Source organism: Mercenaria mercenaria, chromosome 5 (assembly GCF_021730395.1).
Source record: "Mercenaria mercenaria strain notata chromosome 5, MADL_Memer_1, whole genome shotgun sequence".
Lineage (NCBI taxonomy): Eukaryota > Metazoa > Mollusca > Bivalvia > Venerida > Veneridae > Mercenaria > Mercenaria mercenaria.
In genome coordinates, this window is record NC_069365.1 from 69,684,360 (window position 1) to 69,756,448 (window position 72,089).

Below are 72,089 nucleotides of genomic sequence, written 5' to 3' on the forward strand. Positions count from 1 at the left end.
TGAACTCATTTTTTTTTTACCTAGAACCATTAGACACTGGAACAACCTACCATATCATGTAAATTCCAGTGCTATACTCATAACGTATCGAGTTCAGGAGTAGCCTGGAATTACTGATGTTCTAACCTGAATTGGATGTTTTTAACATCTTTTAATCTTTAACTTGAAATATAGTATTTATTTTAATACTGTACACTAATCTTGTGCTTTTCAATAGTGGCGTTATCATCAAAGTGTCCCCGAGACAGTCGCCTGTTGGGAGTATCATGTATACAGATGTTGATGAGATATTACGCAGTCAACATTAGTTATGTATTTGGCTTTTGGCCAACAGAGTCAAAATGAAACATACTTTATTAAATATCGCAGCTTCCGTGATAAATCATTTTCCTAAAGAAACTAAATGCGGTTATTTTGTATGAATGGATATGTTTACACAGGTGATAGTGACGTCATGCAGACCTGGTCAATGCAAAAACTACCATTTTTTTTATTTCGCTTCCCAACTTTTGTGCAAAAATACATATTTTTAATCTCATTTCATTGTTAGAACAGACATTCAAAGAAAATATATTCTGATACCTTGTGTAGATTTCTCCGTTGTATACGGTTATTGACCGATATGGCACGGGATAAAACATATTTTATCAAGCGTCTGTTGATAACGATATGCGATAGTTGATTTCATTGGTCAATTTTTTTCGCGGAAAATTTCAATGGCTGCGCCCATGAAGACATAACTACTTTAATTTAAAATGCCAAACTTTTATGTGTCATCAAAATGTTTTATTGGAGAAGTTAAGCTTTCATCTGAAGACACAGTTGTAGTTCACAAATACAAATTAGGTTTCGAACGAAAACATTTGATGAAAGTTGGCGATTTTTGCTTGCATGTGAAAGTGAAAGTAGAAATCCTTGCAGCATCGTCAGTAGAAGAATCATTGACTGGTCAAACTGTACCAGTTATCGCAATTTCTACACAAGTTAAAGACAAGGAATGCTCCACCTTAATTTGTTATATGATTTTCGTTGATCTTGAAAAAGATCAGTTTATTCCTTTGCGTAAGTTTGAAATAAACTTTAAAAATTCATTTTCTAAACTGAGTGAATGCGCCTCTAGGTCTAATTTGTACCTTCTTGATGGGCCATGTGTGGCCTTATGTGAGAGATCAGAGGTTCTAATGTATTATGTTCCATATGGAACAAACCTTGAGCAGTTCTCATTCAACATTAAAAGTTTAAAGGAAGGAATACATCAGTGTTGTAGCGGCTCGAAATTAACTATTAGGTATCAGAACTCACTTGAAATCAAAAGGATCCTTGATAAATATTTATTATTTGTGCGACTTCAACTTAAGTCTAAATGTGCTGAACATGGTTCTGAGGTTAAAAACATTGTTAGAGTACTTAACTTTTCTGGAAAGCACTTTTCAGTTTTAAATTCAGACCAGTTCTTTCCAAGTGAATATAATGAATGTGTGACTAGTATAAATGTAATATTCCTAGAACAGGTTGATGTAGAATTGTTCAATAATGAACTATACTTAGGAACGTCAGAAGGTTTCATTGTTCATGTGAAGAATGGAAATATTTTACACTGTAACAGTATATCTGAAAATTGTTCTGTTACTTGCCTAAAAATGGGGAAACACCTTGAAGATGGTGCAAGAATTCTAGCTGGAACTGAAGAAGCTTACAGTGAAATAACATATGAATTACAGGTGAGCTATCAGTTGCCACTTGAGCGTGCCGATTTCTCCTGCAGGTTGCTCCGTTCATAAAATGAAAAAATGATTAAAATTTATAAGAACTTGCTGCCATTCTGTTGATACCACAGACGGAATTCTGAAGTTAAGTAAATATTTAACATTTTGAGTATTAAAGTCTTTTCATTTTCAACCATATGGCTGTTTTACTTCTTTCTGTTGTAAGAGGAAACAGTTGTTAAGGCTTCGTCGCCGTCTTTGCAAATGCCACAACAAGATTTAAAGGACTCCAAATCAGGGAATAAGAATTTCGTCTGTTTGTTCTGTAGGTATTAACTTTTGTTGTGAATCTGTGAGTCATTCTCCAGCAGCCTGAACAAGAGTTTGGAAATCACATCAATAAAAACAGTTTTATGACAATATTATGCTCTTCAAACAATTCTTGTAATTATTTGTACCATCTTTGTACCCCCCGACAACAAAGTTGTAAGGTGGGTATACTGGTTTCAGGTTGTCTGTCTGTCCGTCTTTCTGTCTGTCCGTAGACACAATCTTTTGCGCACCATCACTCTTCATCCCCTTGACACAATTTAATGAAACTTCACATAAGTGATCAGTAACAACAGTAGTTGTGCATGGGGCATGTTAGTTTCTTTCAGAAAAAAAAAATTGCAGTTACGGGACTTTGTTTTTTAGCTCGACTATTCGAAGAATAGTCTAGCTATTCTACTCACCCTGGCGTCGGCGTCGGCGTCACACCTTGGTTAAGTTTTTGCATGCAAGTACATACAGCTATCATTTAAAGGCATATAGCTTTGAGACTTATTTATTCTTTTTCTAGGTCAATTACCAACCTCACCTGGTCAAGTTCCATAACTCTAACATGTATTTTGAGCAAATTATGCCCCCTTTTGGACTTAGAAAATTCTGGTTAAAGTTTTACATGCAAGTTACTATCTCCAAAACTAATGCAGATATTGAATTGAAACTTCACATGTGTCTTCGGGGTTATAAAACTAGTTGATAGCACCAAGTCCCATAACTCTGACCTTCATTTTGGCCAAATTATGCCCCCTTTTGTACTTAGAAAATTTTGGTTAAAGTTTTGCATGCAAGTACATACAGCTATTACTAAAAGGCATATAGATTTGAAACTTATTTTTTCTTTTTCTAGATCAATAACCTACCTCACTGGGTCAAGTCCCATAACTCTGACATGTATTTTGGCCAAATTATGCCCCCTTTTGGACTTAGAAAATTCTGGTTAAAGTTTTGCGTGCAAGTACATACAGCTATTACTAAAAGGCATATTGATTTGAAACTTATTTTTTCTTTTTCTAGATCAATTACCTACCTCACTGGGCCAAGTCCCATAACTCTGACATGTATTTTGAGCAAATTATGCCCTCTTTTGGACTTAGAAAATCCTGGTTAAAGTTTTACATGCAAGTTACTATCTCCAAAACTAATGCAGATATTAAATTGAAACTTCACATGTGTCTTCGGGGTTATAAAACTAGTTGGTAGAATCAAGTCCCATAACTCTGACATGTATTTTGGGCAAATTATGCCCCCTTTTGGACTTAGAAAATCCTGGTTAAAGTTTTGCGTGCAAGTACATACAGCTATTACCAAAAGGCATATAGCTTTGAAACTTATTTATTCTTTTTCTAGGTCAGTTACCAAACACACTGGGTCAAGTTCCATAACTCTTAACATGTATTTTGAGCAAATTATGCCCCCTTTTGGACTTAGAAAATTCTGGTTAAAGTTTTACATGCAAGTTACTATCTCCAAAACTAATGCAGATATGGAATTGAAACATAACATGTTTCTTCGGGGTTATTAAACTAGTTGATAGCATCAAGTCCCATAACTCTGATATGCATTTTGGTCAAATTATGTCCCGTTTCGAACTTAAAACTCTTTTGATATTTAACATTTTGGGTAATAATTTCCTGCTTCTGTGACAATATTTCGAATAGTCGAGCTTGGCTGTCTTACGGACAGCTCTTGTTGTAACTATACAATATACATAGACACAATCTTGTGCGCACCATCTCTCCTCATCCCCTTTACACAATTTAATGAAACTTCACACAAGTGATCAGTAACAACAGCAGTTGTGCATGGGGCATGTTAGGTTCTTTCAGCAACAAAAATTGCAGAGTTATGGGACTTTGTTTCTTGTTAACATACTATGTACATACAGTCTGCATGTGCAATCTTGTATGTGCCTAATCTTCCGAATCCTTGCACACAGTTTAATGAAACTTCACACAAGTGATCAGTACCAACCCTAGTTGTGCATGGTGCATGTTATGTTCTTTTAGAAAAATTCTGCATAGTTATGGGACTTTGTTTTTTGTTACTTTACTGTATAAATACAGTCTATATACATACAGTCCACATAATTATGCAATCTTGTGTGCGTCAAATTGCAATGTACTGTGTCAGCGCATGTGGGGGGTACATTCATCACCTTTAGTGATAGTTCTAGTTCTTTCTGTATCATTTTAGGTGGAAATGCAGTACACTGGTATCATACATGCTTTGACTGGAGACTTCTACCAGGACGGTTCATTGCAATATTTATTGCTGAAACAGGATTTTTCAGAAGGATTTTGCTGGGTACTGACCAATCTAAAAGGAAGAGTTTTGTCGTCAGAAGATGGTAAATATAGTTGGACTGAAATCTCGGGGCTTTCTGCTGTAGTTTAGGAGGATGATCCATACTCCTGGCTTTGGGATTTTCTGTAGTATTATGATCAAAATTTGGAAAACAAATATAATGTACTCAATTTGTAATTAATGAAATTGGCATAAAGTTAACTTACATACAGCTGTTCATTAAAATAACTTTGATAGTCTTTGTTATCACTTTTTGCTGTACCTTTTACAGAAAGATTGATCTTTTAGCGAAGTTGCTGTAGAGAATACAGTTGGGAATATTTATCTTAACTTGGGGAAAAACGATACTCTTTTCAACTGGGTGTGTGACCCAACTGGGAGTATGACTGATAATGACCCAATAACTAAAAGTCAGTCAAATAAAACCTGTAGGATTGATAGTTATTTAGAATGTTAGTATTTTTAATAAAACCTATAGTTATTTAGATCAAGGCTGCTCAACCCTGGGGTAGTGGGTTCATGACCACACCTTCAACTATGACACCATTACTGGTTTTTCCAGGAAGCGAACTTGAGAGCATTTCAAATTATAAGCTTGAAGCTTTCATCACAATCAAGCTAAACCAAATTAGTATAAATTATTTAGATTAAAGAATACATCTAATGTTTTCAGTTTTGAAAAACTTTTTTGCAGTGAAGACCCTGTAACTGAAAGAATTAATTGTTACGATTTACTGCATATGATGCACTTTTGTCAATTATGGCATTATATTTTTATGTATACATAACCTGAATTGTAGTCTGAATATTTTTCATGTTGTTCTCTTTAAAAATTGATTTTTCTCTCAGGTGACACCGGTGACCAGAAACAGGCACCAGGCAGCTCGGACACAGCTCTTAAAGCACTGAAAGCTCGACTACAGGTTTCCTGATTCTATTTATTATCATGATTATAGATTATTTGAAGAGGTCTCCGTTGTAACATTTGTCAGAGGAGGTCAGAAGATAATGTTAGAAAAGCAGAACATAATATTCTTCTCAGCATCAGACTATTATAATATTATATGAGCCGTGCCATGAGAAAACCAACATAGTGGGTTTGCGACCAGCATGGATCCTGACCAGACTGCGCATCCACACAGTCTGGTCAGGATCCATGCTGTTCACTGTTAGTTTCTCTAATTCCATTAGGCTTTGAAAGCGAACAGCATGGATCCTGACCAGACTGCGCGGATGCGCAGGCTGGTCTGGATCCATGCTGGTCGCAAACCGACTATGTTGGTTTTCTCATGGCACAGCTCAATTATAGTTATAATGACTTATATTGCATTTGAGTATAAGATTGAGAGGTGACCTTCATGGCCAAGTGGTTAAGGCTCTGACTTCAAATCACTTGCCCCTCACTGATGTGGGTTTGAGAATCTATTTGGGCATAGAATCCTTTATGTGAGGAAGGCATCCAGCTTGCTTACTGAAGGTTGTTGATTCTAGTCTGTGATGAAATCATGCACGGAGGGGCACCTAGGGTCTTCCTCCACTGTGAAAACGAAACAGAATAAGGTTAAGACTAGCTTAAGGCTCTCAAATTGAATGGTATTAAATTTACTTGTCTTTTTTTAGACCTGATGACATTGAATTTCAATTAGATTTGGTTTACTACAGATTTGCTAAAGGCCATAATATTATCTTTCATGTAAAAGGCAAAGTAAAACTTTGAAAATAATGTTCTTCACAAATTATTAAAAGGGACAGATTTGCTAAAACACGAGAGGTCTGTGCAGATATTCTGTTGAAGTTCTTGAATATGCAAAATATTTGTATTTATTATTCTATGTATGAATCTTTCAGCGAGAGCAGATACTGCTGCACGAGGAAGAGTTACAAGCACGTAGGACTGCAGACTTCATAAGTGATATGTTCACAAAACAGGTCTCCATAGCAGCTGGTGTATCGCCAGTCCCAGCTTCACATCAGGTAACTAATACACCGTGTCTGTGATATCGCAAGTAAATAGCTTCATTTTTCATTGACTTTTTACATAGATTATACAAAGTATATGAAGAGCTATCCTACTTGCTTTTTGGCCTCAGTATTCACAGCTTAACTATGATTTTGATGCACTTTCACTTTATATCTTTTAACTTATGTTTGCTATGCTTAGTTTAAAATTTTTGCCCCTTGGTAAAGGATTTTGGAGACCATTCTCAAATTTTGGTTTGGCTAGGACTTGAACCTATGACCTCCACATCAGGAGTCCAGTGCTCAACAGTTACTGTTCCTCCATGTTAGTAGAACAATGTCACATCATAAAAGTTTGATTCATGTGTTATTGTAACAGTAACGACTTTATTTAAAGAGGCAACACAATTGGGCAACCCCAGTCTTCCCTGTGAGCCTCTGGCAAATGTCAAGTATACAGTTACAGTGACTCATAAATAAATGCAATAGTTATGCAGAATATTCAAGCAGTGAGTTTAACATTGATGTAAAGGCCTGGATCTAAGAAAATCAATAGATAGAATTTCTTAAACTAGAAAGATTTTAAGGATGAAACAACATTAGTTTTGTACTTGCACAGAAGCGACATTGTATTTGTGGTTTAAAATCATGCAGCTGTAGGGTTCTGTTGCCCACCAGAGAACCACCAATTTAGATGGTTACTTTTAAATGTCTGTAGCTTGGAGATGATCTTATATTTAATGAGAGAGTGTTCCAAAGTTTTGAGCCCGAGTATGCCAAGGACTCTGCAAAATTCAAGTCTTGGTTTTGGAGCTGAAATTATTATATTATTTTTGTCATAATCTAAAAAGAGAAGTGTGTATGCTTGTATTTACCATACCTGTTTGCAGTTATAATATATGGAGGAATGGAAGATGTCAAATCATGAAAGAAATGTTCATATTACAACTTTGCAGTTCTGTAATTCAGCATTCCACATTAGCGAGTGTAAACTGAGGCTTTGTATAGTAAAGCATCATGCATGTTACGCTACTAGTTTAGTGAAATATGTAACATTTCATTCATGAAAATGGTATGTTGAGTAAAACCTGTGTTAACCCTTACCTTACAGGAAACAATTGATTCTGCCTTTGCGACCAGTGTAGATCATGATCAGCCTGCACATCTGTGCAGTCTGATCATGATCTGCCCTGTTTGCCATTCAGTCAGTATCTTTTTGGTAAGCATCCCTTTTAACAGTTAATGGTACTGTCAAAATTGGAAGATTGACAAGTTCATTATAGAAATTTAGCCAGGTAAGGGTTAAAGACTGCCTGTGAACATAACCAAATGGCTCTAAAGACAAGTAGTTTCATTTTTGTTTAAAACAGCTGTGGATAAAGACCTGTCACTTATCACCTTTATAATTATAAAAGATGGCATTTTTTGCCCCTTCCAAATTGAAGAATAGTTCCTTTTCCCAGCAGTGGCAAAGAATTCCAAAGTTTAAAAAGAACGAAACATTTTTTGGGGCAGTTTTATTTTACTAACTAGGAAAGGAGCTTTTTTCAGATTAACCTCTGTTATAGACCTCTATCACAGGAGGGCAGAAAGCACTGTTTCACTGTTTCACAATAAAATGGTCTGTTCCCAAATATGGCGATTAGTTTACATAAATTTTCCACTTTGAAATGCCAGGGCTGCTTCCCGATCTCCTGATGAAAAACCATTGGTTTGACTGTAGTTGATTGTATTGTATGGGTATTCAGTATTTCATTTTGCTTTTGTAAAATTTCAGAAAAAAATTGTTCCTTCAGTTAGCTAAATAGGTAGAGTATAAGACCGTGAATTGAGAGGTTAGGTGTTTGATCCCCTAGCCAGGTGTATATTCTTCATGAAGATTTAAAAAAGACCATGTGTGAAGTCATGGGACTTCCACCTGTGATTGTACGGAAGTTGTCAGCAACTTGTGAAGGACAAGGCAGTTCTGGTTCAGAATTCAGGATAAATGACCGCCATTACATAACTAATGTTGTTAGAAATCGGCGTTAAAACAAATCAGACAAACAAGTTATCATGTTAGACTTTCATGTTTGAATTGCAGCTTGAAATTTTTTAAACATATAGAACAACTGATGTAACATGTATGTTTTTGTTATCAGTCTATATTTTGGTGTTACAGTCAAATATGATGAGCTTAATAGTGGGGGCAGAAGATACTAAATGTGAAGGTGAGCTTAAAACAGGAAGTAGACCTATTGTGGAGGTGAAAGATCACTGGCAGAGAACCTACGAGGACAGTTGGTGTATCGGTGTGGAAGTTGTTTGCTCCAGTAACAGGTTAGTTTGGCTTAAATAATGAAAATAAGAACATACTCATTGTGTTCTGGCAAGAAAATCTAGTTATGAAATATTGGGAACAGGCAGATTTTTAAGTCTTTACTAGAATAATTATCATCTTTGTCAAGGATTACCATAAGTGGAATTTGATACCCACATCTGTCCTTGGCATCTTGCATATCTCTCTTCACTACTTAACATGATAAGTAAAAAATGTGAACAGAAAACCAGGAGGATGGAATGAGCATCATTTAAAAAAAAAAGAAAAAACAGGAAAATTGAATGAAGAAAGTGTTTTTTTGCAGTTCATGTTTGCTTAATGAAGTTAATTTGTTATGCTAGTCAGCAGTTTCCTTGCAATTTTGTATTTTCAGTATTCTTCAGCTGTGAGTATAGCTTTATATAAGCAGTGGTTTCCATAACAACCATGGAATACTGAAATCATACATAGAGAAAATGCAAAAAAACCCTGAAAAGTTACTGATTGTTGGTCTGAGTTCGTCATTTAAAATGTAATATTATGTTGATTTATATAGGTAGTTTGTTTAAAGAATGAATAACAGTTAGTAGTTTTCTTTTTACTAAACTTGTAAACAGCATGTTGATTCTTAAAGGAAAAAAACAAACAAACATGGTAGTTATGATACCTGTTTGAGCTGTGAAACTCTGATAAAAGATCTAAGGCTGCTCACTTGTCTGCTCCTAAATACAAGTAAAAAAATTTGGCTCTGAGAAAGTGGAACTTGCAGCAGTACTTGTCCTGCAGGAAAAGTCAATTTTTAGCTCGACTATTCATAGAATAGTAGAGCTATTGGACTCGCCCGTGCGTCGGCGTCTGCGTTGGCGTCCACGTCCCGATTTGGTTTTTGTATGTAAGCTAGTATTTCAGCAACCACTTATGGGAATAGATTGAAACTTCACACACTTATTCACTGTGATAAAATGACTTATATTGCACAGGTTCCATAACTACTTTGCTTTTTTACAAAATTATGCCCCTTTTTCGACTCGTATTCATTCAATTGACAAGGCTGTTGAATAGTCGAGCATTGCTGTCCTCTGACAGCTCTTGTTTACCAATGCTGTAATAAATTCATTGAAAACAGAGCCGTGCAGAAGTCGGATATCTTAATGATCAAAAACAAAAAGTTGATTTATTGTTCCAGACATGATCCTGATGTATAACATTTTCACTGGATTTTGAAATAGACTCTTTCAATAAAAAACATTTATCCTTTATGAATTGTACAATGAGTACAAATTGCAGCAGGAAAGAGTGAAACTTCTGAGCAGCTTGTCCTGCAGGACAACTCGCTTCAGAGAATTTGTCAGCCCTGCCTCTTGTTTTTCTAATGGTTAATAACATGACCTATTTTTACATTTATTCAGATCCACCAAAATATGGTTAGATGTTGTACAAGACGAACCTCATACAAACACTTTGACCATGAAATCTTCATGCTTAACATTGTCTGCAGATCGGACTGGTTCCCATGCTAGTATGGACCAGGAACTGAGTGCTGGAACCAGTCATGTAGGGAACCAAGGGGGTGATACTTTTCTTGTAAAAAGACAGAAATTAACTGAGAACACGGAGAAAAGAGTGTCAAATCCAGCTTTTCCAAGCAAAGGTTTAAATAATGTCAACTTACAAAGTGTTAAAGATGTGGTTTCCATAAATGTAGGAACAGTAGTCTGTGTTTTACCAGTGCCAGTGTTTGGACGCACAAACAGTGTGACAGCAAATTTGATTGTAAACTGGACTCATCCCGAACAGAGTAATGTTCTTAAACAACAGGAAGCTGGTAGTGATGAAGGAGAAAAGAGTAAAGGACACAGTGGTAGGATATATACTCTATGCTGTGGTAACATCACATTGAATAGCAAGGATGTACTGGATGCCCGGTATGAGCTCAACTTCATTGTGGAGAGTGACAGGGAAGATCAAGAAATGGATGATTTTAAAGGTACATGTAAATATTAGAAGAAATATTATGTATTCAAGATTTGGTATTGTCCTGTTGTAACTTCTAGTCTACTATTGAAAGAAAAGCGCTATTCGGCTCATCCAGATGCCAACATCATCATTGGCGTCCTACCTTGAGTAAGGTCTTATCTCAGTAAATATTACATATACTGAATTGAAACTTCACACAATGCTTCCTTGACATCAGACGTGAATTGTTCAATTTAATTAACTCTTGGTTGAATTTAATAGCCCTTTTTCAACAGCAGATTGGGTTTAAGGTTTGCATGCAACTGACTGTCAAGCTGTTTCTCAGTAACTGCTGTATGTATTGGATTGAAACTTTTAGATAACTGTTAATTAAATTTGTTGTAAATTTTGGTGCCTTCTATTAATGAGACTTTCTTACACAGCCAAGTTTGGTAACTCTTTTGATAGGAATTATTGGGCTTTTTAGACTAAAAAAATTTAATTTCAAGTTTTGCATGCAACTTACTTTTATGCTATATCTCCATATAAACAAGAAATAATATTCAATTGAATCTTTTGCAAGGCATTCTTTTCATAAAATGTACTTTCTTGAGCAAGTTAGAGAACTCTTGATTGATTTTTTTTTTTTTGCAAAGTTTGACCCGTCTTTAACTTAAAAAATTGAGTTGAAGCTTTGCATGCTAGTTAATGTCATTGCCATGAAAATATTTTAAATAATATTATAGTAAAGAAGTCTTGCCTGATTATATTAAGTTATGGCCCATGTGCAGATTAGAATTTGTCAGATAGTTGAGCTTGCTGTCTTATAGAGAGTTTTTGTTCTTTTTTCAAGAACTGAGGAACAATCTACTAGCATGGCAGCATATACAGACCATTCACACCCTGGTTGTTAAAGGCAACCCTGGTATCCTGGCAAGACTGGAATCTCTTCTCACCAGCCCCTGTGGGTTTGTGTATAACCAACACTACGACTGCTACGTAACCGTGGTGAAAGCACTAGGCGCTATACAGATACAGCTTGAACCCCAGACCAGTGATGATGGTAGAATGGTGAAGGTCTACACCAGGTGAGCTTTCTAGACAGTTCATCAGTATTGTTAAATTTCCTGGTCCTTTGGGATCATAGAGTCCATTCAATTGATGTGTAATAGAGTTCTGCTTAAACCGGTGCTAGGGGGTGTGAGAGGTGTTGCCTATTTCATTACCTCTCATGAACAGACTCAATCAAACCGAGTCAGCTATTATTCTGCTTGGTTGCATTCTTTGCTTCCAAAGGATCTTTTTACAGGTTTTATTGACATTTACCCTGTTGGCAAGGTCAAGTTAAACATCATAGGGACTTGCCCGTTGGGAAAGTTGAAAAGCAAGACTGTCTTAATTGTCTTGAAAATGAACCTATTTTTCCTGTTGTATGCAAAGAACAATAAAAAAGTTAATGTTTGATAAGCCTATATCATAATAAACCTATTTTAGTTAATTTCTTAGTTAGAAACTGATAGGCAGCATTCTAAAGAACTTTAAAGATGGTAATAGAAACTTTTAAATTATTCAAAATAAATTGTTTTTGACAATATTGCCAAAAGAAAAATATAAAACATTTCAAAAGTTGAATTAAATAAATATTATGTTGATAGGTGTTTATTTCTGTTAATCGTGTTTTAATTATGTGTCATAGGGCCATTGCACCTTGAAATTAATGCTACCTGGGTCACCTGGGGTCTTCCTCCATCATGAAAATTTGGAACGTGCCATATGACTTATAAAGTCTTATATATGTATATATATATTCGTGTTGATGTGATGTTAAACCCAACCAAAAAATAAGTAAATTACACTACCCTGTTAAAATACCCCTCAAAAACAAGAAGAGCAACTTTATGCTAGAATATAGTCAGCTAACTTTTCAGCAAAATGTACATCAAAAGGTGTTGGCAGCAAGTGCGTCTGCCTGTTTTGGTTTTCCCTCCCACTCATGTAAATGGACAATAACTTTAATAAAATAGTATAGTACTATTGATGTTATCCAGGCGAGTTCCTTTCTCCCATATATAGATAAGATCCCATTGTTCCTGTCAATAGCAATGAGATATATAGCTGTTTGGATTGATTTTGCTATCATGGTTGGATGAATAATTCATTGCATGTGCGGTTTTTTCTCCTAGATTTGTTTTATAATGTCATACATTGTTTCCAAGGCATGCTTAAGAATCATGCAGTACGAGCATGAAATATATACTTTAGAATTGTTCGTATACATGAAGGATTTTTTAACATGTTTTTTTTGGTTGCATCTGTCCACGAAATGAAGTTCCAACAAACAAATAAAAGTGTTCACTTATTGTTATGCCCCCCTTTGAAGAAGGTGGCCTTTATTGTTTTGCAGATGTCGGTTGGTCGGTATGTTGGTCGGTCCGTAGACCAATCCGTTTCCGGATGATAACTCAAGAATGTTTGGGCCTAGGATCATGAACTTTGGTAGGGAGGTTGGTCATGACCAGCAGATGACTCCTATTGATTTTGAGATCAGTTGCTCAAAGGTCAAGGTCACAGTGACCTTGAACAGTTAAACGGTTTCCAGATGATAACTCAAGAATATTTGGGCCTAGGAGCATGAATCCCTATTGTTTGGAACAGTTAAATGGTTTCCGGATGATAACTCAAGAACACTTGGGCCTTGGATCATGAAAATTGAGAAGGAGGTTGATCATGACCTGCAATTAAACCCTATTGATTTTTAGGTTAGTTGCTCAAAGGTCAAGGTCATACTGACCTTGAACAATTAAATGGTTTCTGGATGATTACTGTAGATCACTTGGACCTAGGATCATAAAACTTGATATGGAGGTTGGCCATGACCAGCAGATGACCCCTATTGATTTTGAGATCAGTTGCTCAAAGGTAAAGGTCACGATGGTTCGGAACAGTTAAATGGTTTCCGGATGATAACTCAAGAATGAATGGGTCTAGGATCATGAAAGTTGATAGGGAGGTTGGCCATGAACAGTAGATGACCTATATTGATTTTGAGGTCAGTTGCTCAAAGGTAAAGGTCACAGTGGTTCGGAACAGTTAAATGGTTTCCGGATGATAACTCAAGAATGCTTGGGTTTAGGATCATGAAAGTTGATAGGGAGGCTGGTCATGAACAGTAGATGACCGCTATTGATATTGAGGTCAGTTGTTCAAAGGTCAAGGTCATAGTGACCCAGAACAGTTAAATGGTTTCCAGATGATAACACAAGAACGCTTCCTCCTAAGGTCCTAAAAGTTGATGGGGAGGGTGGCCACGACCAGCAGATGACCCTTATTGATTTTGAGGTCTATAGGTCAAAGGTCAAGGTCACAGTATTAAATGGTTTCCAGATAATGTCTGAAGAAGGCTTGAACCTAGGATCATAAGTTGATAGAGAGGATGGTCATGGCCAGCTGATGACACCTGTTGATTTTGAGGTCAGTCTGCCAAAGGTCAATGACACAGTGACCAGGAACAATTATGCAGTTTCCAGACTATAACTTGCAAATGCTCGGGCTTAGGATCACGAAACTTAATAGTGAGGATGGTCATGACCAGCAGATGACCTCTATGATTTTGAGGTCACTAGGTCAAAGGTCAAGATCACATTGACCGAGAACAATGGAACTTTTTTTGCCAGATAACTGGAGAATGCTTTGGTCTGAGATCACATTTGATACAGAGATTACGTATGATTGGTCAATGATTCATAATTATTGATTTGATATCAGTATGTCATACATCCCGTGCAAAGTGACCAAATAGTTTCTGTTCCTTGTGCAATTATTGGATGCATCAAGGGGGCATTTTGTTTTTGACGAGCTCTTGTTTCTTTAGTATTTGAAATCCACAAATATAATGTCTCAAAGACAGTTGTTTTGGCCAGTACCACAAGATTGAATGCCATGAGATTTAAGTGCTTACACAGTGTCATATGTACATTTTATGTAGAAATTCAAATTGGCTTTGATTGAATTGAATATAGAATGTTGTGGTTTCTTGTACTTTGTCTCTAATGAATATTGACTAATGGTCCCTTTAGAACCTTCCTTTCTAATTTTGCCTGATATTTGGTCATAAGCTTTTTGTAATGATAAGAGAAGGTGTTCAGTTGTAAACTTCTTATGTATCTGGGTAAAGAAAAATAGGTCCTTGTGTCTTGGTACGGGCAGACATACACTGTACTTGTTTACTTGTCAAGCTTTTTATTGTTCTTCATATTTCATAATTTTAATGTATTCTTAAAGCAAAAACAAAACAATGACTGTCATTGTTTTGTTTTTGCTTTAAGAATACATTAAAATTATGAAATATGAAGAACAGTGTATGTCTGCCCGTACCAAGACGCAACAATAACTGAGTAACAGAACTGATTTGTCTAATATCTGGTCAAACCTTTAGTGCAAGTAGATATGTGTGGAAAACTGATGGAACTTCAAACATTTTAAATGTGTTTACTGTGTTTGTTTTTATGCCCCCGTCATCTACTGATGCGGGAGGCATATACTGATTGTCCTGTCCGTCCATCCGTACGACGTTAACCAAATGGGACCGTTTCGTCTAGCATCAATACCCCTTACTAGAATGACTTGATACTAATGCAGATGTAACCTGTGACCATTCCTCATCTTCAGACATCACCTGACCTCAGTTTGACCTTGACTTTGACCTCATTTTGGAATTAGGTTGCTTTATATGGGCCATCTCTTGGTTAACCAAATGGAACTGTTTCGTTTAGCATCAATGCCCCTAACTAGAATGACTTGATACTAATGCAGATGTAACCTGTAACCGTTCCTCATCTTCAGACATCACCTGACCTCAGTTTGACCTTGACTTTGACCTCATTTTGGAATTAGGTTGCTTTATATGGGCCATCTCTTGGTTAACCAAATGGAACTGTTTCGTTTAGCATCAATGCCCCTAACTAGAATGACTTGATACTAATGCAGATGTAACCTGTGACCATTCCTCATCTTCAGACATCACCTGACCTCAGTTTGACCTTGACTTTGACCTCATTTTGGAATTAGGTTGCTTTATATGGGCCATCTCTTGGTTAACCAAATGGAACTGTTTCGTTTAGCATCAATGCCCCTAACTAGAATGACTTGATACTAATGCAGATGTAACCTGTGACCATTCCTCATCTTCAGACATCACCTGACCTCAGTTTGACCTTGACTTTGACCTCATTTTGGAATTAGGTTGCTTTATATGGGCCATCTCTTGGTTAACCAAATGGAACTGTTTCGTTTAGCATCAATGCCCCTAACTAGAATGACTTGATACTAATGCAGATGTAACCTGTGACCATTCCTCATCTTCAGACATCACCTGACCTCAGTTTGACCTTGACTTTGACCTCATTTTGGAATTAGGTTGCTTTATATGGGCCATCTCTTGGTTAACCAAATGGAACTGTTTCGTTTAGCATCAATGCCCCTAACTAGAATGACTTGATACTAATGCAGATGTAACCTGTAACCGTTCCTCATCTTCAGACATCACCTGACCTCAGTATGACCTTGACCTTGACCTCATTTTAGACTTAGGTTGCTTTATATGGACCATCTCTTGGTTAACCAAATGGGACTAATGCAGATGTAACCTGTTACCATTCCTCATATTCAGACATCACCTGACCTCAGTGTGACCTTGACCTTGACCTCATTTTAGACTTAGGTTGCTTTATATGGGCCATTTCTTGGTTAACCAAATCGGACCGTTTCGTCTAGCATCAATACCACTTACTAGAATGACTTGATACTAATGCAGATGTAACCTGTGACCATTCCTCATCTTCAGAGATCACCTGACCTCAGTTTGACCTTGACCTCATTTTGGACTTAGGTTGCTTTATATGGGCGCTTGGTTAACCAAATGGGACGGTTTCGTCTAGCATCATGCCCCTTACTAGAATGACTTGATACTAATGCAGATGTAACCTGTGACCATTCCTCATCTTCAGACATCACCTGACCTCAGTTTGACCTTGAACTTGACCTCGTTTTGGACTTATGTTGCTATGTATCGACAAGGATGCCACCGGGGGCATCAAGCGTTTATTGAACGCAGCTTCTTGTTTTACATATGAAATACAAAATGTACATACTACAATCAAAGCATGTTAGTACACTAGTATTTCTTATTTAAGTAAAGTGAGTCTTCACCCTTATCGATTTCTCAGATTTACACTTCCCTATTAATCCATGACACTCAAACATTCCGATTTTGGTCTTTGGCATCAAAATAAATTGGCAACAATAAAACTAATTTTGAAAACTGCACCCCTCCCCCCTCCAAGATGAGCTTTTGTGATCACCCTTCGTCTGCCCTCTGTGCGTGCGTGCGTCAACAATTTCTTGTCTGCACGATAGTGGTTTCATTTATGATTTTATTTTAACCAAACTTGCACATAACTTGTATCACCAGAAGATCTCGGTTCCTTTCTTGAACTGGCCAGATCCAATTATGGGTTCCAGAGTTATGGCCCCTGAAAGGGCCAAAATTAGCTATTTTGACCTTGTCTGCACAATAGCAGCTTTATTTATGATTTGATTTTTACCAAACTGGCACACAACTTGTATCACCATAAGATCTTGGTTCCTTTATTGAACTGGCCAGATTCTGTTATGGGTTCCAGAGTTATGACCCCTGAAAGGGTCTAAATTAGCTATTTTGACTTTGTCTGCACAGTAGCAGCTTTATTTATGATTTGATTTTTACCAAGCTGGCACACAACTTGTATCACCATAAGATCTTGGTTCCTTTCTTGAACTGGCCAGATCTCATTATCGGTTCCAGGGAAAACCGAGACCACTTTTCTGTGGTACTACATGGATGGTACCTCCAATTTGTAGGTGCATTTTGACATATCTGTACCTGGTAAGAATTTTTTTTTCTTTTTGGTTAAATTTCTTCCCTTTGTTGTTCCTGTCCTTTGGACTTAGATATTTTTTCTGAGGATCTTCTTGTCCTCAAGTGCAATGATAACAGGTGAGCGATATAGGGCCATCATGGCCCTCTTGTTTTCTTTTATAAATCAGTCCTTAAAATCAAAATTTGTCAAAATGTGATGAAAAAAAATTGTTGTTGACTTTTTTTCAGGAATGATAAGGACCTGTTCTTAACAATACACCACTTATATGCACATCTACCAGATCATGTTGTGATTCTACCAAGAGAAAACTCATCTGCAGACATGGTTAGAAAATGTCTGCCTGCTCTTCAGAAGGAGGCTGACTTCCTGTCACATGGTCTGCAAAAGCTTCTGGATGACCATGAAGCAGAAAATGCTTCTTTGGATGTAGATGATGATGAAGATGATAGTGATATTAGGAAAGTTGGTGAAAAATTCAAAAGAAGAAGGGAAAGGATGCTACAAAAGCAGAATGAAAATTTGAAAGGTGAAAAAGTCAAACAGTTTATGGAACAGTACAGAACAGTTCAAGAGTTGACAGATTTGGCAGTGGCAACAGGGGGCGATATAATTAGAGACCAAAAAAAGTGCAATAGTTGATTTAAAAAAACATTAGCAACTTGTATGCATGCAAATTATAATTCTAGATTTTTAAGTCTTTTAGTATTGTTATTGAGAACAATCATTATATTTTAGAAAGTTTAACAGTTTAAAGGCAAGCTGTTGTTCATTTGTATTGATCCTCTTCCCTCAGTATTTTTACCAAGAATGATTCATTCCGAAAGTTTATGATTAGATCAAAGCAGTTAATAATTATTTTGCTTAATTGGATTAATAGTTATTATAAGTCTTATGAAATTTTCTTTGTTGATGAGAAAATCAGTTTTATTAAAATCTGTATGAGTGTTCATTTGAATGAGTCACTGATTTATTAAATTGTTCTTTTATTCTTCTATTGACTGTGAGTCAGTTAATCCCGATCGCTTCGCCTAACACCTGGTTTGAAACGTTTTATTGGTCATCAAATGTAATGGGCTGTATACTTAAACCTTAAATAGTAATAAATAATGCTGCATTATCCATATTATTTATTTACATGCATGTTCACATTGCAAACATACTTTTGTGTAATTAGATCTTAATCAAATTAAATGAGTTCGAAATTTTTTGTAAGTATCAATGGCAGAGCAATTATTATCTTTAAATAAGTTTATTATAGTAATCTTTCCTTTGATAGTAGGGTATACTTTGAATTGACATTGATTTTTTATATCATTCAGGTGTTATAATTTTGGTTATTTTCATTCAGGGTTGGATCAAGTTTTAAGAGGTATAAAAGTTTTCAACAAAACGTACAAAAATAAAGATTTTTTTTTTGTGATTCTATTTACTGTATTCAGTTTTCAGGTGTTGTTAAAGCTTTAAAATGAGAGTGTGGGCATTGTTTTTTTTAAAGGTACTGACAAGTCATTTATATTTGTGGGGATAATTTTTGTGGATATTAGGGCTGAATCAATCCAAGTAATTAAATCTCGGTGAAGAAGTAAAATTCCCATTCATCTTATGTTCAAATGTTGAAATCAACAAATTCATATCTCTTCAGAATTGATTTTTGGGCCAGTATCATGAAAATTCAAGCCCATGTATGATGCAAGAATGAAAATTGTGTAACAATTCCTTTAATATAACTATTTTTGTATAATTATATAAAATTTACAGTCTATAAGATTTCTTGTACTTCTTCTAATGTTAATCAGATAGTTTTTACATTTAAATTAAATCAATATATCTTTCAATTGTAAACGCCAAATCTTGCATTTTCAAACACTGCATCTGGTGTTCCCTTGTTGAAAGATATTTTGATCTTACACCGAGACAAATGAACTTCCGTTATATAATCTGCACGTTTCACAAATGGTACAAATATAATTTTACCTTTTAGGAAAATTTTAATTATTTATAGAAGCAATATAAATCTGATTATTCTCTTTATGTACAAAACCCCTCTCTGACATACAAAGAACTTTGATCTGCCCCTGCGTTTTAAGACAGTTTAGCCGAGACACTGAATCATAACAACAGGTGTTTAGCTGGGAAAATAAGTCTTGCATGAAAACTGCTTATTATCTGTTACAAGATACGAAAATTATAAAACTGTACAAATAAGTGTATTTTTGTAATACAAATCCCCATAATTCTGTTGTTAAATTAGGCGAGGTTATAATTTGATAAAAATTGAAAGAAAGCTTTACAGAACATGTGTCACGGTATACTTAAAAGGTGTTTTGATTGTGAAACTGAAGAAAATGGTATTTAGAATGATTTAAGGAGAATACAGGATTGTAAAATTACCATCAGATTATGGTTAAATGTAGAAATAATAGGGTAAAGATAAGTTGAGAAAGGTGTGTAACTTTGTAAAAATCCAAATATAGTTATGGAACATGAGCATTGCATGTCAGATTTTCACAGAAAACAATGTTTAAAAACAAGAAATCAGAATTTTCTTGTATAGCCACAGTTTGGACAAAATTTTTTAGCATGTTCATTTTCCCCAAGTTTCACATATTAAGATGTATATATAACATTGAGAAATGGTAAAATGAGTGAAGATATTGATTACTTATTGGTAAAAAAGCAGGATGAATGTTTTATTTCTCAATTATTTCAAAAGCATTGCAACTGTTCACACCTTTATGTATAATATTTTGGGTTATTTATTAAGATATCTTGCAAAAAATATATGTGAATAAGATTTTTCCAGTCGTCATTTTTACACTTCAGACATTTTCCCACCCACATTTTAAGGATTTCTGAGAGAAAAAAGTTTGCCTTAAATGTGTTAACGAGTCGATAGAAAATTCATAGTGCATTTTACTTCTTATTTTATTATGATGGCTTCAGCCGTCATTTCCCATTCACCTAAAGAGTGGCCGTATTAATTTCAAGTGCTTCCTTTACAAAGCAATTCTTCTTCAAAGCAAATATAATGACCATTTCATTGATTTCCATATTTGGTCATCTGGGCAAATTTGTATGTACGAGTTCATATTTGATTAGGGACCATGATTATGCATAAATGACACTCGAAAATTTTACTTCAGGATGTGTCAGTGTCATATTAAGGAGTGTAAACATGCAATGTCAAAATTGTACCAAAGTTAAATTACTCCTTCATTACATATTTTGAGTGTAGGACAAAAGTTTACAGTTGACAAGTTCCTACTGGCAAATAATTTCAAGAGGTATAGGATTGCACACCTCTTGTTCTTAAAAAAAAATATCATAAAAGTAGTACCAGTTCAGTTTATTTTGCTGTTTTAAAAAAGTTAATAGACGTGACTGTAGAAATATTTGCTATAAACCAGAGATAATTATAAGAAAAACCAAAAGATAGAAGTAGAATTTCCACTTCATCTGTCGAGAAAATGTCAGTGTGGTTAAAAATGTTTTGATCAAAGGGCTAAGATGACTTTCACTGGTCTTTTTTATTTTTATCTGAAACAGACCTTAAAATCCTTATCATTTGTAATTTGTGTTACAGTTGTACTTTTAAGATCTATTGAAAGTCACGTGTATTAAAATTATACTCTGTTTTTATTAGCTTGTCTGATTTTTAAAAAAATCTACAAGGTATTGCCGTCACTAGATTGTCAGCGTCTACGTTGGTTAAATTTTTTGTTTAGGTTCACCTTTTCTCAAAAACTGTAAGAGCTACATCTGTGAAACTTTGCACACTTGTTTGTCATTATTATTTGACTTAATTGGCCAAGAACCATATCTCTGATTTGCATTTTGTCAAAATTATGGCCCTTTTGAACTTAGAAAATTTGTGTTTCTTGGTTATAATTTTTGTTTAGGTCCACCTTTTCTCAGTTTCTTGGTTAAAATTTTTGTTTAGGTCCACCTTTTCTCAAAAACTATAAGAGCTACAGCTTTGAAACTTTGCACACTTGTTTATCATCATTAGGTGACTGTGTAGGCCAAGAATCATAACTTTAACCAGCATTCAAATCATGACCCCAGGGTCAAAATTGACACTGCCCCAGGGGTCACTTGATTTTACATAGGAAAATCTTAAAAAATCTTCTTCTCAAAAACCAGAAGACCTAGAGCTTAGATATTTGACATGTAGCATTGCCTAGTGGACCTCTACTAAAGTTGTTCAAATCATGACCCCGGGGTCAAAATTTACCCCGCCCCAGGGGTCACTTGATTTAAGATAGGAAAATCTTCAAAATTTTTTCAAAAATAAACCAGAAGGCTTAGAGCTTAGATATTTGACATGTAGCATTGCCTAGTGGACCTCTACAAAATTTGTTCAAATGATGACACCCGGGGTCACTTGATTTTACAAAGGAAAATCTTCAAAAAAATTCTAAAAATAAACCAGAAGGCCTAGAGCTTAGATATTTGACATGTAGCATTGCCTAGTGGACCTCTACAAAATTTGTTCAAATGATGACCCCCGGGGACAAAATTGACCCCGCCCCAGGGGTCACTTGATTTTACATAGGAAAATCTTCAAAATTTTCTAAAAATAAACCAGAAGGCCTAGATCTTAGATATTTGACATGTAGCATTGCGTAGTGGACCTCTACAAAATTTGTTCAAATCTTGACACCCCCAGGGTCAAATTGACCCAGCCCCATGGGTCACTTGATTGTATGTAGGGAAATCTTCATAAATTTGCTAAAACTAAACCAGAAGACCTAGATCTTAGATATTTGATATGTAACATTGCCTAGTAGACTTCTTCTTGTTCAAAATAATGACCCCCGGGGTAAAATTGGCCCCGCCCCAGGGGTTACTTGATTGTACATCGAAAATCTTCCAAAATTTTTTTAAAAATCATCAGTTTGACATTTGAAACATGTAGCTCATATTACTCAGGTGAGCGATCCAGGGTCATCTTGACCCTCTTGTTGTATTTAGAATTATGGCCCTTTTTGTATTTAGAAATTGAACTACAGCACTTTTCTTAAGTACTGACCAGCACTTGCAGATGAGCGATGGCACCCATAGGCTGTGCTAGTGTTTTGAAACATTACAACTTTGTAGACAGGAGTTATTAATAAAATCAGTTGTGTTTTTTGCATAGTCTTTTTTGGAGTCGTCTCCATACCACAGCTTGTAAATTTCTTGTTAGTGTTGTTGCCATGCCACTTTGGGTTCAAATACTTGCTTCAGTTGAAACAGTTTGTACAGCTATAATATCCTGTTACATTGTTTGTTCATAATCATTTGGTGTCATTAGTTGAAGCTAATGTAACAAAGCTGTGTTAAATAAATATGTCTTGACAGTTCACTGTAAAAAACTTCATTTTTTATTTGACAAGTAACATCATAAACATTTTAGTGACTCAGCTATTGTTTCAGAATTTATTATGCGGGAAATACTTGTCTTCATTTTATATATATTCAAGATGACCAAACTGAGTTACTTAATGGAACTAATGTTGGACAAATAGTCTACTTATTGGATTAAGATGCCATGATTGTCAGTTTCAATTCTCCACAGTGTAGGTGGTATGTAGAAAATGAACCGATGGTGACAGATAATGTTGTATTTGCCATTATCAGTATAAATATATTTATTACGAAAATTTCATTACAGTAATACACAAAATTTAATAGAAAAGTACTAAAGCAAAAGAAAGCTAATAAAATGCTTCTGCAAAGAAATCTTTACATATAAAATGTAAAGTGTTTATTTTCTATAGTGTCTCCCCTTTTTCAAAAGAGCTAGCCAGTTTGACCTATGAGGCACCTTTGCTCTGAACGTGTTTACTTCCAAATCATATCCTTTAATGCCAGTCACTGGGTAGGAAGGCAGTCAGTACCATTCTTTAACTAGCTGGCAGCTCACCAATGGGACTCATTGGAATGGATTCCAGTGGAGCTCACAACCACAACCGCCCAATCCAAACATATTATGCCTTAACCACTAGGCATGGGTATATTGTTAGCTCATCTGATTTTTTGAAAAAAAAATGATGAGTTATTGTCATCACTTGAGCGGTTGTCGGCGTCGGCGTCTGCGTCGGCGTTGCCTGGTTAAGTTTTATGTTTAGGTCAGCTTTTCTCCTAAACTATCAAAGCTATTGCTTTGAAACTTGGAATACTTGTTCACCATCATAAGCTGACCTGTATAGCAAGAAACATAACTCCATCTTGCTTTTTGCAAGATTTATGGCCCTTTTGTACTTAGAAAATATCAGATTTCTTGGTTAAGTTTTATGTTTAGGTCAACTTTTCTCCTAAACTATCAAAGCTATTGCTTTGAAACTTGGAATACTTGTTCACCATCATAAGCAGACCCTGTACATCAAGAAACATAACTCCATCTTGCTTTTTGCAAGATTTATTGCCCCTTTTGGACTTAGAAAATCAGTTTTCTTGGTTAAGTTTTATGTTTAGGTCAGCTTTTATCCTAAACTATCAAAGCTATTTCTTTAAAACTTGCAACACTTGTTCACCATCATAGTTGACCCTGTATAGCAAGAAACATAACTCCGTCCTGCTTTTTTGCAAGATTTATGGCCCTTTTGGACTTAGAAAATATCAGATTTCTTGGTTAAGTTTTATGTTTAGGTCAACTTTTTCTCTTAAACTATCAAAGATAATTGCTTTGAAACTTGCAACACTTGTTCACCATCATAAGCTGACCCTGTACAGCAAGCAACATAACTCCATCCTGCTTTTTGCAATAATTATTGCCCCTTTTGGACTTAGAAAATCATTTTCTTGGTTGAGTATTATGTTTAAGTCAACTTTTCTCATAAACTATCAAAGCTATTGCTTTAAAACTTGCAACAGTTTTTCACCATCATAAGTGGACACTGTACATCAAGAAACATAACTCTATCCTGCTTTTTGCAAGAATGATGGCCCTTTTAAGACTTAGAAAATCATGGGTAGGACAATATTTCTATTACACAAAAAAAATCAGATGAGCGTCAGCACCCGCAAGGCGGTGCTCTTGTTATATGAGCCGTGCCATGGGAAAACCAACATAGTGGCTTTGCGACCAGCATGGATCCAGACCAGCCTGTGCATCCGCACAGTCTGGTCAGGATCCATGCTGTTCGCTAACAGTTTCTCCAGTTCCAATAGGCTTTAAAAGTGAACAGCGTGGAGCCTGACCAGACTGTGCGGATGCACAGGCTGGTCTGGATCCAGGCTGGTAGCAAATCCACTGTGTTGGTTTTCTCATGGCACGGCTCATATATATGGAAGAAGTTTAATGCAAGTTATTACGATATATTGTATTGTAAAAACAGAAGGTATGAGGAAAAAAGATACAGTGTAAGATATATAAAAGTAAAATGAAGATGGGCATATTATGTAAAAAATGCAGTTATTTTGATAATACTGACAAAATAATGTTTCACAATGTATATGAAATTCAGTATTTTTCTATCTGAGGGCTGCCTTGAACTTGTCATATAAATTGATTTTACGAGAAGAACAAAAGTTAAATATGAAGATTGCAAGACATAACTTAAACCAAACTGCAATTATTCAATCTAAAAGCATCTTTAGTTTACTTGTAAACTATCATTTTTTCATCAGAAAGTAATGTTAAATTTCTTCAAAGTACAAGCTGCTACTACTTAATATTTTTGTTCATGTATAAAAATTTGCATTTAAATTGCTAAATGATATTTCCTTTGACCACTAGAGCATAAGATATATGCATATACCCTTTCTAAAGAATTATCAAGATTTGATATCAATTAGATACCATTTACACTTCTGAGAGATCATATATCTTAATTTTAATATCAAAGTTATAATAGCCTTTAATTAAAACATTTATTCTGCTTGATAAATAACAGCTATTTGTCAATATCCTGTCTAGATGTATTTCAAGACGTGAAAATTGCTGTTTTAACGTAATTATTTCGACTGGGTGTATGAAGTATGTTGATAACCATCTTGAAATAAAAAGTTGGCAAAAAATTTAATTTTGCATTTTCTCACGATTTAAAGATTTTTGGTTTTTTTTGCCGGGAATGATTTATTGAATTGTTAAATGGTAAAGTGAAATCACAATGAAGTTTCTGTATGGTTTCCGTTTAGTTTTTGACTGATTATTTGACGTGGTCTGATGTAAATCCGGGATGTAAATAATTGTAATTTTTTCCCCGTGTATTTTATGAGAATTTTAATGCTTTCAGTTAAGAGCATTAATTTATAAGATTGTTTCATTAGAAAAATGCTTCTTTTGCAGAGGTTTGAGTAGAATAAGAAATATTGTTCTAAATGCTTAAGTATCATTAAGTTTCATTATTGAAAACAAATCCTGGGTGTAAAACTGTCATCTATTTTGTTGAGAATTTGCAAAATTTATGACAGTGCTTTACAGAAAACTGTTTTGTTGGCAAAACTTTTGATAAAGTTTTAGGTGAATTTCAAAAAGAAAGAGACCAATGCTAGACATATAATAAACAAGTACTGTGAAATTATGCGGGAATAACTTTTGTTGGGTTATTTGATTGTCGTGTTGATTTGGACAAGTTGATGCACAAGATGAAATCCCTGTGAACAAACAAAATTCCTACTAATTTTATCTTCATATGTTGAAATCCATGAAATCAACTCCCCACGAAAAAAGATGTTTTGTACAAAATCACGAAATTTCGTGCCCACGAAATAAAATGATTTTATGGTACACAAGGATTATGTAGTGGTCTGTATGTTTAGATGAAAATAATGGTGCTTGTTTTTATAAAGGATTTATGATATCCCATTGGCCGTAAATATTTGGTTAATGAATAATTCCAGTTTTAGAAGACCTATTTATTCCTTGTGGGTGCTATCAGTTATTTGCTTAGATATATGAGAGATAGGAATCGAGAAATCTGGCAAAACGTGCCCCATTTCTATTTCTGGTCCGGTAATTGTAACCTTAAACTGAAAACTGCTTTATTTGTTTAAACGCCTAATTTTACACATAGTATATTCACTGGCGTTGTACATTAAATTATACCAGATTTATATAGCGCTCGAAGCGCTTTACATAGTTCAAATGCAGCCACACAGGGCGCATAACCTTATTTTACTAATTATATTAAAATTTAACCTTACTGAAGTTAATAGGATTAAAACAAGTTGAAAAGGAAGAAGGTTAAGAAATGAAAAAAAAAAGAGTTTTTTTAAGCCCTACCCATTAACAGTGGGGGATGTAGTGTTACCCCTGACTTCGTGTGTGCATGCATCTGTGTATCAGTATGTTGGTGTGTTTAGAAAATTGTGCTTGTCTGAGAATTTTGTTGCGCACGGTCTGATTTCTAATTGCTTTGCAAATAACTGCCATGACAAGATGTGTGATCACCAGACCCAGATTCCTTGGGCTGAGTAGTTAAGGCCACTGACTTAGAATCACTTGCGTCTCACTGATGAAGGTTCGAGCCTCACTCGGGTCATTGATTCTTCATGCGAGGAAGCCATCCAGCTGGCTTACAGGAGGTCGGTGGTTCTACCCAGGTACCCACTCATGATCAAATAATGCATGGAGGGGCACCTGGGGGTCTTCCTCCATCAAATCAGGAAAGTTGCCATATAACCTATACTTGTGTTAGATGCGATGTTAAACCCAACCAAAAAAAAAAAAAAATGTTAAAATGTTTAAGAAAAGATTAATTAACAAATACAACAGTAGTGATTATGATAGATGTACTTCATTAGAATCTGTTATTCCAAATATAAGCAGGAATTGCATATACATACTTATTTAGGAATTGAACTAAGTTCATTTTAAAATGATTCAAATGGAAAGATTTCCTTACATGTATGATTGATGATTCGTAGAAATTATTACATTTAATTTTGTTTAAAGTATTAAACATGTTATTATTCTGTACACCTTATGGACAATTTTCTTGCAATTTATTTGTGGGCGACCACAATTATTAACTTTTATTTACTTGCTTCACCTTTATTTAAATTTGACATTAAGTTAATGCACTATTTATAAATATATTAAATATATATTTAAATATGTTTATTTAATGAACTTTAATTCTTTAACAATGGAATTGTCAGTAGAAGACCGCGGCCGTGTTATCCGTAACTTAAACATGTCAGTGTTAGGACAGTGAGCAACGAAGAACACAAAAGCATTCCAAACAGATCGGTAGGGCGCTCACTATATTGTACTCGGAGCGAGGAGGGTCAGTGATTTCAAGGTACGTTCAGAATGAATATACCCGCTTAATGGTTGGTATTTATTCTGCTGCATTAAGGTAGTAATATAAAAAAGTTGGTCATAGAAGTTTTGATGCATCTTGTTTAACACTAGTATAGTGTAATTTTTTTTATATTTTTCAAAATGTGTTGAAAATTAGATACTTGTTTTATAGTTATATTATGTAAGTTTAAAAGAAAAATGTATTTTTGAATTAAGTCTGTAAAAAAGAATTATATCAAGATATGTATTAACACATTTATTAACAAAATAGCCATTTTTTGTCTTAATATGGAAAATTGTTTGAATTAAGTCTGTTAAAGGGAATTATTTCAAGATAGGTAGTAACACATTTATTTACAAAATAGTAATTTTTTGTCTTAATATAGAAAATTGAAAATGAAGAAGTGAAACTACAAGAACAATTGAAAAATATATTCTTGCAAAATAAAAAAAACTATTACTGTACAGTAGCAAAATGTTTATGAATTTATGTTATGAAAATGATTATATTTTTATAAAATTAAGTTTAAAAGAAATACAATGTATGGTCATAAAGTAGATTTGATGAAGGGTATTTACACCTGCTTGCTTTATATACCAAATTAAGAAAAGAACATTAAAAAATTTCAATTTTTTTTTCATAATTTTCAAATTTATCTTACATGTTATTTAAAAAAAAAATCTTTTGGTATGAAATAATCAAATTTAGTAAAATTAATGTTTTTTCTTTTGCAAAGCAAAAAATTTATTCAAAAGTACAGTACAGAATTTTCATTGTTATTTATTTTTTTTTTTAGTCATTTAAAACTAATAATACATAGGAATTTTAAGTGAAATTTTCTTTTGTTGTCTTGATTAAAGTTTTCACTTGAATGAATTTTGATTTTATGTAGCTTTGATTCCTATTAAAACTTTTCAACAATGTTTTTAAACTTAAAAATGTGTTTTTAATCTAACATCAAGATCATCAATTTTATTTTTCACAGGTAGACTGGTTGTTAGCTATTGAACCCTATGTTCTAGACTGGTTTCGTTATTCGCACCTATTTCTGACCAGGTAAATTGTATTTACCCACTTTGTCAGTGTCAACAATAGACCCATTCAGTTGGTGACACACTCCACTAACTCCTGAGTCAGTTAAAGATTTATCTCTTGGTGAAACGTTTACAGTTTATATATAATACTGTCGTCTTAACGAAAACTGTCACATTCGTACATAACCCAGTTGTACAGGAGTTAAAGATAACAGGGTTATGCTGCAGTCGAATTAAATAAGCATTGGTTTTGCAAATTTAGTTTTATTGGTCGGCATTTATTAACATAATTAGAGATACTTTAAGCCGATTTAGGAGAGAGAGAGTGTTTTTAAGCGGCTTTAAATGAAGTTATTTTAAAGGGCCTGATGTCCTACATCTTAAGGGAGTTAAAAGTGTTTTCATATTAGCAGATTCTGGAAGACATTCACAATGAAGTGCTGGTAGCGATTTAAGCGACAGTGATATTTGGAAAATATCGGAAGGAGAGTTACTTGAAGGATTGATAGTTTGGACGCTCTCGAGGAGCGGAATTGTAGTGGTTAGGGAGGAAAAATGGCGATATTAAAGACATTTTTATGCATCTGTAACACAAGAACTGGCAGCCTTGTATCAGGATGTTATACTCTGGTAATTATACATTTTTTGTATTAAACTTTTAAAAAAATACATTTCATCTAGAAAAATATGCAATAGGCATGACTTGCATTTTGTAAGTTAAACAGATATGTTGTCTGAATTCAAGGTGAATATGAATGAACAAATTTCCTAAATGATCGAACATCTTGATTGCAGTTTATTTTGAAAGGTGACTTGTAAGCCACAAGGGCTGGGTGTCATTTAATGTTTTTTGTTGTGTAGTTGTATTTTCACTATTATAAACTATTAACTTACTATATACTTACTACCATAAAAATGCTTCTAGAAATTTAAATGTCAAGTTTACAACTGATTTACATGTATTTAGTTAGAAAGGCTCTTCCTTTTTCTAGTAAGAAAGTTAGTACTGTTTAATATGTTTTGTTCAAATGCCTTTCCTTTCCTTCCAAGATGGTGTGTTGTAAGATGTTTTAGACACTTCCCTTGCTTGACTAACTTTCATGTTTTGCTCACAATATAATGAACATAACAGAACAGAAGTTACATTTTATTTAGGATTTACACAATATATTTCTCATCAATAACATGGAAATAACAGCACAAATGCATTAGAGTGCTTGATTATGGTGCATAAGTCAATTTACTTTTAATTGTAGATAGATTTATGTATATATGCAATAGTACCCTTCTGTACAAGGTAGCATTTTGATTGAGAAGAAACATTGCAACATTCAGCTACTGTGTATGACAAAAAAAAGAAGAATAAGAAGAGTAGAAAATTTTAAGAATGAATACAGAATAGGACTTTTGAAATTTATTACCCATTTTTGAATTCTGTTTACTTCCTACTTCAAAATATTTATTTGTGGCGCTTGACATCACCTTTGATTTGTAACATTAAAAAGTTTGTTACCGCCAACAGTCTCGTTTTTAATTAGGATAGTGTTATTCAATTACGTAGGTATGTAGTGAAAATAATTGCAATATGTAGAGAAATATGCATTCGTTCTTTCACTGAGTAATACTGAACAATTCTTAAACTGTTCTTTATGTAGTGCCATAATCGCTGTGTGTTCCATATTTTGCATTTGTAACCTTTTGACATTTGCTTGGCAGAACTGAAAAAAATACATGAATTAGTACAAGATCTTGGAGGGAAAATAGAATCAAGGTTTCTTTTCTCACAAGCTGTAAAGATTGCGTATTGATTTTTGCTTTACGGCGTGAATGGGGCTTGATTACTAATGTTAGCTCGGAAACTGGATTCTTGTAATAAATATGCTAATCTGATTAGATAATAATGTCGGAATTATGGAAAGAAGGTTTGTTTAGGACTGATTAAATCCCTCCTGAGTTTTACGATAACAGTACAACCATTACTGTGTACACAGAAAGTCTTCCTCATATAGACCAATTCAGAGATTTTCTGATTGAATCAAATCACCCTTAACTGAGTAACAAAAATAAAACTTGAAGTAGCCTGCCTGCCTAGCTCATCTATGGTTTGCAAGCATTGAGAGTTCAATCCCTGGGCAGGGTGTGTGTTCTCCATGACGATTTGATAAAAGATGTTGTGTCTGAAATCATTTGTTCGTCCCCCTGATTTATGTGGAGAAGCTGGTAGTTACATGTGGAGAACAAATTATTTCTTGTACAAAATCCAGGAACATGGGATAAATAAACTGCTCTGTGCTACATAAGTGAATTATTGTTGAAAAATGGTACTAAACCCAAAACATACAAAAAGAATGCCACAGGAAAGACAGTGATGCAATTGGGTTGGGCTATAGGTTTCAGGTTTGATTCCTGCCTGTGGTAGAATTTGATAATTGTTTCCATAATTGTCACCTTTACCAGGTATTCTAGGTATAAGTGTATAAAACTGAGTTTTGAAACCAGTTTAGAAACTCCAGCGTCTGGGAGCACAAATTGACCTATGTCAAGGTGGCATTTTTAGACTAGTCTAATCTAACACAGTTTAATCTTAGACTGATGTTAGTTACATTGTAAGTTTCAGGGTTTTATCTTCAATAAATGAGGTTAATGAATAAGCCAAATTTAATATTTAGGTCCCTGAAATTGTTTTCTGATCTTAATTAGTTTGCCAGTTATCTTTGACATGTATAGTAACATGCCAGTTTCTATCACCTTTTTTACAATCCTATTGTCTCTAAATATGCCCAGTTTGTTCAGTTTCCCATTGAGGGGGGAAATAGAGCTGTCAAATATTGGTGTAATAATTTCGTAATTACAAATATTTTTAAATGACATAATTAAGAAAAATGTACCCTGGGGCTCATGTGAAACATGATGTTTGATTGACAGGCATTGTGTAGATAAAAACAAGGCAATTACATTATATTTTGTAATCATAATTTGGAAGAAAATGACAGTGACAGGTTACGACATTTTGACTCGTAAAGGCATCTTTCAAACAAGTTTTCTTACAGTGTTTGTCATGTTAAACTTATATTTGTGTTCTTTTTGTTTGATATCTGTAAAAATGTTAACCAAGCGTTTGGTGAAATACGGCCACACTTAATCAACCATTTTTAATTGCCTAAGTCAACTGTTTCCTGTTTGGTATTACACTGGTTATTTTCCATAAAGTTGGCACTACAAAATTATTTTATTCATAGACATGTTAATATTTCTGTAGCAATTTGACCTTGAAGAGATGGCTATGTTCTGTGTAGATCAAAATTAAATTTCTGATGCTGCATGTTTTTTGTAGCAATAATACAGTTTGGAATAATAGAGATATTGATAAAAGGGCAGACAAATTATATAATATGTTCTATTTTGATAAAAGAGATTTTGCTTAATAATATGTTATATATAATCATTAAGAAAATTATAACTTGTACATTTGTTTAATATTTAAGAGATTTTATCCTATAATGATGGTTACTTCGGCATATGCCATAAATTTTCATATAACCGCTGAGAAAATAGTATAAAGCCGTTGTTTAATATTTATCTAATATGTTCTTTATTGTAAAAAATTTATATCAATATGATGGAACTGTTTCTTTGGCAAGCATGGCGCCAATAATAGGTCTTTGTTTATACATGCCAGGGCCGGAAATGGTAATATGTCTTGCGGCAGAGTTCATTTCTTGTGAAAATTATTGCAATTATTCAGCAAAGCGAATAACTAACTCGGTATGTGTGTAAATTAATCAACACATTTGTACAATGTGACATTTCGTTTAAAACATGTCATTAAGTAAAATATTTCATGAAATTTGAAAGCGCTATTTCTTGATACGTACATGGCACTAAATATCACGTTGACGTGACGTCAACATAACACCGTTGTGATGATTAAAGCATTGTTAGTCATATTAGAATAATTGATATAATCTTTGAATTAAGTTCATATGATTATGCTGCTATAAAGCTATAAAAACATTAAGTTACAGGAATAAGTTTGAACCCCATTAAATTACAGGAAGAAGTTTGAACCCCATTGAATTTCAGGAATAAGTTTGAACTCCAATAAATTACAGGAATAAGTTTGAACCCCATTAAGTTACAGGAATAAGTTTGAACCCCATTAAATTACAGGAATAAGTTTGAACCCCATTAAATTACAGGAATAAGTTGAACCCCATTAAATTACAGGAATAAGTTTGAACCCCACTAAGTTACAGGAATAAGTTTGAACCTCATTAAGTTACAGGAATAAGTTTGAACCTCATTAAGTTACAGGAATAAGTTTGAACCCGATTATTTTACAGGAATAAGTTTGAACCCCAATAGAATGTAGGAAAAAGTTAAAATCCCATTAAGTTTAAAATAAGTAAAAGTTTGAATCCCATTAAATTATACGAAAAGGTTTGAATCCCATTAAAGTATTCAAAAAATAAGAACCCCATTAATAGATTATACGAAAAGGTTGGAATCTCATTAAATTACAGGAAAAAGTTTTATTATGAAAAGTGTTTGAATAATGTCATTTCTAAAAATGTACTTATTGAGACATGATTTTTGTAGTGTCTTTTTAAGAACAAAATTCAATCCTCTTTGTGCGTGTTAAGTGTTGTTGAAAATTCCTTAGTTATCTTTTTTCCAATGAATTGTCTTGAAATTTTCCAATGAATAGTTGTGAAATTTTTATTTTCTTACAGACAAAAGATGGAGCAATTGTCTAAACATTATCCCTGAATTTTCTTTCAACATTTATGGAGTTTACACATTCCTGAATTATTTTAAGAAAAGTACACTAACAAAATAAACAATGTGTCTGATAGACAGGAAAATTTAAGACGTATTGTCGTGAAATGCAGTGTAAACAAGCCAACTGATAACAGTAGTTTTATATTTCCCCGCTCGTTTGTCACGTCTCGTAAATTTACCATTTTTTATCTTTGTTTTATTGTGACTTAACATGAAGTTGACAAAAAATGAAGAGCATTAAAAAGTAAGTGGTCAACAGACAGAAAAGATCATTCGCATTTTTCATTCTTGAGGTGAGTCATGTAGAAATCGTTCTTTGTCTCCGAGAACAAGACGTGCTGTAATGGGACTTGACGTATTTTTGTTTTCAAAACATTCTCCTATTGTAATGTATTCTGGGCTTAAATACCCACAAATATTTTAAGTAAATACTGTTTAAAGATGTCTGTCTGTTTAATTGTATGTGAAACTTTGATTTTATACGATTAATAACGCCAATTGATGACCAATGTAATGGCAACCAAAAGTATTCAAAATTGCTAATCAGTAAAGTAAATATATATTATAACATGTCAAGTTTATAATTCTGCTTATCTCGGTCTGTTTTCCTATTGGTTTAATTTTTAATCCAAATATAAGTTACCGTCTGGCTTTAAGCCATTTATAGTAATCAAGCGGTCAATGGTGACGATCAACGCGTCTTTAATCTTACATAATTCCATATAATCTTGTGCGAAGTTACCGTGGTCTATGGCAATAGAGGTCTTACTTTTGAAGTTTTCTGACTGATTGAAGATGTTTTATTTCTTTTGAAAAATTTAAGTAATCCTTAACTTTGTTGGTATTAATCATTTAAAGTATTTTAAGTCCCTTGACACTTGTCTATTATGGTATCGTCTTCTTTAAAATGTGGCTTAGACATGATTATATTTAGAAAATTAATATCAAACAGTATTACTCTGGTTTTATTTAATTCCTTTTTATCTTAAATAATTGTAAACTATTTTGAAAAAGAAGACTTAAAATTTAATTTGATTGATGAATGAAAGCAAAATTTAAATGATCGCAGTAAACAGTTGTTTGCATAATATAATCGGTGATTCAAACATTTTCAAAAGCAATGATTGATTTTTAGACAGTAAAATGTGAACTTTTATTTAAATGAATTATTGTTGATCATTATTTGTATGCAAATTGTACTTAGTGTTTTTTTAATTTGCATGTAAAAATATTTGTTGTCGCATTTAATCACACCCATCCCCCATGTCCCAATCCCCCACTGTCTTTTTCTGTAAGTTAAAAGTTGCAGTAAGTCTTTCAAACAGTTTTGGAGTCTGGTTCTTTTATGGAAGTAATTTTTGTAATGACATGAATCTTTGGTATGAGGTGAGGTGCAAAGGAAGCCAGGAGCCATTTCCTGTTTCTTGCATAATATGCCAATTTGTGTCAAAACGCAATGTTTTCAGTGGAGTGTGGGTCCTTCTGGGTCCTCTCAGTTGCCTATTATCATCTAGAACAATGGTCTGACACGTCATCGAGAATTTGTGAAAACATCAACAATAAAGGAATACTTAAGTGACATTAGTTCTTTTTATGCCGTGGCTATTACGATTCAAGGGAGCTTGACAAAGCGAACGCTGATTGAAATGGACATTATATGGTTTTTTGTCCATTTTGCTAATGTTATGGTTTGGGAGAGGAAATAAATCTAAATCTTTTTGCGACCGAAAATTATCATTTTTGTCCATTAAGTACAAAACGGATACGAATTGTCAAAGAATCAAACAGGCATTAAATGTTTTGTATCGCTGTCGCAGCATGTATGTGCCAAACAAGGGTAATTGTCGAATTACAATGGGCGACCATTAAATCGTACAGTACAACTGACCGGGGTCCATTAACTTTCACATTCTTTCCTTTGATCGAAGTGGCGGGGTCGTTTCAAGGGTCAGGCTCGAGGAGTCATAAATTACTATCGGAGTAAATTATTAGGGTTTGATATTGAGTTATGACCTGAAATAAATTATATGAGGTCCTAAGACACAATCTATATTTGTCATACTGACATGTACATGCATATTATATCTTCATTGTATGATGACGTGCACAAAGTATAGATTTCGCACTAAACTTGATAAGCAGTTTTAAGAATTTTTGTTAAATTTCCTTTTTTGTAATACTCAAGCAATCCTACAAATATTATATTGACAGTATGATTATGATAATACTAGCTGCTACTGTTCAAATGTAAATAGACCAGAAATGAAGAGGTTGTCATGAATTATTGTAAAGAGGAAAGAAACAAAAGCGATAAAATTGAGAACAATTTGCTTGTATTAATACAAACCTGAGGATAAATCATTATATTTCATTAAGTTATTAAGAAGAATTTAAGATCCGATTATATTAGAAACATTTTTGTACCCTAAAAGGGAGACATAAATTTAGTTATTTCTCAGACCATTTAATTTCCTGTTCAAAATTAATACATTGTGTCCCAGCAGTAATTTTTAAACAGTTTCAACAAAACTTTACGTAAATGTGAGAAACGTGTCACACGAGTCGCAAATATGTTTTCTTGTCTTGTATCCTATTTCTGAATCTTTCTTAGTTCATTGACATAAAGCTGGAAAACTTTGAACTGGTGTTTTAGAATACAGACACCAAACAAAATGTTATTATCTGTAGAGAAGATGGGGAATGAGATGTCATTCATTATAATGAATTGTCCGTCTGCTGTGCATGTTCGTATTGATTTATAGCTGGGAAACGAAGCAGACTTCCATTTTCATTTCTCATTTTTTCTGATGGTATTGGAGGAACATGTGCAGTCAAATACAATAAAACGAGCCAGTAAATCACGGATTTTGCAATACATTTTGTTATAATGTTTCACATTGTCCAATTTTGTATAAAAAAATCCAGATCTCTGTTGGGAATCTCTAAAGGAAATTAATAAAATTTTTAATAATGAAATATTTTTTTTGCTGTTATTGTTACTGAATCAATTTCATCGGTTTTCTTCCCACCCGCGTGCAGTTTCAAGTGTTAAATGTTTTCATATACCGGTAATTTATTATCTAAGTATTGCACTGAGAGGTTATATCTGAATAATTTAACTACATACTGTCTATTATTTTCACAGTTACAATGTCAGAAATGTATTTCATAAGTTAAGTTTTAGATTCTTGGAAGCTGCTTACATGGTACATCTTCAAGGAAGCCACCAAAAGGTTCTACCCAAGTGGTCGTTCATTTGTGAAATAATATCAACGGACAACTGAGGGTCTTCCTCCACCATCTTATGAGCAAAATAGTGTCAGATTGATTGAAAGCCCCCTCTCCCATCCTTTCCTCCTCCCCCCCCCCCCACCCCCGCCCAAAAACAACTAAAGGTTCAGACCTAAATTGTTGAAGAACACAGGTCTAACTGATCACAAGACTTAAAGTTTTAAGAAAATTCAATGTAAAAGCTTTACATAAAAGCTGATAATATATTTTATGATGTAAGCATCTCTGAAGATAATATCTTGATATTAATAAAACTGTTCACACGTGGTAACCCAAGATGTCATTTAAACACCATAAAAGCCAGTCTATATGTTCATAACATGAATATTAAATTGACGTTTTTAATCAGTTACACGATAAGTAATGTAACACTTTTCACATGATGAGTTTCATGTTACTTCTGCATAAACGATCAAAAGTGGTTAAAAAATGGGAGATACAAATTGAAAATTTGTGATAGGATAGTAACAGCAGTATAGATAAAAATCTACTCAGGATTAGTTGACCACATTTTTACCAACAAAAACACGTTTCCGAAGAGAATTCAATAACAAATCAACATGACGCCAGTCCTGTCACTCCTTGGGTAAATTTTTACAATGGCGTCTGATTTGGCCATCTTAAATTTTTCGAAAGGTTTTTGTTGATAAAATTTGCGGTAATGCGAGAGAACTCTGGGCCTAAATGGTATGATTTGGCAAATTAAATGATTCATTTGGGTTTAATTTTGTTGCGTTTGCCTTGGGCTGCTAATAAATGCATCTGAGATTTCGGCTTTTTGTCGTAATTTAATCGTTAAATTGACACTGGAATGATTTTGTACAATAGTATGAAAGGCTATAAAAGCAAGAGTTATACCATTTTCAACAAGTCATGTTGTATTTAACCCTTACCATGCTAAATTTCTATAATGGACTGGTCCATCTTCCAATTTGGGCAGTACCATTTATCATTTGAAGGGATGTTTACTAAAAATTTACTGACTGAATAGCGAACAGGGCAGACCATGATCAGTCTGCACGGATGTGCAGGCTGATCTTGGTCTGCACTGGTCGCAAAGGCAGAATCACTTGCCGCCAGCAGGTTAAGGGTTAATACAGCAGTGCTGATATCAAATATCTCTGGGTAGGGGTAGAAATGCATCAGTTTATGCTTGCATAGGCATTAAACTGTTTAAGCCGCTTTTCTTCAGTCTTTCAATATCTGGAGTGTATTACTTTGTTTCACAAATATTTTATGTATTAATTTCACATTTTTCTTACCAAATTGTATGAAATTTACAATGATATTTGTCAACTGAGCGACCCCACTCCACAGCCTTTTCTGTAAACAAATGAATTATAAATAACATAATTTCAGCTTGGATTTTATTGATTAATACAATGCAAGGGAAAAAATAGTATCTATATGATTGTATCTATCTGAACTTTCAATGTTTATATTTTCAGGCAATATCGCTGGTATGTCTTGTCTACTTTCTGTTCCGGTATGTCGGTCACAAGCTTGTGGAAGATTCAGCTGGTAAGCAACATTTTCATTTCAACTTATTACCACAGTAGTAAAGCATGTTGGTTTAGAGGTAGAACTTGGGACTTACCCAAAAGATTGGCTGGTTCAGATTGAGAGCAAATTAGGCCACTGTTGCCATTATCCCAGGATATGAGTACTAGATGCCAAGGTGTAAATAATGGGTCCCAAGATGTGAGTACTGGATCCCAAGATTGTATGCTGGTTCTCAAAATGTGAGTACTTGAACCCAAAGTGTGAGTACTCAAAGTGTGAGTACTGTGAGTGTTGGAATTTAGTCTTTTGGTTAAAGTCTGTGTCACATGTTGAAGTTTACAAAATGCTTTGAATTAAAAGTTTATGGTTTTGGCCAAAGTACTGGTGATTTAATTTGGACACGAATTCATTGATATCAAAGTCCTATGAAAAAGTTAAGGAAATTTTGTGTGTGTGTGTGATTGTGTGTGGATCTACATTCCTGGATTAATAATCCATAAAAATCACTCGCCCTTGAGTAGAACTATTTTCACAGTACATAGAATTCTGGATAAACTTAGCAGATTTGATTGACCACTTATTTATTAACTGATACGGCAAAACAATGCACTGTAAAATCTAATAGAAACTGTTTGTTTCTGTTACGACATTTGTTGGTAATCTCAGCAATATACACTATTAAAGTTGTTACTATTTATATGTAATTTTTTTTTCAGAGTATAAAGGGATCATCTATGTAGGATTTGTTCTGTATGGATTCATGATTGTATCTTCTCTAGTCATCATCCCTGGGGTACAGTTGGTAAGTTATACTGCTTTAACCCATACCATGCTGGACACGATTTGTTCTGTATGGGTTCATGATTGTATCTTCTCTAGTCATCATCCCTGGGATACAGTTGGTAAGTTATACTGCTTTAACCCATACCATGCTGGACACGATTTGTTCTGTATGGATTCATGATTGTATCTTCTCTAGTCGTCATACCTGGGGTACAATTGGTAAGTTATACTGCTTTAACCCATACCATGCTGGACACAATTTGTTCTGTATGGATTCATGATTGTATCTTCTCTAGTCATCATCCCTGGGATACAGTTGGTAAGTTATACTGCTTTAACCCATACCATGCTGGACACGATTTGTTCTGTATGGATTCATGATTGTATCTTCTCTAGTCATCATCCCTGGGGTACAATTGGTAAGTTATACTGCTTTAACCCATACCATGCCGGACATGATTTGTTCTGTATGGATTCATGATTGTATCTTCTCTAGTCATCATCCCTGGGGTACAATTGGTAAGTTATACTGCTTTAACCCATACCATGCCGGACATGATTTGTTCTGTATGGATTCATGATTGTATCTTCTCTAGTCATCATACCTGGGGTACAGCTGGTAAGTTATACTGCTTTAACCCATACCATGCTGGACACGATTTGTTCTGTATGGATTCATGATTGTATCTTCTCTAGTCATCATCCCTGGGGTACAATTGGTAAGTTATACTGCTTTAACCCATACCATGCTGGACATGATTTGTTCTGCCTTTGTGACAAGTTTAGATCATGATCAGCCTGCACATCCATGCAGTCTGATCATGATCTGCACTGTTCGCTATTCAGTCATTATCTTTTTGGTAAGCACCCCTTTTAACAGCTAATGGTACTGTCCAAATTGGAAGATGGACAAGTTCATTATAGAAATTTAGCAGGGTAAGGGTTAATAGTCACCTCTGTTAAGCAACCACTTTCCTTAAGTAGACACTTAGCAAATTTCCCAAATTGACTCTTTGTTCTAATTTCAATTTGCGTTTTCTCCCTTGGCCGCTTCTTAATACACAATTGACTATGTTAAATTTTGTTTAACTTATACAGCCAGCTCAAGCTAAATATTTCCATCTGTTTACTACAACTATTGACAGATTCTTATAGACCAGCTGATAAAAGGTCAGCCTTAAAAAGGAGTTGTGTTTATAAAGATGTCATTTTATGTAGAAATGTTGGTATTCTTAAAAAATTGTCTCACAAAATGGCCATTACATGTACGATAAAATCGAATCTACTTTATGCTAACTGGAAGTTGCTAATTTTAATCTTGTGATCTCACGAAGAGTACATTCTTTTGTACCATAACTAAATTAACATTTATACACACATACACATGGAAATTAAATAAAGAAACATTATATAATGCTAATTAATGAAGAGTAGTTATGATATTTGTATTATGTTACAGGACAAACGTTACTTGTTGTTACCCTGGATCTACATTGTGATATTGGTTGTGTTATATGACACGGGCTCTGTAGCTTTACTCACCACTGTACATATGGAACGAGAAAAGGTAACCGTAATTTGATATACATAAAGCCATAACAAATCTGTTAGCAATATTTTTATGATTTTGGTGGAATTTTTAGCCTTTTTCCTATTGATGCTCAGGGATCTGTCTATTTTAAGAAAATCTGTAAGTATATTAAAAAGAAAACAACCAGAATGTGTCCAGTGAACTGAATTTGGAGACCAGTCTAAAAACAATTGCATTTGATTGGCTGTTGCTAAGCTCATATTTGAAATTGACCAATGGCAAAGCTGCATTCTTAGACTGGTCTACAATCTTGGTTTTATAACCTTTAAACCCAGGTTATCCGCATATTTTTTTTTCCTCATGTTCATTATTTCATGTAGGAAAACTTTTTACTTTCCATTTGTAAATCATGATTTTAGCATAGATATTTGTTAACATTGTTCGAACTGAAGCTCATTCCAAAAGATACAGTGTCAAATTCTGTCCCTTGGCACACTCTTCCGTTTAAAGATATACATAATCAATACATCTCCTCCCTAATGAAGAGCAAATCCGATATTGAAATCCCTTCATGCTTCATGATAATAGTTCAGAAACCTCCTTATGATATGATCTTTAGATTTATTTCTATGATTAATTTAATTAGAAAATTGTGAACTGTTGAATGATTTATTAATCTTTCTGTTTATTAATTTCAGACGCTACATGTTTGGGAGATTGTCTGGTTGTTTTTCTACTTGTTCCGTCTGGCAGCAAATGTAAGTGTACTTGAAGTTCTGGATTAAAGTCTACATATGCAGTCTTCAGAGCAGATCCTTTATTCTTCTCTCCTACTTTTCCATTGTGTACCTCTTTCCTTCTTTTTGAGCTAGAACTTGTACTCTGACAATATTCTCAAGAAGCCTCCGTGGCCGAGTGGTTAAGGACCGATGTAGGTTTGAGCCTCACTCGGGGCGTTGAATTCTTCATGCGAGGAAGTCATCCAACTGGCTTACAGTAGGTCGGTGGTTCTACCTAGGAGCCTGCTAGTGATGAAATAATGCACGGAGGAGCACCTTGGGTCTTCCTCATCTATCAAAGCTTGAAAGTCGCATGATTAGTATTCTTCTTCTAATCTAGGCATGAATGATCAAGAAATAACTATTTTTGAGATAAAATTGATATTTTGTAAATTCATCAAGAATGATGTAAATGAATTACTGTAAAAGCAGAAATTTTCGCTAGGGTTTAATTTTCCCTATATTCATGAGGCCCTATATCTAGCGAAAATTAATCCTTGCGTAAATATTCACCATTGGTATAATTCAAATTCCAGTAGGATACCATTTTTACAATTTTGTGAATATTAAACCTGCGAACATGCTCAACGCTTCAAAATCGCGAAATTTTGACGCAGCGAAAATATACGCTTTTACAGTATTCATTGAAAGCACTTTATTTCTGTGAGGTTGTGAATTGTTTATTTAGTTTAAAAATGTATTTGTTTCAGTGTTACTGTTTCACGTGTGTGGTGTCGCAGTATCAGGAGCTGTCAGATGGTCGAGGAACGTACGATTTTCTTTATAAACCAGTAAGTAGTTTTCGTTTTCATCATGAAGCTTAATATTGAGGTGTCTTGAAATTTTAAATAATTTTGGTTTCTTCATCTATGGTAAAGGTGGATTACAAGTATAACTTGGTAACAGTGTTTTTAGGTAGTCAAATGGGATGAAAATTGGATGAATTTTGTGTGAAATTATTAATATTCTTTGGAGACTCAGCCTAGTTGAGCTTTTGGTTTCCACAATATTAAATCCATAACGTTTTACAATTATCGTAAACTTTGAAATCTATAACTTTAAGCCTCCAGGAAATAGCCATTTTGCCCAAAACAACAAAACTTTGTGTACGTTAAATTGAAAACAATTTTACAGTAGGTCCTTCAAAAGTAAACTTCAAAAATCCAATGCTTGAATATCTGAAAGGGTAATTTTGAAATTTCATGGATACATAGAAGTTCTGTATAGTAAATTGAAAGAGAAAAGATGTCTTGCATTTTGAAATATCTTATATCATCCATTTCAGCGCCGAAGAGCAAGATTAAGAAGTGGCGGACTGTTTGATATTGACACATTTGATTTACCATTTGGTGTTCATTTACCACCCTATACAGAAGAAGATTCCACAGAACATAGTCCACCCTCTTACAATCAAATATATCCTTACGCAGAAGAAAATAGTTCTGGAGAATCTACAAATGCTTGTAATTTAGATAATGAACAAAACTGTATATGTCAAATTTGTACACAAAATTACATGGAAACAAACGCACAGAATTGCCAGTGTCAATCATGTACACAAAATTACTCCATTATAAGTGCTTCTACGCAAAATTTTGTTCAAAATTGTGCAAATAGTTCCTGCGCTGACGGCTGTGACTGTTGCAGTATTTCTCCGCACTGCGAATATTGCACGTGCTCACAGGAGGCTGCAAATAATGCTTACGTTGATATCGAAATTTGTCGTGACCAAAATTACAGCAGTTCACCTGTGACCAACGCAAACTCGTTAGACAATAGTGTTAGATCGAGTCGAACCCATTGTGGAGTTCTAAGTTACCCAATTATAATTAAAAATGGAGACAGAACGATAAACATGAATTCCAACAGAAATGGTGTACTTTCAGGAAATATATCATATGGACAATGTGAGGGAGTCGCAGGCTCGGCACCTGTTACAAGACATCCAAGATCGGGGAGAAATTGTTATGAAGTCACAGTAAATTTAGAATGGATCTGATATTCATATAGTTCATGTACCAAAAAAGTATTCATTTGTTTCGTAAGATATCCCAAGAATTATTTAATGATATTCAGATTGTAAACAGAAATTTATTTACTTGTGATTTTTGTTCAAGATGTGAATTTATACTTCTGATTTTATTGATTCAGATCTCAAATTCATAAAAGCAGAAAAGAAACTAATATAGGGATCAGTTTTGGCCCATGTATTTTTTTTTTCCAAAACTGTATCTGTGAAATAAAACATTTGAAGCACAAGGCAATATGCTAACTTAATGAATTACTGACCAAATTTTTCTTGAATGTAAAATTTTGGTGAAAAATATCACTTTTTAGCTGTTCCCAATTTGTGTATTTTTCAACGCGTATCTGTTTTGAAAAATTAAAATTTTGATGTTTGTTAGGAGGCATGCGCCTTTAAAATACTTCTTATTCAAATTCAGTTAACAAAATGTCATATTAAGAAACAAATTTTACATTAACTGTGTCAGATGTAACGATTTCAGTTCTGTCTCATTTTACCTGGTAATTTGTATTTATGCACAAAGGCCAGTAATTTATTTTATGACATAATATTTATGTAAGTGCTATACTTGCCAAAGGTATTCATGTGTATGTATGTGACCATGACTGCCAATGATATTCACTTGCTTTTATGTGACCTTGATATTTTAATATAATGCAGAAAGCAAAATTTATATGACTGCTTTCCAAGCAAAATTTGGATGACCACTTACCAAGCAAAGTTTTAATAACTGCTTACCAAGCAAAATTTGGATGACCACTTACCAAGCAAAGTTTTAATTACTGCTTACCAAGCAAAATTTGGATGACCACTTACCAAGCAAATTTTTAATGACTGCTTACCAAGCAAAATTTGGATGACCACTTACCAAGCAAAATCTATATGACTGCTTTCCAAGCCCAGTTTGGATGACCACTTACCAAGCAAAATTATGTGACTGTATTCCAAGCAAAATTTGGATGACTACTAACCAAGCAAAATTTATATGACTGCTTTCCAAGCCGAATTTGGATGACCACTTACCAAGCAAAATTTGTATGACCACTTACCAAGCAACATTTATATGACTGCTTTCCAAGCCCAATTTGGATGACCACTTTCCAAGCAAAATTTGTATGACCACTTGGCAAGCAAAATTTAGATGACCACTTACAGCACAAAGCAAAATTATATGACCGCTTAGATGACAACTTACCAAGCAAAATTTTGCTCAGGTTTTAGCCGAGTTGTAGCAATGTTTGTGAGCTATTGAAATTTCTTCTTCTTCTAATTACTTCTCTCCTTTATAACTTTGAAGATAATACTTAAAAGGTCACTTTGATATGAAAATAATGCTAATGTATCTGTTATGTGGTAATATAAACGGTATCTGTTATGTGGTAATATAAACGGTTTTATTTCAGTAAATGTTGTAACAACACAGTGATCATGATTCATTGTATTGTTGAGTTATTTGGATGTTTTTTATTTTAAAAGATAACAATTGTTAAGTCTTAAAAATGTTAGTGAACTGTTGTGAAAAATTATGATTTTGAAACTGAGAAATAATTTTGAAGTTGTTACAAGTTGTATCGCAAGTTTGACAGTGCTTTCAAAGTTATAAACAAAAATAGATTGGTCAGCCAATCAGAATCTATATATTAAATTGAATTAATGTACTGATCAGTCAGATGAGGCAAATTTTAAAATGGTATTGTCATTGTACAAATAATTCATTCATACGAAGGGCAATAACTGAAACTTATTTATGATTATATGATGTTTTGATTGTCTCCCTTGTCTTTCTTAAAAACTGCAATAGAAACACCATGCATGATTGTGATAAATTAAATAATTAAAATATTATGTTTGTGTTATTGTTTATTACTATAGACTTTGATTGAATACTTCTGTTTTTAACACTGGAAACTGATTTATGATACACACACATACTTTTGATGATGTTATACTGTTTTTGTGCTGATCTACAAAAGATGTGCACATGAAAACATTGTCATAAAAGGTAATGCATCTTTTGAATGCATAAAAAATCCAGTCAGGATGTAAACCACATATTAAATCATAGAGAGTTAAGGCATACCGGTTCTGCCTTCTGGAGGAATGAGGGAAATCTAACCAGAGCTAGCAGGGTTAAAAGTAAAACAAAAAACGTTTAATTAAAAATGACTAATCATGGACCACCTGAAGGATCTTCATTTAGCCTGGTCTGTGGTATCTAGTCTGGCACTGACCTCAATCAGCTTTGTTCAAGTGCGTCTTTGTATGGTCCTGTCTTTAATTTATTAAATTGCTTGATTATTATTTGGTGGATCTTCACCAAGCCTTGTCCGTATTATCCTTGTTTGTACCTTTAGAATTTTATAAAAATTGTTCCAGTTGACACCTTTTAAGGGCTAGCATAACTTACCACAAAAATACACTTTCAACGTCTTTTCATGAACTGCTTGGTGGACACCAAACTTGGCCTATTGGTTCCGCTTGATTCCTTTCATTGACAACGAGCTAAAAATAGAAAATAAACATATTTGAACAACTTTTTGTTATGAACCACTTCCCTATCTCCACCAGATTTGTTCCACAGCGCCGCAGCATGTAACTGTCTTAATTTGTTCAAATGGTTCCGCTTATCAGGACAGGGGCTGCCATGATTGAAAACAGAAAACCTTTACAGATTACAGAGCTTTTTTTCATGAACTTCTCTCACTTTGGTCTGTAGCATCCTGGGTTCGACCTTTTTGAACTTTTTAAAACTGTTTCCATTTACTGTACTGCAATTTTAGTAGCTATAAAAACTGAAATAGAAAAAAAAACGTTTAAACAACATTTCTCCTCATGAACTTGATGGACGAAACTTGATCTGTAGCACCCATGGTTTGACCTCTCACAAAATAGCTCAAGTGGGTATGCATTTTTATGCGGTCACAGCAAAAAAAGTAGAAAACACTTTAAATTACTTTAAGAAACGTTTATGTATGTGTGTCGTATGATTTGCCGTTCCCATATAAAAGAATTCTACGAGCGGCAGACGAACTGAACTGACGACCTCATCTATTTATCAGTTTATGGTCTCGGCGAACAAATTGACACACAAAAGAAGATAAGAGGCACAACTGAATCTGACGTCTTATATCGTCAATAGTGTTGAAACAAGATGGCAGTTTTTATATTTGTTTTCGGTTTTATCTGCACATATTTGTGCCAGAGTTATGCTTTATATTTGGAACCTAAAGGTGAGATTAAGCGTGTTTCTTTTTTTCTCTTGCTGTTTTAAAAGTGAAAATATATATTGGCTATTCAAAACCAGTCATCCAACTAAAAGAAAGACTTAGCCATATACATATATTGTGTCTTTTGTATATACTGTCAAACCTGTTTGAAGCAGCCAACAAGGGAGCACACAGTTCGGCGCAAACCTCTAAGGAATTCTAACTGAAAGTTAAAAAAAAATCACTCAAAACCAAAGGCCCGTTTAATTTTGTGGGGTTTCCGATTTTAAGAGGTTTGGGATAGGTAGATATAGCTTATTCCGGACCAAGATATACGAGAGGCGGTCGGAAAATACCGTTACCCGGACTTTTCATGCTCCTAGCTTTCCACGTGCAGCTACCTACACACACTACACAAGAGCGTAAGCTGGAGACACAGAGATCTTTAATATTGTACTGCTTTAAAGCCTGCATATTCGGTTCAACCTTTTATAGCTGAGTTTAGGGAGGGCAGGGCAGCGCGAGGGGCAAGCCTAGGCCAGAGAGGCCCGTCGAAGCAGTGATCCCAATAATAATGATGAATGTTGAGGTTTTTGTCAACAAAGATCACAGAGTGACATTGCAGGAGTTGACTAAATAGTTAACGATCGTCAAAGCGTCGGCATATCAGATTTTACACGCAAAATCAGGTGTGAGCAAGGTAAGTGCTTAGGTGGTTGCCGAAATAGCTGTCAGAAGACCGTTTTACCCGTATTGGAAATCAGTTTTTTGCTCGACTATTCGAAGAATATATAGAAAGCTATACTACTCGCTCCGGCATCGGCGTTGGTGAACGTTTTTATGAAATAGTAATATCTTGTATTTCATCTAAGATATTTACTTCAAAATTAGAATTACTTCAAACTTGGAACACTTGTTTATTATAACAGTCTCTACCTGTAGGCAAGAGTACATAACTCTTTCAAGTATTTTGACTTAGTTATATGGCTCTTTTTGCACTTTGAAATTGGTTCAGTTTTCGCACAAGTACATGTTTTGTCAAAACTATTTGACATATGGCTTTGAAACTTTGAAAACCTTTTCCATTTGTAGGCAAGAGAACATAACTCTTCTGGCTTACGGAATTATGGTCCTTTTTGCACTTGAAAATCAGCCAAATTTTGCCTAACCTGTTTGTCATATGGCTTTGAAACTTTGACTTCTTGTTTACCATCATAGTTTACATATGTAGGCAAGACTACATAACTAGGACAAGGATTTTAGGCCAGTCCTTTTTTGGCGTAGAAATCAGTTAAGTTTCACATTACCATTCCATATGTTGTCTAAACTTTTTGATATATGGCTTTGAAAACACTTGCTTATCATCATGGTCCCACATTGCTATATAGTGCAAGACTATCTACAAATACAGGTACATTATTTGTCTTATTTATTTTTCTTCTTTGTTTGAAAATCTGTGGTTATATTTTGACCCAAACTTTTATCAATTCTTCGAATAGTCGAGCGCGCTGTCAAAAGACAGCTCTTGTTGAACTGTATTGCCACTGGGAATGAATTGTGAACCTGAAACAAAAGCTCAGTCAAAGTAGGAAAAAACTAGCTGGTTCCCCAACTCCCAAGAAGCTTAAGCTGTCTCCATCTACTGACAAGGTTATACTGGTTACTTTTAGGTTTCACATGAACAAATACTGGCTCATTTCATGACAAAAGGCCAAACTATGACTGCTAGATACTATTAAGAAGTAATTTTCAAAAAAAAAGAAAAAGAAAAAACAACAACAACAACAACCTTCAAAGTAAAACTGAAAAATGGCTAGCTCAATGAAATGTCTACTGTAGATGTTATCAACTCTTTCAAGTGGCAATTGTTGTCCCACCTTCCGTACGTCCCAGACCTTGCCCCTACCCCCCTGTGACTTTTATTTGTTCCCATAAGTGCGGAAAGGCTCGCTGGAATCAAATATGAGTCCAGGGTGGCTTTGATTTCAGGTATAAATCGGTACCTCAGCATTAGGTCTACTTCATGGTTTAATTTGTAGATTGTAGAGGGAATAAAAAAAGCCCGCAGGAAGATGGCAGAGGTGTATAAATGCGGATGTGGAATACTTTGAAAAAAAATAAGAAGAAGTTTTGAAAAATATAGAACAGTATTTGAGAAAGTGCAGAAAGTCCGAATATTTTCCGACCGCACCTCGTAAATTGATGGAGTTTTCGCTTTTCAAGGGTTCTGGTTTAGCGCTGGCTTACTAGGTTTATAGGCTTACCCTTAAACTCTATTTTGGCTAGACCGCTATGAAGATACAAAATTAACCATATACTTAGTATGTGAAACGCCTCAATGCGCAATATCATGATTTACAGAGCGTCGTCACCTTGAAAGCCCACTTTTCCATGACTGTCCGAAGGGGTTTACAAGATACGAAAACTCGTGCTTCCACGCGGCACATGATCTCGCCAACTGGCCAGAAGCAGTTGTAAGTGTTTTTTTCTCTCTCTTTCTCCAAAATTAAGCATAACACTGCTAACTATTTACTAACTCCTGTCAGTGTAACCAGCTAACACAGGCTTATTGGGCTACACAGACCTTTATATAACTTTTCTAATTATTTTACCAAAAGACTCTTGTGCAAGATCTAATCCAGTCGGAAAGAAGAATGCATAACCAATTGTTTGCGAACTCATCTCAGTATAGATTCATTCTAAAGAGTTATGTAATATAGTCCCAGGCTTGGCCTCGAAAAGTATTCTTTGAGCCGCCAAAGGCTGCACGGCACTTTGCAGAACATTTTCATCAATCTTATGGGTCATTGATTGCCTCTTTACAGGAGACGAGGAAACTTATTATCCATCCTTTTGTTGCCAGGTCTCTAAATGTTTCCTTATTGCTAGATATTTGCGAAAAAGGTTGGACTATTGCCAAGTTTGTCGTTTTATTTCTAGGTCTGCTGTCAAGTTTATTATCCCATCTCCAGATCTGCTGCCAAGCTTATCCTGTAATTTCTAGATGTTCTGCCAAAATAGGTTTACTGCCAAGTTTATCATTTCATTTCTAGATATTTTAGGTCGACTGTCAATTTATCCTTTTATTTCTAGGTCTATTGCCAAACTTACGGTTCTCATCTTGCGTTCATAGATTCCGCTGCAGAAAGTCAGTTTGTAACAGCCTACCTGAAGAACTTCAGTGGTAAAACATTACATTTGTTAAGCTTTGAGGAAGGTTTAATTTCTAGGATTAGAAGAGATAAATTCTATGTTTACCATAGACGAAATGAGCAAATTCACATGTCTCCAGATGTGCTATAGAACTTTTTAGAGAATAGAATGTAATATTGTAAAGTCATAAAAGCCTTTTCATTATGAGTATGATATAAACTTCCATTCTCGGCATTTCTCTGCTTGACTAACGCAGTAAAGAAAGAAGTTTTTCTATATAGTGTACTGACTACAACCGTGTTTTACTGATGAAACCAATGTATGTCTCATTCGGCAAATTCTTGTTAAACGTTTTTTGTGACAGATCTTCTTTAACAGAAATCTGTTCAGTCCAACATATACGAATTGTTACATCTACCCTACCTTTAATCGGTGGTTGGGGGTTCTATCCAGGTGCCCGCTTGTGCATTAAACAATGCACGGATTCACCAACCATCAAAAGCTGGAAAAATTGCCATTTGATGTAAATGGTGGCGGTGTAACTGAACTCAACACAAGGAATCTAACTAGTCAATACTGCAGCGTTCAAAGTTTTTGTATTATGAAACAAGGGAATTTTATTTAGCTTCAGCAACAGACAAAGATCATATTACTGGATTGGCGGCACGGACGCTGTGTCAGAGGACAGTTGGTACTGGATAAACGTTGTCAGACCTATACAGGTTCGTAACCTTACGTATCCTTACATGTTCATTTACCTGCTTGTTGTCAACTTGAAAACTGGACCGTAATTCCCCTCTACCCTTAGAAATATCGTACGTCAAGATTGCATCTTATAAGGCCAGTATTGCAACAACTTGACACATCAAAATTTTAATGTGGCCTAAATGTATCAAGTTTGGTTTTAAAGGTAAAGTTTACGACATCAAAGGAAATACCAGAAAATATAGCATAAACATTTGTTTTGTTTCTGTTACATTAAAACGTCACCCCTACATATCAATAGGTCATACGATGACTTTACAGCTTTTAATGGTGGATGAAGACCCCAGTCGCAGTCCCGTGAATTCTTTCAGGAACGGGCATCAGGGCATAAAAACTAACCTTCCGTAAACCAGATGTGATGGTTTCATCACATGAAAGAATACACCACACCAAGCTAGATTTCGAATCTACTGCGGCAAGTGGCAAGTGATTCCTAGTAAACGACCTTAACCACTCGGTAAAGGCGGACCCCAGCAAGTTTGTAGCGAAAGGTACATGTATATTGGTCAACAATAGATTTGAAAATTGTCATTATTGGTAAAAAAATAAATTGATTGTCGTAAAGCAATGTCTACTAAAACACAGTCTGAATTATACGCCATACAGTAAACTTTTTCATATAACAGAAACTGCACCTTTTTTTAGGGAAATACGAAGATTAAATGCCACTGAATATATTTCAGTACTTCAACTGGGCACCAGGTGAGCCAGATAACAGTCCAGCTCTTTCATCGAAACACCAAGACTGCTTGGCTATCTTCGAATCCACTGGTATGTGGGACGACGGCTGGTGTGAAACAAAACACAATTTCCTTTGCGAAATAGAGTAAGTAAAGCTTATTTAAGTCAGTGGGAGTCAATGTTATATTAGCGATTTTCCACAGGATTTAGAGGCAAGCTTTCCTTTATAGCATTATTCCATGTAATACCTTGACGGAGCAGCAATGATGGCTTCAAAAGTCATGTTGATGGCATTTTCTTAAGAAATATTCTGATAGACTCTGGATTTGATTCGAACCAACATACGTTATGTGATCTGATCTTCAAAATACCCAAAAAGAAAGACAGTTAAGTTATCTGGTGGATGACCTTCCTATACCGTATTTTTAGTCGCGGTAACAAATAATTTGATTTCGTGTGTCTTTGATTAGTTTTATTACGGCTAGTTTCTGCTATACATATATAGGTCCTTCAGGGTCATGCAAAACAGCTGTCGAGATAACCGGTATTTTGCGGAACAAAGGTCTATAGAAGTGCAACACGAAAGTCTACACAACCGGTACCATACCAATAAAAACCACTTCCTTCAAATACGAAATCAGTCATATTCATTCTATCTTTTTCTTCAGTCTCGATGTAGAGCAAATTGTTGGATGACCAGACTTCAAGTTTATACACTTCATTTGTGTATTATATGTAGTTGTAAATACACAAATAAAATAAAACAGTTTGTGCCTTGTCAGTGTATTGCACATGTGTACATGCAGTAAGTAATTCCAAATATTACACGGTATGAGGTGAGATGTGTGAAGATCTCACAAAGAGTAGATAGTTGCTTTGTTTCTAATCGAGTTTAAGCTACATTGATACAATTTTAAGGCATGTAGCGACTTTCTAGCTCTAATGGTTGATGAAGGTCAAAGGTATTCATATGTTCATTATTTTAGTCACGACAGTGTGCCTTTTTATATAAGTAAGCCGGCTGGATGGACTCACTACATGAATGAATTCAACAGTTCAGGCGGGCTTTCGGATCGCAAGTAAGCGCCCTTACCTTGGCTATAGATCAAAAAGCCGACACCCACTCCCCCACATGGAAATGAATTTGATAATAAAAAGTGTTAAAGTGACGAAAACAATTGCTCCTTTGCTGCCAACTTTCTCTGATTATTGTAGTGCTTTTAGACGATTTTTCTGAAGACAAGACGCGAAGTAAGCGTAAATGCCTGTTGGATTCCTAAAACACGTTAACAGCATTATATGCCGCCTTATTGCAGAAAAGAATTAGCATAACCTTATTGCAGAAACAATATATGTAACATTGTTGCAGAACGCAGTATATGGGATCTTCTTGCAGTAAACAATATACAATGTATTCAGCTTGTGAACTACAAATAGAGATACTACGGTGCCGAACCACTTTACTGAGGTCTGGGCAGGATGACAGTCTTAATTTGAACAAAAAATGAAATTTTACGCAGCAAAAGATATAACACACGGGCTATAAAATATATTTAAGCCGCACTATGAGAAAACCAACATAGTGCTTTTGCATCCAGCATGGATCCAGACCAGCCTGCGCATCTGGTCAGGAACTCAGGATCCATGTTGTTGCTAACGGTTTTAGCAGTTTTAGCAATAAGCTTTGAAAGCGAACAGAATGGATCCTGAACAGACTGCGCGGATGCGCAAGCTGGTCTAGATCAATGCTGGTCGCAAATGCACTATGTTGGTTTTCTCATGGTGCAACTCATTTGGCGCTGATTGAATTGGTTCAGTCTGACACAAAACTCGTCTTAATACTGCTCGACGCTCTCAAAATTGAAATCTAACAACGGACAAAATGAGAACCGCAAAGGAAATTACAAGCCTTAGTAATATCTGGCCACTGTCACTAAAGGGTTTGTCACTCTATTGCAATGAAAATATATCTGTGTATTCAGCTGCCGAACTACATTAAGAGGTCCTTCGCGGCTGAATCGGTTCAATGGTTAGGACAGTTTGACGGCCTCAGTTTGAAGAAAAAATGAAATTTAATATCGGAAATAGGGAGAAATACTGTGAAATCATTAATATTGGTTGGGGACTAATTTTCGCGGATTTCGTGGTTGTGTCAATCCACAAAATTCAATCCCAACGAAGAAGTAAAATTCCCATTAATTTTGTGTTCAAAAGTTGAAATCCACGAATTCATATCCCCACGAAATTGCCGTTTTAGCCAAAACCACGAAATTTCATGCCCACGAAATTACATGATTTTACAGTACACACGATATTACAACCCTTAGTAATATCGAGCCCCTGTGAATAAAGTATTTGTTGCTCCATCACAGTGGAAGCGTGTTTGCACATTCATCTTGTGAACTACAATAAGTGGTGCTTGACTGCCGAATTGCTTCAATTGCTGGTACAGGATGACAGTCTCATTTTGGTCAAAACATTTTGAGTGTTTATGACGTCATGTACACACTGCTGAATTCTTTATTTAGCATACTTTAGAATAATTTTATATGTCTCTTGAGTGTAAGATGTACAACATGGTTATTTCTTTCATTATAGCTAGAAAAGACAGAAAAAATATTTTACAGAAAAAAGTAAATACAATTCAGACATATGTCTAGAAATTTAACAGATCCGCCATTTTGTTTTTTGTTGCCATGGAAAGAAAATGACTGCCATTCTGATCAAATATTCAAATGCTCAAAACTTACTCATTTTTAAGTCGATTTTGAAAATTCTTTCACTTTATTGAAAAAAATCACAGCAGGTGGAATTAACATCAAAACAACATTGCCTCTCCCTTTAACGAGCGCTAAATATGTTTCATTTTCAATGTTTTCTTACTTCTGCTATGTAAACTTTCAGTTTTTATATCAAACTTGAGACTGCCATCCCGTCTCTACTAGTTTACCAACTTGAAAGCGAACCACCTACAAATGAGGTTCTCATGCTTGATAAACAGATGATTTTCATTGTAATTGAGCAACAAATATCTCTGTCACACTGGCCCGATATAATATAAGGCTTGTTATATCGCGTGCGGTTCTCACTTGTGTTGCACCGTATACGGATGTTTTTTGTGACTGTTAAAACTATTCAGCCAGTGACAAACCAATTTTATATGCCATGTGTATAAACGTCCGCTATGTAAAATTTCAGTTTTTATCTAATTTGAAACCTATTTGGCAGCGATTTCCCTCAAATTCTATTTCAGAGTTTTAATACAAAAGCTATATTTTCATTGCAACAGACCAAAATCACTTGTGTCGCAGTGTACTGATATTACAAAGGCTTGTAATATCTTGTGCTGATCTCACTTGCTTTGAGCCCTGCTTATGTAAAAAAATCAGTTTTCACCAAATTAAGACCGCCATCCTGACCAAACTTCTTAACCCATTTGGCAGCGATTCCCTCAAATTTCAGTTAAAATGTTTTAATACAAAAGCTATATTTTCATTGCAACAGAGCTACAAACACTTGTGTCGCAGTACAGTGACATTTCTAAGGCTTGTAATATCTTGTGCTGTTCTCACTTGCGTTGAGCCGTGCGTATAAAAATATCAATTGTTTCTTCAAAATATTTTAAACCTGTAACATAAACAATGCTTGAATAAGTTTCCCTAGCTCCTTAAAGGGGCACAGGTGTAAAATATTTTTGTGAACCAAGTGATATTTTATATAAGCAGGGCTCAACGCAAGTGAGAACAGCACATCATATTACAAGCCTCAGTAATATCGGTGCACTGCAACACAAGTGTTTGTTGCTCTGTTGCAATGAAAATAAAGAATCTGTATTAAGACTCTGAACTAGACTTTGAGGGGGATTCGCTGAATGACGATTTTAACAAAGACAAATTCCTCCATCATACACAAAATTACAATCATCAATTTACGGCCATGATTATGAGAGCGTTATACTCATAATGCTGTTCTGATCTCTCGTCTTTGCTTAGCGACAAATCAGAGGTATCTCCGTTTAGCTTATCCTATGCTCTTTCCAACGACACATTTTACATTAAAATTAACATTTGCGTTTGTGAGCCACATCACGTTAAATATAGCAAATTATTACATGAGTACCTATAAATAGTAACAAATTTGTGTTGAAAATTCTCCCATTATCGCATTGCGTCATGCATTATCACATTATCATAATAAGCCCCGGGGCCATTATCGATAATGGCCCTGGCGTTAGCGCGGGAAATTAACGTCCGTAAACAGAAATGACGTCATGGCGTTTCATGGAGGTAAAACAGCGAATATTTCCGTTTTATTTTATCATTTTGAGCGTAACATCGTGTATTCTTCGTGAAATATCGTATTTTTATCCCTAAATTATGCAATAAGCAAGAAAGAACAACTATCCAGGTATTTGATTTTATACAGTAAATAGACTCTTAGGCCTATACAAATAATATAGAAACTGAAAAGATGAAATTTATTGTGCCAGAAGATGCAAATACCCATAAAAATGACACAAAAAACATTTCTTACTATATTATAGGTAAACATGTAATAAACAGGTAAATACATGGGAGAGCGGTGCCTTTGAGTGATAATGGCCCTGGAAGAAGATAATAGCCCTCGGGCTAAAGCCCTCGGGCTATTATCACCTTGCCAGGGCCATTATCACTCAAAGGCACCGCTCTCCCATTTATTAACCTATACTTATGGCCCGGGTACGTTTTCTGAATAGCGGAGATTTTCATAATTTTTTCTCATACCTACTCAACCTATTTGGTAGCAAACCCCCTCAAATTCCAGTTGAGATGTTTAATACAAAACCTATAATTTCATTGCAACAGAGCAACAAACTGTTGTGTCGCAGTGTACCAATATTACTAAGGCTTGTTATATCCTGTGCTGTTCTCACTTGCGTTGAGAACTGTTGAGATAAAATATCAGTTTAACACCAAATTAAGACCGTCATCCTGTCCTACTACTCAACCTATTTGGCAGCGAAACTCCTAAAATTCCAGGTCAGTTAATACACATTGCAACAGAGCAACAAACACTGTCGCAATACACCGATATTACTAAGGCTTGTAATTCACTTCAATTGAGCCGTGTTTATACATGAAATATCAATTACTCACCAAATTAAGACCGTTATTCTGTCCTTAGTACATAACCTATTTGGTAGCAAATCAACTCAAATTCTAGTTGCCGAATCAAACAGTGGTTAGGGGTCATTGTTGAGAAAAATTTAAATTTCTGGCAGAAAAAATGAGACCGAACTCTGTTGTACAGACCACTGCGACTAAAGCTTTGTCTCTCTATTAGTACTTATATACACTTGTAAACTGCAATAAGAGCTGATTTGCTGCCGAATCGGTAAGGGCAGGATAATGTTTTCAGTTTGGACAAAACTGAAATTATACGCCGGAAACGGAGGGGCACCTGGGGTCTTCCTCCACCATTAAAGCTGTAAAGTCGCCATATGGCCTATCATGTGTCGGTGCGACGTTAAATCCAACAAAAAAAATATATACGCCGGAAAAGTGATAACCGCACATGATATTACTAACCTTAGTAATATCGGGTCACTGTGACTATAGTTTAGGTTGCCCCATTACAAAGAAAATATGTCTGCGCAGTCTGCCTGTGAACTACAAATAAAAGGTGCTTCACTGTAGAATCAAATTCATTGATTAGGACAGGATGGCGATTTCATTTTGGAGAAAATTTGAACACTTACACAGGCGAAAGTAAGAACCGCACAAAACATAACAAGCCTTAATGATAGCGGTCGCTGTGAATAATGTGTCGGTTGTTCCATTACAATGAAGTATGTCTGTGCATTCAGCTTTTGAACTAAAACTAGAAGAGCTTCTGCGCCGCTTCTGTTCATTGGTTGATGTAGAATGACGGTCTCAATTTGATAAAATATGGATTTTTACTGTAGCCTTAGAAATATCAAGCCACTGTGACTAAATCATTTATTTTACTGCACTCAAAATTGAAATTTACGGTGGACAACATTGGAAATTTTACATAGGAGAAAGTGAGAACCGCACGAGATATACATGTATTGCAAGCTGTGACTAAATTGATTTTCTCTCTATTATGGTGAAAATATAACTATGTATTAAAATAGTGGACAACAGTATGAACTAGTTTGCTTCAGAAAATGATTAGTGGTAAGTGCAAAAATCAGAGACTGTATCAATTTTGAAGAAAAAATCAAATTTTAGACCGTGATGAAGCGCACACGATAGTACAAGCCTTCGTAATATCGTGTTACTTTAAAATATCGTGTTACTTTAAAATATCGTGTTTTTTTTCCATTATAATGAAAGTAAGTCTGCTCATTGAGATTGCAAACTACAGTTAGAGGTGCTTTGCTGCCGAATTAGTACAGTGGTAAGTGAAGGATGACGATCTCATTGTTGACAAAAGTTGAAATTTCAGACAGAAAAAATGGGAAACACACTCTAGAGTACAAACCTTAATAATATGCCGCCTTTGTGACTAAACCTTTTGTTTCTGTATTACTACTTAATTAAATACATTTTGTTTATTAAGCTTGTAAACTGCAATAAGAGCTGCTTTCCTGCCGAATCGGTAAGGACATGATAATATTTTCAGTTGGGACAAAATTTATATTTTACTCCGGAAATGTGATAACCGCACACGATATTACAAGCCTTAGTAATATCGGGTCACTGTGACTATAGTGCCAGTTGCTCCGTACAATGAAAATATGTCTGTGCATTCAGCGGGATGACGGCCTCAATTTGGTACAAAATTGGACTTTTACAATAGCGAAATTTAGAATCGCACAAAATATTACAAGGCGTAGAAATATCAAGCCACTGTGACTAAAGCAACTCAGAATTGATTTTTTTTCAATATTTGTTTTAGATATATGTCGTCGGATTGAACATTGATTGACACAGCAGAATATACAAGTGAATCCATTGTCCTTTTATTACCTCCCTTTATGACTCTTACAGTATTTACGTTCATGTACAATATATAAGAGATTTACTGGCCATATGTAATTATACATAACATTTATTTGGACATGTGTTTTATCTGTTAAAAACTAGATTAAATAAGGTTGACTGTGAAGCGTTCGGGGCTCACCTTGCCAACATTGAGTCTGAAAGTTGCAGATCGTAAGTACACTTCAGATATGCAAACATGACGTGCATGTCAGTGGCATATAGTTATAGTCCAAATACATTTTCTGTGATGAATATATATACAGCTAATGCATGCCAATCTCAAATAAATCGTATGGTACCAAATGCAGAACATTCTAGCGATGACATCACTAACTTGGCTATTGTATTGTTTAAATAAGTCGCATAGTCATGAGAAAAACGTGTATTTTCCCCGAAGCTGCCAGTGGAAAGCATGCATTTTAATGCTGCCATTAATTCATTTATTGACGATTTTGTCGTTTCAAAGATATATTTCATAAAAATATCCTTTGAATATGTGATAAAAATCGTGAACGTACGAAACAAATAATAATGTAAGTAAAAGGAATAAACTGCGGTTATGTAATCACCATTTAGATTTTAAAATCGTTCTAGCTGTATAAGCCGTCGGTCTCCACAGTCTTTAACTTCTATAATGAACTTGTCCATCTTTTAATTTGGACAGCACTATTTATTGTTAAAACGGGTGCAAACTAAAAAAGATACAGACTGAATGCCAAACATATGTGCAGGCTGATCATGATCTGCACTGGTCGCAAAGGCAGAATTAATCGTGTCCAGCGTGATATGGGTTAAACAGACGAATGTATTTCATGTCCAGACGGTAACTACATAACCACATTTAATTCTTTAATTTAAGAGAATGCAAAATAGTTTAAATAACTGATATTGCTTGACATAATTTATTTACTAGTTATAGACAGAGGGGATTTAAGCTGTAACAGTACGGTTTATTTTAATATTTTAGCGGCAGGCTACTTCTGGATTGGAAGATATATATGACGATGTGAACTGAGGGTGAATGGTTATTGGTCCCTGCTGTAAAGCCTGTCAAAGTATTGAAATCAATAAACACATATTTTTCGTATTGTTGGATTTACATTTTAGCCAGTTTTTCTTTGCATCGGAAGATAAATTTCAGGCAAGCGCACTTAGGCAGGACAATAACGCACATTCCACTAAAATGAACTTTTTTGTATTTAACAATTGATATTGACATCTTGTAATGGTGGTTCCCATATATGGCAAGGTTAACTTGTCCTGAAATAGAGTTGTATCCTTGTGACCCTGTTCACAAGGCATTTCTGGTCCCTAACAGATACGAAGACTTGTATACGAGTACTGCTTTGCCAGACTAATGTCAGATAACAAAGATTGTATATGTAATAAGAATTGAACCACTTCTACAGTTCGTGCATGTATGTAAAGCGGCATTGAAACTAAACTTGGACAAACTTTAATGTGACTATTCACTTTTAAGGCACATTGTTTGTGCCTTATCATAATTGGCTTGGTATCTTGAATTGAGTTGTTTATCTACTGACACTTTTCTTGTTTATCTTGTTAGATAAGTAAATGAAATGTCACAAATTACCTTATCTGACTGACATTTGAAATACACATCTCTGAAAACATTTTCAATAAAAATGGCGTTTTGGTCTTCCTGTAAGTTACTCCTTTTACTTTTCGCTGACGTTTGCGCTAACGCAGTTAGAGACCAGCATAAAATTAAAGATTTTCTGAGATTACATCAACTGGAAAAAGGTAAGAGGTTATTTCGATATTTTCCATCAATCGGTTGATCGCGACGACTGAAACGATTGTTTTCTTGAACGCATATTTATTAAAATGTTTCGTCTGCTGTCTGACCAAAACTGCGGGTCGGTAGATGGACCAAAATGAAGATTTTTTTTTCCCCCAATGACCCACGGAAAACATATATCGTTACCCTCGTATTGATTTGTTTTGTACACCATAAAACTCTCAGCTGCTTACTGCTTGTTTCATTTCAGAGCAACGCTTTGCTGAAACACCGGTATACACTCATTGTCCTAATGGTTACGTACGCCATGATGACTCTTGCTACGTACTGGCACATGCTACTGTCACCTGGCCAGACGCTTTGGTGAGTTTACTTTGACCTCAAATTAAGACTAAAAATTAGTAAACAAAATGGTGTATAGCTGCAGGGTATGACTTAACCATATATGTTTGATTGTTGTACTCGGTAGGTCTATTGTAAATTATTTGGTGTAAAATACTTCAATTAATATGAGACCGACAAAGATTATTTATTCCTATAGTTTGTTATGCTTTTACTTTCAGGTATATTGTGAGGCGTACGGTGGCCACCTTGCCTACATAGAGTCAGAAAGGGAGCAGCACTTTCTCGAAGGGTTGTGAAGGCCTTTAAATGGTAAGTATATGTGGGAATTAGTCTTATTTCCGACTTTAAAACTATTTTTTCGGGTTTTAGAAGGAATTTAATTAAACTGTAATACGGCAAAAGGAGTTTATTTTAATTGATATGAAAAAATTAGATTTGTTATAATTGTACATTTACTACTTATTCCTAGACTGAACAGGAAGCTGGTGGTTTTACCCAGGCGGTCACCCATGCTTGAAAAATTATCTGATGGGCCCCTGGGTTCATCTTTCATCATGACAAGCTGGATAGTCACCATGTGACGTATAATTGGCGTCAGTGTGATGTAATAGACTGAAGATTAGAATTATCGTTTTATGCTTTACGATTTCAGCGGGTGCGACTGACCACTATTTCTGGATTGGAGGAACTGACACTGTAACTGAGGGTGAATGGTTTTGGCTCCCTGCTGTTAAGCCTGTCAAGGTGTTAGAAAGAACACACATTTTAATGATTATTCGAGTTTTTGGCAAACCCATTAAGAACAACAATCATGTATTATGTTATGGCGACCAAAGGCTCAAAGAACTTTTTTACAGATAAAATGTTACTTTGTTGTTTCCTATCGAATCTTTTTAATGGAGTAATGGCCATTTTCAGTTTGAGATATAGCATGTAAATAAGCATTTTGTACTGAATTATTTTTGTCTTTGTGGATACTACGCGAATTTAAATTTGAAAGATGCCTTTTCTTGCAGGATATAGCAGTTTATGTGGCCCTAAACACATTTTTTAACGTGGGCAGTGATATTTTTGTCTTCAAGTAAGCTGCTAGTTGTTTGAATTTAAGAAATGAGTTTTTATATAAATGTTTAACTTACAAGAGTTGTGCCTAGAGACATATTATTGCTATTGTAGTACACTCATTGGAGTCCTGCAAACCCAGATAATGACAACCACCAAGACTGCATAGCGCTGTATAGTGACGGTCAATGGGATGATGGTTGGTGCGACACTAAACATAACTTCATCTGCGAAATAGAGTAAGTAGATCTTAACATCCATGAATAGACTGGGTTATAAAACCAGTAATATCTCGAGCACACTACAGCCTGTCGATGTGTACATCTGTACCATATCACAGGAAAGTTAGAGCAGTTTGATTTCAATCTAACAATGTGTCGAATAGAAGCAGATTTCACCTACAATTAGATATTGAATATGATCTTTTCAAAAAGAAACCCCATTAACTCAGTGATGGCAGCTCCTTTCAAATAATGCTTTCCTTATATACAATACAGATGCGTTTGAAAATTTCATAAATATACATTCATTATATTCGCCGCCATTTAGACCATCTTTACCATCAATTTAGAGGAAGTCTGTAAAACTCTTACAAATAATCATGACAGCAACAATCATTTTAATCATATTTTATTTGCACCTTTCATATTTGCGGTATAAATAGCTATAAAAACAGAATTTTCACACAACACGAAAGAAATAAGACAACGAGTACTTTCAACATTAATGATTGTCATCCCCTTAACGAAAAGCATTATATTTTGCTTCATTCAGTCATACGTTGAAGGATTAAATATGAAACTTTAAAAAAAATACGCAACGTATTTTAAAGGTATAAGTATGAAACGAACAATGTGTAAGTTTCTGTAGAATACGCAACGTATCATACAGGTATAATACGAAACGAAAAATATATATATTTTTCAGAAGAATACTGAACAAAATGTTTGAAATTAGACATACTATTTGTATTCAACAGCTTTGATGAACTAAAGTTGTAGAACAGTTTCAAGTTAGTTCGTTATATATATAAAAGAATTCCACCCCCCTCCCCCGTAGATTCATCAGTTAAATAGAGCCCTTTTAAAACTAATGAGTTATTTATATCTAGGTTGAAAACAGACACTGACCAGATCGTTGGATAAGCAAGAAGTATTTACATTTGACTTGCTTTTCATTTTTGTGGAAATGGTGATTTTCTTTTAAATAAATGTATACCGATATTCAGTTCCGTTTTTATTAAGTTCCAGAGGTATTGGCATACCGACATGTACACCATACCTTTGGCCATTTACAAATATAAAATGTGTTGGACAAAATATCACTTATACATATACAATAATAATTCTAAATATATTGAAGTTTTTAAGAAACAATTTAACTACTGTAAGTTTTTTCCTGCTTAACTGCATAGCAGGATAGAGAAATTGGACCAATTTCTTGAAAAAGGAATCGATTTAATCAATAATTATTTTGTCGTCTTCAGTAATAAATTACTTCACGATTACAGCAAAATTTATTATTAAACGATTAATTATGATTGTTTGGCATTTTAAGTTTACTTTCTTTTGCAAAAACCACGTTGAACAAAGATCTGGTAATCTTTTTTTTTCTATTTCAGTAGTGCAATATATTGTGATAATATTACTAATTTTGAGCTTGAGTAATGTCTGCATTGTGCTTTCACGGTCTTAGCTGATAGAACACAAAATTCAAAATAAGCAGACAAGATTTGTTTGCTTAATCGTACAGTAAGATTCTTATCTTGTGACCTTACCAGAAATGCTTTTGGCATATTCTTTTAAGGACAAATATTCTGCATTGCAATAGGACTAAGGGCTTGGTGCTTTCTTTGACGTATTCATATTCAGATATTTACTAAGAGGTTTACAACTGACTTGGTTGTGCCTTCTTGCCCGACGGCTTTAGCCCGAGGGCCATTTTGAAACTAAGCGTGCCCTCATATGGCTATAGGCACACACCTGCCGTTTATTGGCCATTTTATTATATACCTTCTCTTCATATTGATTTTTGTATTCTCAGTTTTTATACTTTCCACAAACTTATAAGTATCATTTGTATTGCTTTTTGTCATCATTATTTGAGAATGGATCTTAAAACGATTCAGCGCCCTTTCAATCGCCATAATGACGTCAGGACGTCAGGACGCACGGGCGTTCTGGTTACTCGGGACCATTATGATTATGGCTCATGGGGCAGATGGAGCCATTATGGATCAGTAACCGCAGACCCTGGTGACCGTTTTCAACGGCATTTTTTTTACTATTTATAATAAGGTTTATCATAAATAAGAAATAATATATCTCATCGGTGATTTGTCGCTGAATAAATCACTGTTTGGAGTTCAGATGCGAAGGAATTATATCACGAGGGCGTAGCCCGAGTGATATAATGCTACGCATCTGAACGACAAACAGTGATTTATTCAAGAGCAAATCACTAAATGAGATATATTATTTCGATTCTAACACGTTATCAAGGACTTTAAAGTACACCTTGTCGGCATGTATTAGATATTTGCCCGTTTTCAATCGGGTTCTTTTCCAGCGCGCCGTTACGCCGCTTGACGCTATGACGTAATAGTTGTGACGTCAGAACAGTGAATTGTTGTTTAATAAATCACTGTCTCCAGCCTTCTTTGTTTAATAGGAAAATGAATCGGATCGTGTTAGAAACTAAGTAGTAAAGATTTGACGTTGACGTCGTTGTAAGTAAACGAGACGATGTTCGAACTGATTTGGTCTAAAATGTAAAGACAGAAGAAATTTGATTTTTCAGCAGTAAAAGCTAATATGTGATAATAAGAACATTCTGTTTGTGACATTCTACAAAGAATTGAATAAAATTGATAAAATGCTCGACAGAGCCTCACGAAAGGTGAAGGGGGGCACCTGGGGTCTTCCTCCACCATCAAAGCTGGAAAGTCGCCATATGACCTATAATTGTGTCGGTGCGACGTTAAACCCAACAAAATAAAAAAAATGATTTGAAGCTTACCAGTTTAATCTTACACATAAATCTTTGTAAAATGTTTGAGTAGTAAATCTTACTGATAACGAGACTCGTAAATTATTTTTATTTATAAATTTTGTAGCACAAAATAAATTTATTACTGAATGTGGTAGGAATAAGCTTGACCGAGACTGTAAAAAATAACGCAGCGATTTTCCTAGCGAAAATGCATGTGTCAGTCGTGCGGCAATTGTGCTATATTTCTTTGTTTGTAGTTGTGTATGCTACACAAAGTGAACAACGAGATGAGGTAAAAGACTTTCTGAGGATTCATAGACTACAACGAGGTAAAACTTTAATTATATTGATAGATGTGTGATGGCGGAAGTTGAACTATCATCAAATTTTACAGTATTGTTTAGGATTCATAGGCTACAACGAGGTAAAACTTTATATGAGCCGCACCATGAGAAAAACAACATAGTGCATTTGCGACCAGCATGGATCCATGCTGTTCGCTTTCAAAGTCTATTGCAGTTACAGAAACCGTTAGCAAACAGCATGGATCCTGACCAGACTGTGCGGATGCGCAGTCTGGTCTGGATCCATGCTGGTCGCAAATGCACTATATTGGTTTTCTCATGGTGCGGCTCAATTATATTGATAGATGTGTAATGGCGGAAGTTGAACTATCATCAAATTTTACAGTATTGTTACCTCTTTATCTCAGATTCATTTATTTCAAGATTGTAATGTATCATAACGGACATGATAGCAAAATACATGTTATTATCAGGCAATAATTTCTGTAACCAAAAAAATAATACAACAAACAACAACGCTTTTTCAAAATGATGTTTATTCGTGTTCTTCGCTTTGCGATTTGGTAGTCACCTGTAGGACAGAGCCATCCAGTAAGTTAACTTATTACATACTCGTTTCTATTCCCCTTTAAGTTACACTGGTACCGGAAACGTCAATTTTTTTCCATACCCTGACGCCTGAATTTCATATCGGGTGCGTGACGTAATTCAGTGTGTGTTGTTGCACTATTTTTTCTATTTAGTTCAGTATTGTCAATCCTATTCAGCTATTGAAAATATTTATGGTATTTACATAATATTTATACTTGTAGATGCGTATGTAATAAAAATGTTATTATCTTTGCATCGGGAAATATGCACTCGTTCTTCAGCGGAAGAATATTGCGCTCCTAAAGTCGCGCAATATTCCCGCCGAAGAACGAGTGCATATTTCCCGATACAAAGCTAATAACCTATAATTATAGTCTCAAGGTTACTGCAAAGAATACCCTGGCCATTGTAAATTACTTGCAGCAAATTACTAATTGCCGATTTTAATTTATTGGCGAAATTTGGCGAAAATCTCGGGGAAAACAGACAATTTTCCTAATATTCGCAACTACTGATTTAATGATATATTGTTCCTTGATATTCAGGGCGGCGTCACATTGATACACCAGTGTTTAGACATTGTCCAAATGGTTACACACGTTACGACAAATCTTGTTACATCGTAACAGAAGCTGTTGTCAGCTGGCCTGTTGCACTGGTAAACAACTAAAATTAGTATTCTTTAGTTCATCGAGATATTTTGTAGGAAACCTGGTTCTACGATACATTTTACTAGAAACCTGGTTTTAAGAGACATTTTGCTGAAAAGCTACTTCTACAAGATGTATTATAGATTTACTTGAAACCTGGTTGTGCGCCTTGCTTGAAACTGGTTTTGCAGGAGACAGACCTGGTACTGCGAGATGTTTTGCTGCAAACCTGTTTCTGCGAGATGCTTTTGTAGGACATGGTTTTACGAGATATTTCACTTGAAAAATGGTTCGGTGAGATGTTTTGCTGAAACCAGGATCTGCGAGATATTTGCTGAATCCTAATTGTAAGATGATATTTTGCTGGAAACCTGGTTCTGCGAGACGTTTCGCTGGTAAGAGTTCCTGATAAGAATCGGGGGATAATTGGAAATTTTACATAAGTATTTCGATCATAAGTGAGTGTAAGCAGATCTAATTATTATTTAAGAAGTCATAGATGCCTAACAATGACTTGCTGTTGAATGAAATCATTGTTTATAGTTCAGATGCCACAAAATTATGTCACGAGAGTGCAGCCTGAGCGATATGATAATACGCATTTGAACGTCAAAGATTTTATGCAAGAGCAATTCACTGCCTGAGATTTATTATTTCGATTCAAACACGATACCAATGACTTGGCGACACCCACTAACAATTTGCCATTTTTTCCATCGTGCCGTGATGACGTTTGACGCTAGAACCTGGTAGAAGTGATTTTGTAGCATAATAACACACAGTTTCAGTCTTCTTAGTTTAATTAGGTTTGTAAATCGGGTCGTGTTATGATCTCGTAAGCATCAAAATAAAAGATGCCCTATAATTGTATTATTATTTCAAAAATGTTTTGGGGTTTCAGGTGTACTGTGAAGCATTTGGAGGACATCTGGCTTACATAGAGTCCCAGAGGGAACAAAAGTTTATTAATGCATTCCTAAAAACGGTCAATCGTAAGTTAGATCTACTTCCTCTTCTACTGAAATATTTTAATTGAATCAGGTTAACCAGATTTCGCGAATTAAAAAAATCTTATGTACCAAATACCAGAGTACGGTAATGATGAATTTGGAGGTATCAACATTGTTTATTTGAAACAAAATGCTTCTTGAGTAAGTACGAAGACTATAATACAATGTTCTTTTTATATCATTAATTAAAAAAACAAAACACTATTGTCTTGCAATATAAAGGGAGATCATTATGTTAATCCTGTAGGTATATTCGTACGGAGATTTATATTTTCTTATTCTTTATACAGTCCTGGTTTATTAAGTTAAATTTTAATACTAATATATAGTTTTCATATATGTTCTATACAATGTAAACATCAGCGAGAGTTACTAGGCAATACTACTGGATAGGAGGAACGGACGCTGTAACGGAAGGCGAATGGTTCTGGGCCCCTGCTGTAAAGCCGGTGACGGTACGATAATTAAATCTTAAATGATACATAAAAATAAGCAGGCTATAATGTATGGTGGCATATTTCTGCCACGAGATAGCTAGGTATGCATAGCAATCGCGATATCTTAAAAAAACTTGAAAAAGCAAAGTTTTCTAAAAAGATGGTCTCCGTAGTTTCCCGGAAATATCATTGCAATATTTTACATTATTATCTCGATACCTTTTGTGTAAACATCAACAGCTGTCATTCATAAGCTAGATATCTATCTCGACACTTCCAAAAATGATTTTTATATTTCAAACTTTTCTGAAAAGTTTGTCTCTTCAACCTATAGTTTCCTGGAAATGTAATTTATTGCGATCATAATGTTTTCAGAAAAATTAATATCTTGCTTTCTTGCTGGAAAGTATGGAGGCGTGTTTCTGCCGGGTTAGCTAGGTAGCTATCACGTTAATATTGTGAACTTTCCAAGATTTTTTAGAATTTTTCATTTCTGAAAACATTTCAGCAAAACATAATATGTTCTAGATGTTTTATTTGTTTTCTGAAAATATTTTAGCGCAACATTTCACCTTAATGCTTAAAAACTACCACGAGATACTTGGTAGCTATCACGATAATATTCTAAACTTTCCAGAACAGTTGTGAGTTTTTCTGAAATATTTTTTCTAACTGTAAAATTTTCAGAAAAATGCACATATATGGTGGCATATTTCTGCCACGAAATAGGTAGGAAGCTATCGCGATAATTAAAAAATTAGCTTTATAAAGCGATTAATAGTCGAAAATAGTAACTTTTGCTGAAATGTTTTCAGAAAAATGCAAACATTTCTTGGAAGGTTTACAATCTTTTAATGATAGCTATCTAGCTTCACACAGTAACTTTCAGAAATAACGATGATTTAAAGTAATTCTGTTTACACTGTTTAATTTACTTTAACTTTGTATTTTATAGTAGATAATAACCACCATTCTTTCATTAGAAATATTTTGTTTCTAAATATCACTAAAATATCCAACGGGATACTAAGAAGTGTTGTGTCAAGATAATTTGTTTCTTGTAAGCTCATTTCTTTTCAATTGATAGGAAAGTTGTTGTAAATCTAAACCCGAGAATAGATTTATTTAATATGGCAACGTTCCAGGTTTAATTTTTTGAGGAGGACCCTAAATGATATCGAGAACCAATTCAGTGTGTTTTTTTGGTAAGCTTTAGGGAAATGGTGGCAGGGCCCGGCCCGTAAGGAGGGGAGCTCCTGCGAGCATTATTAGAGGTCACCTGAGTAGAATCGACTTTCCGTAAGCCAGCTCCTCCAAGGAAGAATATTACGCCCCAATGTTTCGAACCTACAACGGTGAGCGGCAAGTGATACGATATTTAGCACCCGACCCTGGAGGCCAGTCCGAGTATTTGGTGACAAACTACATAGACGACGTTAACATTGTTGTCATATCCAAATACAATACAAAATCAAGCATATAAATACTCACCGCGTACATGTAACTCCAAGTATATTCGATATAATTCACTTTGAAAAAAAATTAGTGAAACGTGAAGTTTCTTTTAAAAGAAGAGAGAGAAAAGAAAAACAAAACGAAATTTAATTTTACTTATGTTAAAGCGTCACATAGAAAGGTGATATTCAATTATTACTGCAGTACACCAACTGGGGTCCTGGGAACCCAAACTTGTACACGCAAGACTGTGTAGCCCTGTACGGCAATGGTCGATGGGATGACGGTTACTGCAGAGCAGAATGTAACTTCATCTGTGAAATAGAGTAAGTACAATAAAACATATTAAACAGTTTAAGATCAAAATATGTTAAACGTGAATACATACTTGCAAATTAGGAGTTGGCACTTGTCATGTTTTGGTAGAAATACTGCTCTGATGGAAGATTTGTTAAAATGGAAACAGTTTCCTTTTGTACTTCATGTTATTTCAATAGTTTGGAAACATAAATTCTTTACAAACCGTCTGTACTGATTTCAGATATATTCACAAACACTAAAGACCAGTTTCCAATCTAGTGTGACTCTTTCATTGTGAGTAATAGAATTTATCACATATTTGATGGTTCTACAATTTTTTATTGCAGGCTCGATGTATAGTGAGGAAGCTCGCACCTGACAAAATGACTGTATATGCACTTAGATGGAATTTTGGATTATAATAAATCAATTCAGAAAGCCACACTTACAGAAAAGAAGAAAACAAAATGTTACTTACATTTCTGACATTTTTACAGTTCAAAAATCAGTTATGAAATATGGATGAATAGATATACTCAAAAACGATTGAGAAATACATACCTGTACAAAAACAATATGATAGTAAAAAGTATTATCCCTGGGTACGCACTCCAAAACATGAAATATGACACTTAATGCGAATAATGGAAGCATACTGGTCCATGAAAAACTTTGGTGTTTACTCGATGTCCGTCGTGGATGACAAAATTACAACTGTTGACAATACGAAGACGAAACAAGATTCTTTACTTAAACTGAAAATTATCTCTTTTATTTTCTAATGATATGGCTGCTTATAAGTTCAATAAAACTAAAATTCACAAAAAACACTTCATATATTTAAAATGAGCCGCATCATGAGAAACCAACACAGTGCGTTTGCGACCAGCATGGATCCAGACTAATCGCTAACGCTTTCTCTAATAATTGCAATACCCTTTGAAAGCAAACAGCATGGATCCTGACCAGACTGCGCGGATGCACAAGCTGGTCTGGATCCATGCTGGTCGCAAACGCACTATGTTTGTTTTATCGTGGTGCGGCTCAAACAATCAAAAGTAAATAACGTCTTAAAAGCTCGTTAATTGATATAATAAGATATTCCTGTAGGCGGACAATGCCGCAGTGACAAAGTATACATGTAATCTGCATTAGCAACTTTATTTCATAGGTAAGTAATATGCATTTTACCTATCTTGTAACTACAGCTTTCTTGAGACAACAATGTGTGCCTTTTCAAAGGAGACCAGGTACACAGAATTGTAAAATCATTTACGAAGCTGCAGCCCATCGCCGTTACCAATGACATGTCTATATTATAATAATCAAAACCCTAGACATGGATTCACATTGCCTTGTTATATTGAGAATTGCATATGCTAGAGTTATGCTTGTGTTTTCGTAAGTTCCTTTAGTATTGAACATGGTACTGTAGAAAATGCAAAACTAAATCAGACTGTTTGAATGTTAATATAGAATTTGCGTGTGTGACTAGAACCAAATGTACTCCGATTATATAAAAAGAAACGAAAAAAAAAAAAAAAAAAAAAAAAACCCCCAAAAACAACAACAAAAAACAACAACCCTGCTGAACTAGAACCAAAGGGATACATGTAGCTTCAGCCGAAAACTATTCCAATTCTAAAAAAATGAAACACCATAAAAATGCAAAACAAGATTACAAATATTAATCTTTATTCTAAAAGTCTGTAAATGACACCGTTTAGCAAACAGAATATTTAAAGAACAAACAATCCCTAGCCATATTTAGCAGCAAATAGAAGATTTTCGTCTCCTGGTATCTCATTTTTTTTAAATGTCGTATAATAATAAAGAACGAAACAATGATGCTTTTAACCAACGCTGAAGGGACTGAAATAGCAATTTTAAAGTTTTTACACTAATTTCTGATTATTACGACAAAAATAGCTTTACAGAATCTGAACATTTTAATGCTTTACATGGCTAAATTTGTGTATTTACGGACAGTTTTGGACGCAGTTGAGTATTAGGCCTAGGTAAACTTCATTTGGCTTTTTTGGGATTTGCATATTTTCTGGCATGTATTGAAAGCCGATTTCGGCTTAAGTAACATGTACCCCTTTCCCGCCTTTTACAAATTATTGTGATATAATCTTCCCATCTTTTACAAATTATTGTAATATACTCGTAATTCAATCATATTTTTGGCTCTTAAAAGTCTTTCATGTTCTAGAATGGAGAAATGTTTCTCCTTTAATATTCATAATATTTGAATTGTCTTTATTTTATGCATTCACCACAAGGACAAACGAAAAATAAACAACACCACTAACAAAAACAACACCCCCTTCCCCCACCCCAAAAAAACAACAACAACAAAAAAAACAACAAAAAAACAAACAACAACAACAACAAACAACAACAAAACAACTAGTGTTTGAGATCGAGAATCATCAAATCAAAATTTTGTATGGCTAACAGTCAGGTAAATCAGTACCCATTTAAAAATACACTTGTTTACTGTATTTCTTTCTACTCAAAGATCATAATTATTTTCATTTTTTCCCACCATTTCAAAGGAACACGTACTACCTGGCAAATATACCCCCCTCCAAAATATATATTTTGTCCACATTCTTCAAAAAAGATATAAACAGTGCGAAACATCTCTGATTCGTCAATAACTTGCATTAAACATGTAAATATGGGTAAATAACAGAAGAACACAGCTTGTTGTTTATATGTTTTAAACTAAAATAGCGTTAATTATAACAAACATCAAAGAAAAGTATAATACTGTTTCAATAATTTCTAAATATATTAAACTAGAATGTGTCTACAGGACACAGGGTGTGCCCCATTGGTACATTTGTCACAAATAAAGGGCAATAATGGAAATGTTTTCAGTCTTAAGATTCTAAGGGGGTATAGCCTCAACAAACATTTTATGCATAGAATTCATTATTCTAGAAC

The 72,089-nt window shown here is 34.8% G+C and overlaps 4 protein-coding genes and 2 long non-coding RNA genes across 9 annotated transcripts; all 6 read left to right on the forward strand.

Annotated features, from left to right (window-relative positions):
- Positions 1 to 710: 710 nt before the first annotated feature.
- LOC123557535 (uncharacterized) lies at positions 711 to 21,103 on the forward strand. Its single transcript, XM_053543861.1, has 8 exons — positions 711 to 1,721; positions 4,227 to 4,380; positions 5,187 to 5,260; positions 6,186 to 6,311; positions 8,458 to 8,615; positions 10,005 to 10,582; positions 11,405 to 11,639; positions 17,696 to 21,103. Exons 1-8 carry the CDS (start codon positions 756 to 758, stop codon positions 18,105 to 18,107), a joined length of 2,703 nt encoding a protein of 900 aa, XP_053399836.1. The 5' UTR covers positions 711 to 755; the 3' UTR covers positions 18,108 to 21,103.
- A 5,086-nt stretch (positions 21,104 to 26,189) lies between these two features.
- Positions 26,190 to 45,277, forward strand: LOC123557536 (uncharacterized). 4 transcript variants are annotated; one of them, XM_053543863.1, is made up of 9 exons: positions 26,190 to 27,700; positions 28,689 to 28,759; positions 29,151 to 29,367; positions 38,259 to 38,331; positions 39,030 to 39,115; positions 40,556 to 40,663; positions 41,326 to 41,385; positions 42,117 to 42,197; positions 42,692 to 45,277. In XM_053543863.1, exons 3-9 carry the CDS (start codon positions 29,293 to 29,295, stop codon positions 43,403 to 43,405), a joined length of 1,197 nt encoding a protein of 398 aa, XP_053399838.1. In that variant the 5' UTR covers positions 26,190 to 27,700; positions 28,689 to 28,759; positions 29,151 to 29,292; the 3' UTR covers positions 43,406 to 45,277. The 4 variants fall into 4 exon arrangements, with proteins under 4 accessions (XP_053399838.1, XP_053399837.1, XP_045204981.2 ...); XM_053543862.1 differs by lacking the exon at positions 26,190 to 27,700 and having other exon boundaries at positions 28,531 to 28,759; XM_045349046.2 differs by lacking the exons at positions 26,190 to 27,700; positions 28,689 to 28,759 and having other exon boundaries at positions 28,833 to 29,367.
- A 5,965-nt stretch (positions 45,278 to 51,242) lies between these two features.
- Positions 51,243 to 52,006, forward strand: LOC123559109 (uncharacterized). The gene is made up of 2 exons (XR_008371189.1): positions 51,243 to 51,382; positions 51,906 to 52,006. It is a non-coding gene; the product is annotated as an uncharacterized LOC123559109 (long non-coding RNA).
- Positions 52,007 to 59,808: 7,802 nt separating this feature from the next.
- Positions 59,809 to 60,641, forward strand: LOC123557538 (C-type lectin domain family 10 member A-like). The gene is made up of 3 exons (XM_045349048.2): positions 59,809 to 59,990; positions 60,239 to 60,351; positions 60,552 to 60,641. The coding sequence occupies exons 1-3, from the start codon at positions 59,873 to 59,875 to the stop codon at positions 60,627 to 60,629; spliced, it is 309 nt and encodes a 102-aa protein (XP_045204983.2). The 5' UTR covers positions 59,809 to 59,872; the 3' UTR covers positions 60,630 to 60,641.
- A 121-nt stretch (positions 60,642 to 60,762) lies between these two features.
- Positions 60,763 to 62,618, forward strand: LOC128557116 (uncharacterized). The gene is made up of 3 exons (XR_008371044.1): positions 60,763 to 61,077; positions 61,510 to 61,634; positions 62,507 to 62,618. It is a non-coding gene; the product is annotated as an uncharacterized LOC128557116 (long non-coding RNA).
- A 981-nt stretch (positions 62,619 to 63,599) lies between these two features.
- LOC123557539 (galactose-specific lectin nattectin-like) lies at positions 63,600 to 69,956 on the forward strand. Its single transcript, XM_045349049.2, has 6 exons — positions 63,600 to 64,715; positions 65,828 to 65,940; positions 66,834 to 66,924; positions 67,306 to 67,397; positions 69,039 to 69,160; positions 69,482 to 69,956. The coding sequence occupies exons 1-6, from the start codon at positions 64,595 to 64,597 to the stop codon at positions 69,492 to 69,494; spliced, it is 552 nt and encodes a 183-aa protein (XP_045204984.2). The 5' UTR covers positions 63,600 to 64,594; the 3' UTR covers positions 69,495 to 69,956.
- The last annotated feature ends 2,133 nt before the right edge of the window (positions 69,957 to 72,089 follow it).

What these genes read in the sequence shown, in the direction of transcription:
- LOC123557535 (XM_053543861.1), top strand. Translation starts at nt 756, where the DNA reads ATGCCAAACTTTTATGTGTCATCAAAATGTTTTATTGGAGAAGTTAAG. An exon ending in CACTGAAAGCTCGACTACAG is followed by an intron (nt 5,261 to 6,185) that starts GTTTCCTGATTC and finishes TGAATCTTTCAG; the next exon opens with CGAGAGCAGATACTGCTGCA. An exon ending in CAGTCCCAGCTTCACATCAG is followed by an intron (nt 6,312 to 8,457) that starts GTAACTAATACA and finishes TTGGTGTTACAG; the next exon opens with TCAAATATGATGAGCTTAAT.
- LOC123557536 (XM_053543863.1), top strand. Translation starts at nt 29,293, where the DNA reads ATGGCGATATTAAAGACATTTTTATGCATCTGTAACACAAGAACTGGC. An exon ending in TATCAGGATGTTATACTCTG is followed by an intron (nt 29,368 to 38,258) that starts GTAATTATACAT and finishes TTATATTTTCAG; the next exon opens with GCAATATCGCTGGTATGTCT. An exon ending in GCTTGTGGAAGATTCAGCTG is followed by an intron (nt 38,332 to 39,029) that starts GTAAGCAACATT and finishes TTTTTTTTTCAG; the next exon opens with AGTATAAAGGGATCATCTAT.
- LOC123557538 (XM_045349048.2), top strand. Translation starts at nt 59,873, where the DNA reads ATGGCGTTTTGGTCTTCCTGTAAGTTACTCCTTTTACTTTTCGCTGAC. An exon ending in ATTACATCAACTGGAAAAAG is followed by an intron (nt 59,991 to 60,238) that starts GTAAGAGGTTAT and finishes GTTTCATTTCAG; the next exon opens with AGCAACGCTTTGCTGAAACA. An exon ending in TCACCTGGCCAGACGCTTTG is followed by an intron (nt 60,352 to 60,551) that starts GTGAGTTTACTT and finishes TTTTACTTTCAG; the next exon opens with GTATATTGTGAGGCGTACGG.
- LOC123557539 (XM_045349049.2), top strand. Translation starts at nt 64,595, where the DNA reads ATGCATGTGTCAGTCGTGCGGCAATTGTGCTATATTTCTTTGTTTGTA. An exon ending in TCAGCTGGCCTGTTGCACTG is followed by an intron (nt 65,941 to 66,833) that starts GTAAACAACTAA and finishes TTGGGGTTTCAG; the next exon opens with GTGTACTGTGAAGCATTTGG. An exon ending in CTGCTGTAAAGCCGGTGACG is followed by an intron (nt 67,398 to 69,038) that starts GTACGATAATTA and finishes TTATTACTGCAG; the next exon opens with TACACCAACTGGGGTCCTGG.